This window comes from Triplophysa rosa, unplaced genomic scaffold, assembly GCF_024868665.1.
Source record: "Triplophysa rosa unplaced genomic scaffold, Trosa_1v2 scaffold139_ERROPOS793776, whole genome shotgun sequence".
NCBI classification, from domain to species: domain Eukaryota; kingdom Metazoa; phylum Chordata; class Actinopteri; order Cypriniformes; family Nemacheilidae; genus Triplophysa; species Triplophysa rosa.
This window is the reverse complement of record NW_026634143.1, coordinates 457,309-529,397: the sequence shown is the minus strand read 5'-3', so window position 1 is coordinate 529,397 and position 72,089 is coordinate 457,309. Positions and strand designations below refer to the sequence as shown.

Sequence of the window (72,089 nt, the reverse complement as noted above, 5' to 3'; positions counted from 1 at the left end):
AAACTTCTGATCAAAGAAAGGAGAGCAACTAGATTTCAGATGATGTTCCATCACAGGGTCGAAAGAGTGGCTAGAATACTATAATATAAGAACAAAGAGGACAATACATTAGCTACATCACAAAACAGTCAGAGACAGACAGAGGGACGACAAATAGAATACGACACAGAGGAGAATAAAAAGGATGTAATAACATGAATGTGGGGTGGTTCCCTTTTTGTCGGTCTCTCGACGTTGTGTCGAACCGACAGATGGGGTTCGCTCTTGAGAACCTATCGCTTCCGACTATTTTAGAAAAGGCCAATGAAATTGGCGAATGAAATTTGCATGCCGGACTCCGCCCCCGGATATCCGGGTATAAAAGGGAGACGGCGTGCTGCATTCATTCACCTTTTGTTCTTCGCGCCGTGTTTACCGGAAGTGCATGAGGAACTTAGTAAGGCCTGGAACGCCCCCTTTTCGGTGCATCCACGTCCAACAAGTTCTGTCGCCCTCTCTTCCCTCGAGGGTGAGGCAGCTAGAGGATACGTCGATCTCCCCCAGGTGGAGTGTGCCGTCGCGGTGCACTTGTGCCCGCAGACGGCGGCCACCTGGGGGGGCTCGGCCTAGACTCCCGTCCAGGGCATGTGGGGTCTCGGCATCTCTGGTGTCGAGAGCTTACATTGCTGTGGGCCAAGCTGCCTCCTCTCTCCACGCTATGGCCATCCTGAGGCCAGGGCGTTGAGAGAGCTCCACGAGGGTAAGACTGAACCAGTGCTTATGCAGGAACTCCGCATGGCCACCGACCTCGCTCTACGGGCGACCAAGGTAACCGCGCGGGCCCTGGGTTGGGCGATGTCCACACTTGTGGTCCATGAGAGACACATCTGGCCGAACCTTGCACAGGTGAGTGACGCTGAGAAGGTCCGCTTTCTCGATGCACCCATCTCGCAAGGGGGGGGGCTGTTCGGTGATACTGTCGAGCAGCAGTTCTCGACAGTAAAGAAGCAGACAGAGGCATATCCTCCCCCGCCGCGACTCGGCCGCCCTCGGCCATCGAGTCCCATGCACCGTCTGCTTCCCAGCAGCCCTGGTCCTCTTCGACGCCCTCCGGCTCTGGCGTCCCCTCAGGCGGCCCCCTGGAAGAAGACGTCAAGGAGGAGACCACCACCCCGTCAGCAGCCGCGGCGAAAGCAGAAGCGGCCCTCATGGGAAGACCCCAGGGAGATCGAGAATACCATCGGGCCCGACCCCAGCCAGCCCATCGCTGGGTGGTCGATCCGGGACGGTTCCTGCCCCGTCCCAACAGCCCACTTCTCAAAGGGAGTTTCCTCTCTCTCTGGGTGTTTATCACAGCCGCTCTCACCCTCTACACGACGGTGGTCGGCAACTCGACGTTGCGTCACGGCGAGACCCAATGTCGAGGATAATCAGCAGCCCTCAGCACTCTCAGTTGATGGTGCGTTGTGCTACATTATCGCCAGGCAGGTAAGTCAGCAGAGCCGATCTCCTCCCCGGGGGCTTCCCCACGGCGAGGGATCCACAGTGTCAGCCATCGAACCACCCCCTGGGAGGTCGATGAAGCAGATCGTACCCCTAGCCCCGGTCTCGGTCCCTGGGAGCCTGACTAGAGCCCCCAAACCGTCACGGTGGCTACGGGATATGATCCGTCTCAGCTACGCGATCCAACTCACCAGACGCCCACTCAAGTTTTGGGGCATCCTCTCAACCTCAGTCAGAGGCTAGGATGCTCCTGTGCTTCGGGCCAGGGTTGCCACCCCTCTGGCAAGCGATCGTGCTCGTCCCTCTAGCCGAGATGTTCAGCAGGTTTTACAGCCCGTACTTCATCGTCCCCCAAAAAGGCGGGGGTTGCTAGATCTGCGTACCCTGAACAGGCACTGACTCAAGCTGCCGTTCAGGATGCTCACGCAGAAGCGCATCCTGGCGTCTACCAGCTGTCAAGATTGGTTCATGGCAATCGACCTGAAGGACGCTTACTTTCATGTCTCGCTTTCGAGGGCGGGCATATCAGTACAGAGTCCTCCCTTTCGGGTCCCTGTCCCCACGAGTCTTCACGAAGATCCTGGAAGCCGCCCTCACTCCCCTCGGGGAGAGAGGTGTGTGGGTACTAAACTATCTCGACGACTGGCTCATCTTGGCACACTCGCGAGATCTATTGTGTACAAACAGGCACACCTAGTGCTCTGGCACCTAGATCGATTGGGACCACAGGTCAACCGAGAAAAGAGCAAGCTCTCCCCTGTGCAGAGCATCCTCTTTCTCGGTATGGAACTCAACTCTGTCTCCATGACAGCGCAACTGACTACAGAACGCGCTCAGTCAGTGTTGAACTGCCTGAACAGCGGTCCCCTGAAACAATTTCAGAGGCTCCTGGGCACATGGCATCCTCGGTGGGGGTGGTCCCCCTCGGGTTGATGCACATGCGACCGCTCCAACACTGGCTACAGAGTCGGGTTCCCTGGAGAGCGTGGCACACCAGCTGCAGGCATATGGTCATCACGCCTCTCTGCCGACGCACCCTAACCCCCTGGTCTTCAATTACCTTTTTGGCGGACAGGGGTCCCCCTAGAGACGACGGATGCCTCCCTGTAGGGTTGGGGCGCCGTGTGCAACGGGCACGCAGTGTCGGGGCGGTGGACGGGCCCCCGCCTGCATTGGCATATCAACTGCCTAGAGTTGTTGGCTGTGCTACTTGCACTGAAGAGGCTGCAGCCTCTCGTGCAGGGCAAGCACATGCTGGTCTGGTCGGACAGCACAACTGCCGTGGCGTATATCAATCGACAGGGTGGCATTCGCTCACGGTAGTTAACACGACTCGCCCGACGCCTCCTCCTGTGGAGTCAGCAGGTAATCAGCTCCCTGCGATCCACACATATCCCAGGCAACCTGAACCAGACAGCCGACATGCTCTCTCGTCAGTCGACGCCTCGCGGAGAGTGGCGACTCCATCCCTGCACAGTCCGGCTCATATGGGAGGGGTTCGGCCAGGCGCAGGTGGACCTGTTTGCCTCCCCGGACTCCTCCCATTGCCCACTTTGGTACTCCCTGACCGAGGGACCCCTCGGCACAGATGCCCTAGCGCACAGCTGGCCACGGAGCAAGCGGAAGTATGCCTTACCCCCAGTGAGCCTCATTGCACAGGTCTTGTGCAAGGTCAGGGAAGAGGAGCATCAAGTGGTACTAGTTGCGCCCTACTGGCCCAACTGGACTTGGTTCTCGGAGCTAATGCTCTTGACGACAACTCCCCCCTGGCCGATTCCCCTGACGAAAGACCTTCTTTCGCAGGGAAAGGGCACGTTACGGCCTCCCAGGCCAGACCTCTGGAACCTCCATGTCTGAACCCCTGGACGGGACGAGGAGATCCTGAGTGGCCTACCCCCGGCAGTGGTGGAGACCGTCACCCAGGCTAGGGCCCCTGCCACTAGGCGGTTGTACGCCTTTAAATGGCGCCTCTTCTCATCCTGGTGTTCTTCTCCAGGAGAAGACCCACAGAGATGCTCGATCGGGTACGTGCTGTCCTTCCTACAAGAGAGACTTGAGAGAAACCTCTCCCCTTCCACACTGAAAGTGTATGTAGCCGCCCTCGCCGCACATCACGAACTAGTTGCTGGCAAGTCTCTAGGACAGCACGACCTGGTCATTAGGTTCGCGAGAAGGCTGAATCCGCCCCATGAGCCTCCTCAGTGCCAAAAGGACAGTCAGTAACTCTAGGCAGTTGATGTGTCATCACAGCCGGGGACCCGTCCACTGCCCCCCGATACTTCATGCCCGTTGCACACGGCACCCCACCCCTCTTTTCTCGGTTGACCCATAGGCCCAGACGGTCTAGGTGCCGGAGCACGAGGTCCCTGTGCGTACACAACACATCTCGTGAGTGTGCCAAGATAAGCCAGTCGTCGAGATAGTTGAGTATCCGCACGCCTTGCTCCCTGAGGGGCGCTAAGGTGGCCTCTATGAGTTTGGTAAAAACCTGAGGAGACAGGGCCAGACCGAAGGGCAGGACCTTGTACTGATACGCTCTTCCCTCAAACGCGAACCGCAGGAACGGTCGGTGTCGAGGTAGGATGGACACATGAAAGTACGCGTCCTTCAGGTCGATTGCCACTAACCAATCTTGGTGACGAACTGAGCTCAAGATGCGGATCTGCGTCAGCATCCTGAACGGCAGCTTTAGCCTGAAAGACCTGAAGGATTGCCATAGCATGGAGGGTGGAAGCGGCCTGTCCAGCAGCATTTTAAGCCGGTCAACCCCTCCAGGTGGCAGCTGTCTGCGGGCACAGGTGCACCGTGACTGCACGCTCCAACTGGGGGATGTCGACGTAGCCTTTGGTTGCCCCGCCATCCAGGGAAATAACAGCCACCGAGCCCACTAGCCTGGAACGCGCTGAGAACGGTGCATTCCAGGACTTAGTGAGCTCCTCATGCAGCTCCTGGAAGAATGGCACCGGGGCGGTGCGTGTCTTTTGACCACACTCTGACCCCAGAAACCACAAATCCAGCCGCGAGCGCTTCAGGGAGGGCAGTGTAACGCACTGCTTGGGCAAGCATGGCTGCCGTCTCAGCATCGGCCTCATCTTGAGCTCGACCGCCCGGGGGCGGGAGCTCAGAGAGGTCTTCCGCATGTGATGCCAGGAGGTAGCTGTCCGATGCAATGACAGAGAGTTCGTCCTCATCTCTCTGTGGAGTCTGCCCGCTATGGGATGGTCTACCGCCGCCCATCGGGGACGAGCCAGGTGAGCGTGCTGGGGTATGGGTGGTCTGCGAAGCCGAAGCTGACGGAGCAACATCCATAGGAACCCCCAAATCATCCCCGCTGCTCGCCGAAGCGGCAGTCGAACTCGCTTGGGAAGCAGACGGGGTGACGGCAGCGCTCACAAAGAACGTAGCCAGCCATGACCGCAACACCTTAATCGCCATGTTCTGGCAGGCAGAACATGCCAGATCAAAAAACCCTGCCTCAGCATGCTTGACCCCCAAGCATGTGATGCAAGTGTCATTGCCGTCTGACCCAGGGATGAGTCTTTTACATCCAAGGACACAGCTGCGAGACATGCTCGCAACTGTGAGAAATTTGCTCTTTTAGGTCTGTATATCGCTGCCGAGACGCCCAGGGGAAGTCCGCTCTCAGGAGGGAGAAGTTTGTTGCTCTGCATCGTAAATCCAGCAGTACGTGAAGAGTCTCGAAGAGATAATGCTTGACAGTCATATGCCACGCAGGTTCCGAAGAACAAAGGATGAATGAATGACTGCCGCCATCTTCCTTTTATACCCGTATGCACGGGGCGGGGACTGGCATGCGTGTGCCATTCGCCAAGCCCATTGGCATTTTAAAATTCCTCTCGGAGATGATAGGTTCTCAAGATCAAACCCCAGTCTGTCTCTCAACACAACGTCGAGAGACCGACTGAAGGGGAACTCGCTTTGTCACAACAATTGACTCGAAAGAAGCCCTACTGGCCGCCGTCTCGCTGCCTAAGTTTAAACTGCGCTGGGTAAAAGAGGAAACCAGAAGAGATCACATCAAGTACCTCCTCACCACTGAGTGCCGCTCCCTAACAGTACAAGAACCTGCAACCCCAATGATTGATGCTTCTCAACCTGCTGCAGTCACCTCCCGTGAGGATGACTTCTTTTCATTTGATGAACAGCCCAATGCCATGGCTGATGCACCAATGTCAGTGGAAACAGAGGTAACATCTTATTTCAATTCTGATCCAGTAATGGAAAGCCTGCATCAGTTTCCAAGAATTAAAAAAATTGCACTACGCTATAATGCACCAACACCATCCAGTGCACCGGTCGAAAGACTTTTCAACAGATATTTCAGTCAAGGGGGTATAATGGAATAAGCTAGCCCCCACCATAGCCGTAAGCACAGCCTCGATTTCCCTCGGTTTTATATTTGGCAAGAAACAGAACTTTTTAAATCCAATTTTCCTGTAGGCTATTTAGACTATTTTATTTTAATTTTTTTGTTTGATTATTGAACCATATTTGCTGTCAGGCCTTGTAGGCCCAAGCACTTTAATTTCATTTTTGTATTCTTGAAAAGTGTGTCTAGTGATAGCTGCCCACTGCTCCAGGTGTACGTGTGTTCACCACTTCCTGTGCGTGTGTTCACTACTCTCTGGATGGGTTAAATGCAGAGGTCACATTTCGGGTATGGGTCACCATACTTGACAAATACTTGAATTAAATTAAATTAAAATATAGGTCTCTATTTGATCTGTTTTCTTTTTAAGCAGTTAGGCTATGTTTAGCCTATATGTTCATTTCTATGGACTAAAATGACTGAGGCTGAGGGGTTGGTCCTCTAATTGCACTTTATACTGAGAAAGCATAAGCTATGTTCATCATGACAGTTTTGTGTTGTGAACCACTTGAATTCAAAGTGAATAAAATAATGGCAACAATAAGAAAAGAAAAAATCCGCATCTTGTCATGGCATTAGAGTTTAAATAAAGTCCTGTTGTGTCTAATATGAATATACCCAAGCTATTCACAGATATTGCCAGATAATCACCTTACCTCTACCATACCTTTAACAGACTTAGATCATTTGTGATTCTGGCTGTCATACTTTCTTGCATTGTCTTGAGCCTTCACTTTGCCAATTATAAACTATATTGTTAGTAGCCTGGATAGGCCACAGTCATTATGCTACATCATATCGCCTTCTACTGGATGTAAAATTCTCTGCAGTACATTTAGTCATTTTAGAATGTTAAGTTCTACTTCTGTAGTTATTTTGGTGAAAGTACCTCAAAAGTAATACAGGAGTCATGTAACGTATTACAATTCTGAGACAGTAATATTGCAAGGTAAGGGATTACTTTTAAATAACAGTAACAAGTAATCTGTAATGTATTACAGTTTGGAAGTAACTTGAACAACACTGTCTATATATATATATACAGTATATATATATATATATATATATACACACACAGTATATGTATAATGAAACATTTCAAGTGTCATGTTATAAAGATGACATATTGTTTCCAAATCTAAATAATTGGCTACACTTTGAGTAATGTTGGAATTACAAACCTGAAGAGAAGTGTTTATAAATCAGGTCACATATTGGTCTGATAGGCAGCACATCTTTTCTTCAGATAGGAGAATTAAATATTTTACAGGATGGGTGGCAACCCACGCACGGCCCTGCATGAGAAAATGGGTGTGTGGCGTGAGAGTCTCACACTGAACACGTGAGAGTTAGCAGTCAAGAGAAAAGGACAGGGACAGACAACTGAAAATAAGAACTGTCCCCAGACGACAGGAACAACTGCGCACCCTTTTCTAGGCAAAGGCAGGGCTCGATTTGTGGGGGGGATGGCATCCCCCTTGTTGAAGAAAATGACAAAAAGCATCCCCTCTGTAAAACCACCATTTACCATCCCATTTATAATTATTATAACAAACATTTTATAATGCAAATTGTCTGTAAATAATCAAACATTTGGCTTTTTTTTACAATTCGACCACTGGGTAAAGGAGTCAGTACCATCTAAAAACAAACATGATGTCATTTCATCTTGTGGTCTGACAGGTGCCGATGGTTCCTCATCAAAACTTTCATCAAGTCTTTCTGAATTTCCCTTTTTATGCTTTCTCATGTTTGCCTCCCACACATATTTATAGTTTGCAGTTACAGACCGGTTGACACTATTTGTGTAAAAGTAAATGCTGAGAATCTTTGTGTTTTAATGTTAACTACAAAGTATTGGTAACACTTTACAGTGAGGTTTGAAAATGCATGAATAAATGTTGAAATCAACATGTACAAACATTCATAAAAATGACAGACGTATTGCTCGTTGTTAGCAAATGTAAATATAAACAAATGTACATTTATTGTATACACCTTGCTATAAAAATAAAGAAATGAAGTGTACCCCTATGACAATAAATGATCCAGTTGGTATCTAACCATCCTTTCATGTGGATAAAGTTATTTAACAAGATTACATACTGAACAGTTACATATGTTCAGAAACAAGTAATCACTAGCAGAGGTTATTCATGCATGAGTTTTGTTGTGTATACTTGTCAAATATAACAGTCGGATATCGTAGACTTTCAGCTGATTCCTTACTTTTTGGCAGATCACTGATGCACAGATTTTCTGCTTTTCTGACCAACACTTCAAACAGCTGAAACAACCATCTCGTTGGATTGCGAACAATTAAAACTTGATTAAAATCTAAATCCAAGACAGAAGACAGAAAGTTATTTTTAGGCTTTCAGAGGAAGCTCTCTGTGACGTTCTTGTTGTATTCGCTCATGTTGTCAGAGAGAAGAGCGGCACTTAAATTGTTCCAGAAGAGAGGCTGTGCTCGTGGGTTCCTGGGCCAGGACAGAACGGACTTTCTGCAGAGCCGTTTTCTCATTTGAAGGTATTTGAATTTAGGAAAGAGAAGGTCCAGCAGAACCAGAACGGCAACATCCAACTTCTCATCTAGAAGCCTCTGCTGAACCAGGAGGAAGGCTTGTTTCACCACTCCACTCGCTTCAGAATAGCCGCCCGGGCTGGTCAGCACAAACACCGTCTTCCGGCTGTTGTAAACTGCCTTGTGGAGATTCTCTATGCACGAGACTCCGGGCAGCCAGTCGCGTTCCTCCAGGCAAAGTCGGAAGTTCCATCTCCCCCTGTTCTCCAGTCTCTCGATCATCTCCTTGTAGATCCATTCTCTGACTGCCTTGTTACTTGTATCAAAAACCACAAACGCATCATAGTGGCTGTCTGACGTGTGACCATTAGCTGGTGTGTGTCCCTTGTGTCCGGTCCACAAAATCTGGACGCAGTACCACAGGTCCCAACCATAGAGATGCTTCAGGAGGGGAATGATGGTCGCCGCCAACGTCAACAGCGAAGTGCACAGGAAAGCGACGCTCCCAAATATATCTTGGCATGAGCGTAGATCTATGGAGAGGACATTCACGCCAGCCAGCGACTGCGGATAAGCACAGTGAATGTGCGTGGTGAGCTGTGGGACGTTCAGTACGGTTTCTCTCAGGAATTTGGCAAACTCAGAGGTAACGCAGCTGCAAGCGAAAGGATTGGCATGCAGCACAAGTTTGCAGGATGCGTTTTGGTGCTGCCCAGAAGCACAGATGGTGCTACCTTTGCGGAATGACCAGGGAAGGGCGTGCACGTCAAGGAATTTCAGCTGGTTGTGGTTGAGCATTAGGTTCTTGAGGTTTTTGGCATGACTGAAAAATGTCTTGGGTATCACTGTTAGTCGATTGTGACTTAGGTCCAGGCTTATGAGTTTGAGCTCGAGATGGTTATTGGGTAAGAAAGAAAGCATGTTTCCACTCAGATTCAGGTAGCAGAGGTCTTTGAGAACCGAAATGTTTCCCCAGGGGAAGTAACTCAGCATGTTGGAATCCACCCGCAGCACCCGCAGCGTCGGAGGCAAATTAACAAAAGCCTTCGGAGAAAATGATTTGAGGTGGTTTTCAGAGATGTCCAAGTGCGTGAGCTTGGTAAGACCCTGGAAGAAACGCATATACTCGTCACGTCTAGAGTCCCACATTATGTCCAAACGATTTCCAGAGAAAACAAGATACTTTAGGGAAGCGCTAGTAAGAGTGGTAGAGATTCTGAGACCAATGTGATTGTTTGCTAGGCTCAGCATTTGAAGAGAAGACAAGTGAGATATAAACGTGAAGCGATGTCCCATTCCCTTCATTACAAAATGGAATTCGTTATTGCTGAGGTCAAGAACTTGAAGGGTGTCACTTATCTCCTGGAAGGCTTTGTCTGAGTACAGGTCAATGCGGTTGTGTGCCATATTAAGGTACGCCAATTTGCTTAGCCGTGAGAACTGCTGACCATTTAAAGTTTGACTGATGTAGTTGTAGGACAGATCTATGCATACAGCCTTTTCCATGCCTGTAAAAATACTCTCATTCAGCCACGGGATGCTGTTTTGAGACAGATCAAACATCAGGTTTTTCCAGCAAATCTGCTTTTTAAAAAGCCACAGAGAATAATATAAAGGACAGTCATCCCTTTTGGACTCCTGCACAGAGTTCAACCAGACTTCTGCGTTTGGTACGCCGAGGCCTTCAATGTGCCGGTGTCCTCTGTGGGATAGGTATTTTGGTATAGCTTTGGAGGTGCAAAACGAAATGCAGGGATTGAATGCAAGCATGTTTTGGGAAAGTCCCACCCATCTCAATGATCTCAGCTGACTTAATGCACTCATGTTAACAGAGCAGATGAAGTTCATGCGTAACTCCAGGGACTCGAGTCTCGGCAGTTTTGACAGAGGTGCTAGACTGTGGTTCGACAGCACTTTGAAGAAGAACCCGCTCAGAAACAACTCTCTTAGAGCTGTCATCTTCTCGATGGATGGTGAGAGGATCAATTCAGAGAAGGTGTTCAGGGGCTCATAGTTGTAAAGAAGATTGAGGGACGCCACACTCTGGAGCTCCTCGTAAAAGGTGCCATTCTGTATGGTGTAGGCTAACAAATTGTCAGATAGATCCAGCTCCTGGAGCTTGTGCAGCCGGGCGAAGAGGTACAGAGGAAGAGTCCGAATTGAGTTGCCTCTCAGACTTAGACTAATCAAAGAGTCTCTCTGATCCGAAAATGCCCCCTGATGCAGATCCAGGGATTGGTTGTTCGGACATGGGAAACAGGGCTCAGAAGCGTGATCGCACCTTTGGCAGTTCCACCCCAGGTTAAGGTGACGCAAACGTGTGAGATTTACAAAGGACTCTTTACTAATTGTGGTGATCTTGTTCTCTCCCAAGTCTAGGCTTTCCAGTGAACGAGGAAGGTGTGGGGGAACAAGTGTCACGTTGTTGTAACTAAGGGTAAGATTCAAAAGCTCAGGAAGATCTTGAAACACCCGTGGGTGGATGAAGTAAGATCGGTAACATGGGTTGGCGTAGAAACAGTTCTTGTTTAGCAGCATTTCTTTTAGGTGTGGTGTACCGAGAGGTTGGTCGATATGGAAAATATTGTTAAACTCAAGTCCCAAAACTGCAAGCTGTTTTGGAAGAGGAGGAATAGTCTTCAGACTGTTTCCTGCTAAATGGAGGGAGCTTAATTTCTCAAGTCCCACAAACGCATCAGGGTCAATCTTCAGGTAGCACGAAGGCCGAATCTTCTCTTTAGAAACATCAGGCACACAGTTCCACATCAAAGTGAGATGCTTCAGATTGGGTATGCCGGAAAATGCATCACTTTTAACTTGGTGTATGTGGTTTCCGTTCATATTGAGGGAAATAACCAAGAGAGATTTGAACTGAGGAATTTTAGCGAGATGTCTGTGCTGGCAGTTGACATTTATGAGTCCATTGTTAGTAATGTGATTTTCACATGGATAGAATTCCAGATGCAAAGATGTGAAAATGTGGAACTGATTCAGAATGAGGATCAGGTACATCTTGTGTTCAAACATGGCCTAGACACATAAGAACAAGAGCATTAGAAAACACTGTCAGGCAGGTTAATGGTGCACACTGCACAGACTAAAACCATCTGTTTACATTATTATTAGATGATAATACAGTTAAAATACTTTACAGGGGAATTAATCTTTCAGTATAATCCACAACAGCAAATATAATGTTAGCTGGGAAATATTACTGAAAGAACACGTTTTGAAAATACTCCTTTACTTAAAAAGTGAATTAAACATTACAGACTCCGTCGTGCTCCGTCGTGCTGATTTCCTAACACATTTTAAACACAGAAAATCACTTACCTCAATGTCTACAATCCAAATCATACAACACTTGATATCTTTTAAACTCACAAGAAGGAATCATAGAACGGCAGTCACACACATACACAGAGAATAATGGTAGCAGGTGTTCAGAAGAGTCTCCACACACATCCTCTTTACACAGTCATCTCGTTACGTTTCATTGCACATTTAGTATTTCATACACAGACAACAGAGCGGTGCCATATAGTAATGTACAGTCACATTTAGAGATCTGTTGGTTAATCTGCCAACATGTGATCTGTGTCAACATATATAGGGGCAGTTTCCCAGACAGGGATTAGTTTAAACCAGGACTAGGCTTTCACGATTTAAATTGTTTTAAAAAACATACCTTACAAAAAACATTACTGGTGTGCATCTCCAGACAAAACAATCTATATATTTTAAGATATGTCAGTGCAAGTTGTTTTCGACCAAGACACCTCTAACATTTAAATTAGTCTGGGACTAGTCTTAAACCCTGTCTGGGAAACCGCACCATAATCTTTTTTGTGCTTTTAAGAAGTTCTCTCTTAGGGTTAAGCTTTCTTTAGTTCTTTCTAAATGTTTATTTTATGTTAGTTCAGTTTTATTTTTCAGACCTGTTAAATGTGTATGCATTTACATACGGTTCAATTACACTTTGAGGGGAGGTATCCCAGACAGGGTTTAAACCTAGTCCCAGACTAATTTAAATGTTAGAGGTGTCTTAATTGAAAACAACTTTCACTGACGTATCTTAAAATATATCAGTGTGATTGTTTTGTCTCAAGATGCACACCAGTAATGTTTTTTTTGTAAAGTATGTTTTTAAAAATGACTTAAATATCCTAATTTAACCGAGGCCTAGTCCTGTCTTCAACTAATCCCTGTCCGGGAAACCGCCCCTGAATGTTGTTCATTTTATAACTACAAAAATGTTATCGAAAATTGTTAAAGTTTTGGAAATAAATCTGTTCTTTAAGTTTCAGTTTAACTTTCAGTATTGTGTATTGATATACACCTAGTGATATATGTTTGGGACAAAGACATGTTTCCTCATTTTACTCCACAGTTTGTAATAAAACTTGCTTAGCTGAATTTTATTGCTTTGTTAAATCATTTAGGGCCAGATCATGTTGCCTGATCCTTTAAATACTCTCCTCCCATTACATTAGCGTCTGGAGAGGTAACTCCTACAAATGCATGTGCAAGAAGGTCAGTCGCAAAAACAGCCATTTTTTGTGTCCCTGTGGGTCGATTACATTTGAAAGGGTTAAAATGTCAGAATAAATTTCCTGATTACTTGCATACATTCTCTTTTCTGAGGACCAAGACTGAAATTCTGGTTTTAATTCATTTTGGGAGAATATTCGGGGAATGATTGCAGAATTATGAAAATGGAACTCCATTGTTCTGAATATTATAATTCATTTGGGAATCATGTGAGTCGTGTCAAAATCATGAAATGTCAAGGTCGTGTAACCAACATTCAAGGAGCAATTTTGTTAATATTCTGAAAGACATGTGACAGGAACCGTGGTGACACTAACTGCTGCATGCAAAGGTTAGTAACTCTCTTTAAATTGTGAGCTAATTTGACATTTTTAGGGTGTCGTCACGTATTCTTAGGTAAACATGTCAAATGGTTTGAGCTCAGGAATACATTGACAATTCATCATTATTATAAAAATGAGTATTAACTAAGCATTTCATTTGAAATATTCCCATCAAGTCCATATGTGTTTATTTGTGGTGTAACGGTTCTCAGTAAAAAAATGAACAGCACGGTTCTCCACCAACGGTTCGGCACGCGCTTAGACCGCGCGCGGCTCATCTTAAATCTGACAACGCATTTATAATGTGGTTCGTTAAAAATTATAATGCGTAAAACAGACTGACAAAGTTCAGCTAATGTATGTTTGTCGATGGATAAACATTTAATACCAACAACAAATCAAATAACGTTGACAAATTTCAATACGTATGGTGTAATATGAGCAGTCATTTCTGCTTTCATCACCCGGGTGTTGTGAGACCTGAACAGCACATGTTGCTGTTTAAACAACACTCATTCAGGCCTTGCCAATTTAAACATTGCAGTGCAAGATGATGCAGAAGAAAACTCGCTTGCGCGCTGTGAGAAGATCCGAAGCGCGCATAAGGAAAGTCTCAGACATGGCGCAAATATTGAGTTGTCTTTGAAGCGCTTAAACGGACAGATTCACACACGAAGTAGGTCAACATGCCCCTCTTGTCGAGTATCTTAACAAACATAGTAGGTTATGTCTTAAGTGAACGGACGAAAAACAACGCATGTGTACAGTATCAGTGTACTGGATCGGTTTCATTCCTCTTAAAGCGACAGCAGCATATTCCTGCTGTCTGATCAAAGTCAAGGAATTCACTCACTGCTTGTGACTCAATAGCTTCTATAACTTCAATTATGATTCATCTTTATTTCATTTCTACATATGCAATGTTATGTTTTATTTGATTACTTTAATCCATTTCTACCTTAAAAGGTATATATACAGTATCTTATCTTATTTTCTGCTTTGCTCTGTTGTTTTATTGGTGCGGTTACTTGTAGCTTGATTATTTGTTCTTATTTTTATTCGTCAGTAGTCCCTTTTCCCTGAACATAGCACAAACCGAACCGAAACTGTGACCCTAAAACCGTGACACAAACCGAACCGTGAGTAATTTGAACCGTTACACCCCTAGTGTTCACATAGGTGTCCATTCATGACTGTCAAATTTGATTTTAAATTGAAACGACAAATAGTCTAACCAGTCACACCATTGGACTTCTATCACAAACCTTTCTGTTACGTGCCCATTTAGTCACAAATCACTAGTTTATGATGCTAATTAAAAATGAAATATAAACCAAACGACTACTTGAAATTTGAAACTATTCTTTTAATTACTTATAAAGCCTTAAACGGTTTAGCCCCTACCTACATAACAGAGCTTCTACCACACTACAACCCATCACGCTCTCTAAGATCTCAAAACTCCAGACTTTTGATAACACCTAGAATAACTAAATCCACCAAAGGGGGTAGAGCTTTCTCATACGTAGCACCTAAACTCTGGAATAGCCTCCCCGATACTATTCGAGGGTCAGACACACTCTCCCAATTTAAATCTAGATTAAAGACACATCTTTTCAGCCAAGCATTCACTAATACATAGCTAATGAACAGCAGCTACGCTAATTATTCTCTTTCTGTTTCTGCCCTCGCCTGAGATTCCGCCAGGCCCAGATGAACGTCATATGCCCATCCACAACTAGAGATTACGCCAGCTACATCTGAAAATCCCGTACCATCCTCCTGCGAGAGCCTGCGGACTGACTGACCATCCCAGCTCCATCCAAGGCAATTCCATCACCACCCAAGAAAAAGGCGACCATCTGGCCGGCCCAGCTCAGACAATTCCATCCCCAACCGAGAGCAAAGACGGACTACCTGTCACATAAATGCTAAATTTACAATACTTGGTATTTAATGCTAAACTTACATCACATGACAGCAGTTTGAAGTTATGGCTGCACTCAGTGACTTTGATTGGAGGTAGCTGGGTGGGTGTTGTGGGGAGTGGGGGGGCTTGTTGGTTGTGGTTCGGGGCGTTTCATTTGTTGGGACTGTGTGGGTCTGGTCTGGTTGGTCTTGTTTTGTGGTCGATGTCGGACAACAGAGGAATAAAGTTAATTATGCCATTACTACTTTTCCCTGGTTGTTCCTCTGTTGTCTGTCGTTGATCGCGGAATGGGACCGGGTTGGACCTGCACGGTTTCGGCGGGTGGGGCTTCCTGGGTCGCGGCTCGTGGGCTCTTCCTGTTCTTCGTGGACGTTGCTTGGTTGCTTTTGTCGGGGTCACTGAGTGCAGCTATGACACGTCAGAGGAGATCTGGCCCTCCCGGCTGAGCCTGGTTTCTCCCGAGGTTTTTTTTTCTCCATTATTCAGCATTGGAGTTTGTGTTCCTCGCCACAGCAGAGCAGTGCAGTGTTGGCTTGCTCACCGGGAGACTGCATTTATTTATTTATTTATTCATTTATTTATTAGATATTATTTATTATAATGATCTTGCTTGGTCTATAAACACCATGCACTGTGCTGTGTTTTACCTTTCTGTGTTTTTCTTATTTGCTCCTGTAAAGCTGCTTTGGAACAATGCACATTGTGAAAAGCGCTATATAAATAAAATGGAATTGAATTGAAAAGTGTTCAATGTTATATTTTTTGAGAAAGTTAAGATAAAGACAAGATAAATAATGATAAATAAGCTAATTATGTTGCTCAACATAAGTTTTAATATTTAGCTTTAAAACATATTCCTATTCCATTTATTTAAAATGTTAAGCAATATCATATCATATATATGTATGTAATATACATACATGATTTAATAGCAGAATGAAGAGGGTGTCTACATTTAAACATAAATTCAGTAATAAAAGAAAGGTTAGCCAAAAATAACTTTTAACATCTGTATAATACATTTAATTACATTTCTGATATTTTATGATTAATACGATATAAGACCCCGCGCCAGCATGCGCCGGGTGCTCTCATGGACGGGCGTTGGAGACTGCCGCAGAAGTCAGGAAATTGTTGAATAAGTTGTTGTTTTTGTTTTATTGCACACAAAAAATATTCTTCTCGCTTCATAAGCTGAAGGTTGAACTACTGTAGTCACATGAACCATTTTAATGATGTCTTTATACAGTACTTCACTTTCTGCACTTTGAGTGTATGTTGCATTGCTATCTATGTGAGGAATCAGAAAGCTCGCTGAAGATAAACAAAGGTCTTACGGTTGTGAAACGAGTACTTCATGAGAGAATTTTCATTCTAAGCCTGAACTAACCCTTTAACTGTAATTACACTACGAGACATGATGATTTCTTGTTATCAGAAGGTTTTTAGCATTGAAAAAATAAAACCACTTTAGCTGAACTTGTTGACAATGGCCTTTGGCTGTAAAAGCAACATGGTCAAGTCGTGTAACTGGTTTGTGTCAATTGATATAACCAGTATTTTTCATAAAACTATAATTATATACAGAAAAATTAATCTAGTTTAGTGTATTAATATTGTTTTTAACCATTTGTACAAAATTTGTCAAAGATTAATTAGACAACAAATGTGTTTTCAGCATATGTCCCAATAAACATTGCAAAAAGCATTACATTTTCATTTAGAGACAACAAATAAAATCTATTTTGTGTGATATTTTAAAAGAAATTATTTAGTGTGCTTACATTCCATCTAGGTGGATCAAATATTGAATATTTATCATTCCTTGCCAGTTAGACATTTGACATTTTCAAATGACAACTTTCATAAAAAATGGTGCAAATGTTATTACAAATATCTGATGCATGCTTTTAAAAGATGTTTACATTTCTTATCTCGCCAAACCTTTTTTTGTCACTGACCCACCAACAGTAGTTTTTACGCCAAGAGAGGCGTTTGTGCTGCTTCAAGCGTCTTGTTTCTAGAGGTATGTCATTGATCTCAGATATGTTAACAGGTCATCCTTAAAAATGTCCGGTTTAAGCATTGTGTGATCTGTGTTAAATCCTCGATAGTAAAAATGATCGACTTTTGGCTGTTGTACAAGTGTGAAGTCATTTAAAAACATTTTATTGAAAAGATTGCAAGTCATTTAGTACGTCTAAAGAGCAAAGAGCAGAGTTCAACAGAAAAACAAAGAGTGAACCGCTGAATATCATGACACAAACATGAATACAGTCATGTCAGCAATGTAACAAATAACTGCCAAAAGAACTCCTGAATGAACCTGACTCAATTTCCGTTTCTTCACAAAACAACAGGCTTTAGTGCTTTGGTGTCTGTATAACAAAGCAGATAATTATGTTTAGTTTGATTTCAAGTGAAAAGTTGTGTTCATACAGTATGTGTAGCTGTGACTCACAGATCTGAGTGGAGTCTGTATGAAGAGGAAGTGACATCACAGAGAGAGATGCTGGAGGATCCAGAGAGCAGCGTTCATAAATCCGTCTGATTCAGCGTCCACTTTGGATAAAGAGTGATTATTGCCCGGGTACCACAACAATCTGTGGACACAGGATCCTTATTTTATATTTCACATGGGGAAACGTAGCTTTAAAGTGTCATGCAGTCGATGTGTTTACCTCACTGGTACTTGTAAAGCCTTCAGGCGCTTGTAGTATTCAATGCCCTGTTTATTGGGCACACGCCGGTCATCCTCACCCAACATCAGAAGCACTGGCGTCTTTACCTGACCAATGAAATATAGATTACACGCGCTGACATTCAGGTGCAAACGGTCATGATGACAGTTCTTAGTGCAAAAAAACCTTTACGGCCATTAAATAGAATGGTAAATGATGACATCATGTAGGCAGCATGTGCTCACCTTGATGACATGTTTGATCGGTGACTTGTTTAGCATCTGCTCCAGAACAGCAGGATTAAGTTGAACGTCAGTATTATAGTCAAACCCCGCCTCCACCATACACCTGAACACAAACCACAACCCGTCACATCAGATTTAGCTTAAACCAAAACATTTCATCATTTACTATAAAATGAAACATGTTGTGATGGGACGTCACGTTACCAGTCGGGAATGTCTGTGCTGCCGATCATGGAGGCCAGATTTGTCACCGGGTTTCTCACCACACACGCCTTGTAGAAGTCGGGATACTGTCCAATCAGGTGGCACGCTAGAAAACCACCATGAGATCCTCCAATCACAGCGACCTTCTGCTCGTCGAAATCACCTTGCTTCAGAACACTCTCGACTGCCAACTAAAGTCAGAATTATAAACACTTCAAACATACGACAGCAATCCCTGACTCTGTACGACACTGCTGTGACACACAATGTCACAAATTTTCTCCTAGAAAATCAAATGACAAAAACAGGTTGTTCAACACTTCGACTAAACATTTCTGGTTGTAGAGATATCAGTTTAATGTCAACACATCTTTTAAATGTTCCGTTTTATAAATCATCTTCCTTTAAAGCAACACTTTGTAGTTTTTCGACCTTAAACTAATGTCTCTAAAATGATTTCAGCGGTAGAACAACTCTTAACCGGATGAATTCTACTCCCGCTGCTACCTGAGCAGCGGCTACAAGCACACTCGGTAAGGCCGGGCTAATCAATTGGTGGCCCTCGATGTAATTTGTTCCGGCCCTTCAAGTAGCACAGTGTGAAAAAGAATCTCTAAATTTAGTTCAGTCGGGATGGACTGATGCACGTCTGTTCCATTGAGCACGAGCTGCAGCAGCACAGAGCAGAAGTCACGTGACGTTAGGCGAGACTCACAAGCAGCCTCTCCTGTGAGACGCGGTAAACAGGACGATGACACACTAACTTTTATTAGTTTCATTTCTGACATTTTGCTAGCACGAATAGGACCACCATTTCAAAAGTACAGAGGTAAGGGCGGAGAATAGCGTCTCTGTAGGTTAATATTGTTTCACTGAATTTCTCTTTTTTTGTTATGCAGTTTTAAAATACAACACATGAACATGTTCGAATGTAGAAAAGCCTGCTTGGGCATCTTACAATGCACCGATGTTTTTGTTGTGCAGTTTAAAATACAACATCAGCACGTTTAAATGTAGAAAAAAACTTTGGGTGTCTTATGGGGCAAAAATACAACATACGGGCTCCCATAGTTAACTTTGGACCTATGATTGAATCGTGGAATCCAGGCATATGTTGCTGTATAACGCGGAATGGCACAGAATATGGCAAATGTATTATTTCAAAAAGTAGCACCGAACAGCTAACACAATTCAAATTGTGCATGAGTAACTTTAGAAATATTCAGATGGTGTGTAAATATGTAATCTGCAATTGGTTTTGCGCGTGCTCGTGGAGCTTTAAGAACGCATGCACATGACCTGTTTCACTGTTTCATGTGAGAAAAGAAACTGTCAAACCAATAGGGGTGGGCGGATCGATCCTGAAGTATCGATACTTCCGATACTGAGGTTGCATCGAAAAGGATCGATCCGAACATAAAAATATCGATACTAATGTGTTTTTAGTTTTTACTACTGATTTTATTTATTTACTAATGTAGCTAATAATTGTATAATGAAGAAAAACTATTTCCCATACACCTAGTTTTGCACACGTTGCTCCTCCCTGCCCTGCTGTGTTTTGTAGTCCACTATCACGTGACTCAGCAGCGCCAAGCGCAAGCGCGCAGACGCTGCTGCAGCCGGCGAAAAGAAGAGGAGCATCGTGTGGAGTTTTTTCACCTCGGTGAATAAAAACACTGCGAACTGTGATGTATGGCAGTGGGCCTTTGCAGCTAAAAAGCCAAAGATTGAAAGTACTTTATTATTTAAGCACTTTATTTACTTTATTTCTCAAACAATTGTGTGCACTTTGTTTATAAATTCACTTAAAAAGTGTAATGAAAGGGAAACATGTTAATTTGTTCTATTATTGTGTCTAAACATAACACTGAACAACAACGGAAAAGCAGTTTTAAAATCTTTGTTCTTGAGTAATAATTTTGTGCACTTGGTTTTTTTAAAACCTATAGAAGTAGTACTGGGATAACGAGAAATTGTTTTGTTAAATATCGTTTTTCTGTTCTGTTAATCTTTTATTTTTACTATTTTCCAGTAATAATTTGGTGCAAAGTTCATGTTTGCAAATTCTATTACAGTAATAAATAAATAAATAGATTTAATTGGTTTAAATGATGTCCCGTGTTTTAACATGCACATGATTAATTAGCCTACAGGCACATTAAGAGCACAAATCACAAAATATTTTAGTGGTCATGAAAATGTATTCAGATTTAGCATATTAATGATGCGTTCATCTGATAAATCATGACATTTCATCTACAGGAATTAAATGTAAATTCAAGTGAATGCTTCTAAAAGTAAAAAGTATTGGTATCGGTATCGGCAATACTGGCCCTGCATTTACTTGGTATCGGATCGATTCCAAATTTTACAGTATCACCCACCATTACAAGCCAAACACCCTTTGTGGCGACCCGTCAAAATAAAAGTCCGGTTAACTTGAACAAGTTATAACACACCCACATTTTACCACACCATCCCTCTTGATTTTTTTATAGTTCAACCACTGAGTATATTATTTACTTTAGTAAACTAAAGCCCTAGTAAACTAAAGTAAATGTGCTAGTAAAATTATACAAAATTAGAACTTATTATAAAAAAGTACTTACATTTAAGTAGACTAAAAAACAAAAACAATTTTATTTCTATTTTTATTTTTCCCTGTATGGTTCACGCATCTACTACAGGTTCTTTAATATAGTTTATAAGTGAATACTGTAGTATACTGAAGTATTTTTTCATGTGGGCAAATATATTGTATAGTAAAGCACGGAAAACACAGAATCTAGAAATTTTTTTACAGAAAAACGGAATTTGGGAAAAAATAAAACGGATTTCTTATTGTTGTTGTTGAGTCATCCCTCGTATTGCAAGCCATATCTCTCCGGCCCCTCATTTGGGATGCTTTTCATGAACTGGCCCTCATGACAAACTAATTAAATAGGCCCGCTGTAAGGGGTCGGTACACACAGCCCGCCCGTCCCCTGCCTGCGGAAGACTGCGATATGGTTTCCAAACGACGCTTCTGCATTCACCGGTTCCATCAGCTTAGCTTCACAAATTCACGTGTATTGTGCTGCCCACGGAGAAACTTATACAGCGACATTATATACAGCACTGCTAACAGACAATTGCACTTATCAACCACATGGGGAAGCCCGTGAGCAAAAGTTCTATAGTGCTGCTTTAACCAATCGATCCCGTAATGGCAAAGAGGGTAAAAATCTCACACACACAAAAGACTGAACGCATTTACCCCACCCTAAATGAATTGCAGTGTTTTTACCTGCACATCTTTCACGTCCTGTGTGCCGATGTTTCCAGGTAAAGAGTCAATATTATCCTGACCAAAGCCAAGTGATCCTCTGTAATTCACTGCAACACAAACACCGAAAAATCTTTTTCCTGTTTTTACATCATTTCTCTACTTCTACTGTATATTATTTTCCAGTTTTAGTTTTTTTCCTGTCTGTACTGTTTTGTGTTTTCTGTCATGCTCTTCAATGCTCTGCAAACAATAAAAACTTGTAAAAGCACTATATATATAAAAATCAAACTGAATTAAAGTCTATGGCACTGAAAATATGTGCGGCTTGTTTGAAATGAACAAATGTTGTCTGTGTTTTTGTGAGATTAATGTTATCATTTTTAGGATTTCTTAACATTAGCCCTTTGGGACAAGAGCCAGCAGCCCTTCCTCAAAAATGTTAGAATGAAGAATTGGGCATGCTTCTTAGAACTTATTTCAGCTCGACTAAAGGTCTTTGCACACTCGGTCCAAAATGTGTATATGCGTGTTGGAGGGATGTCTCCTAGTGTGTCATCCTGGAATGGCCTGTTTTGCAACTGGTGTAACATTTTCGTCCCATCGGTTTGAAAAATGATCAAATCTTTTGTTGGGTTGATTTCATTAAGTTTATTCATAAGGTCCCACTGTGTTTGCCATTTGTTATTAATTTAGGAATGTATGAATGATTTTATGTCCATAGGAGGAACTCTGCACTTTTTGAGGTCTGCTGATAAAGCCTCTTTTGCGGCACAGTCTGCTTCCTCATTTCCTATAATTCCACAGTGTCCTGGTACCCAACAAAACCAGATATTAAAATGATGTTCCTCTAATTCCAGCAGTTTGTAGGGCTCTGTGATTTCCACTATGCGGAAAACGCGGACGGAATCGCAGAATCCAGGCATAAAAATGGAATGTGCTGTATAACACGGAATCTGGCGAATGTATTACTTCTTAAACAGATCGTAGCGCTGAACAGCTAACAAAATGCAAATTGTGCTATGACTAACATTAGAATTATTCAGATGCGGTTTAACGCGTAATGCTCTTGTGGCGCTTTCAACTGCATTGAAGCTACTGACAAACAACCTTTGTGGCAACCTGTCAAAATAAAAGTCCGGTTACCTTGACTAAGTTATAACACCCACATTTTAACACAACATCCCCTTTAGATTTGTTTGTTTATAATTGATGTTGTTGATAATTATAGATTGATGTTGTTTATAATTCGACCACTTAGTATATTATTTACTTTAGTAAATGGGAGTTCATGTGTTAGTAAAATTATAAAAATAGTACTTCTTTTAAAGTCATATAGTAGTATAGTAATTTATATAGTTTTAGTTTTTTAATATAGTGATTTAAGTGGACCTGAAAACAAAAGAAAAAAGTAATTGTACTGGTTTATTAATATGTATTATACCCTATTTTTACAGATTTTTTCCCTTGTATGGTTCAAAGTGTCCACTGTAGGTTTTTAATATAGTTTATAAGTGAATACTATAGTTTATTGAAGTATTTTTTCATGTGGGCAAATATAAAACGGAAAGCATGGAATCCAGAAAAATAAAAATGGAATTTGGAAAAAAATAAACCAATTACTAGTGCTGGGTGATCACTTTTAAGGAATGACATCGCTTGGAGGCAGGACTTTGAATCTGTAATTAAGAGAACATTTCTATGTTCCATAGTCTTTATGTGGTCCAGAGCCAGGATGAGAGCATTTGCTTCTTCACACCCATCTTCTGCCATCCTCCCGTTTTGTTATTTCTCCCGTAAAACTCCCGGAATGCAATCGTGAAAGGACAGACGGAGACCGGACGAAGTGGATTTGGCGTTCGCTTCTACGGTGGCTCTACATTGTCAAAACAATTGCTGCGGATGCGAAAAACGCAGAAAATCGAACGCCGGTCTGAAGTTTTTTATGACGAATGAAAATGTCAGAGACAGCGATGTGAATGACACATCGTGAGGTGGTATTTATTTTTAAGCTGCGAAAATTTCGGACTCGGTGTGCAAAGATCTTAAATCCAATCCGTGATGCGCTGTAAAAACTGTCACTCAGCGCAGCAGCCTAAGGTTTCTTCACACACACACAAACAAGGTTGATATGAACATGATGAAGATGTTGGACTGATCCTCACCGAGCAGAACGCCGAAGCCCATCTTACACAGAACTGCTGTGGACAAAAGCCACTCTGACACCAGCACCGAATGAGGACCACCTGAACACACAACAACGCTCAACACACTGCTGATATAACCGCTATACACCACAGACACGGTAAAACGTACCGTGTGGCATAACCACGAGTGCTAGTTTCTTCCCTGATGTCACTTCTGCTGGTGTCAAGAGCAAAGCGTCAAAGTCCAAAGCAGCTGATACACAACCGAGACACAAACACAAAGAGTCACATTTCACACTCCTGCAAATGTAAACAAACTGATGTTTCAGGTCTTACGGTATTGGCTGTTGTCGTCTCCTGGCGGCGGGCTGAAGTTTAAGGTCTGCCAGCTGACATCTGTCTGAGGTTGAGATTCCTCCAGCGTGACCCATGACGTGTTGCTCTCTGAGCCCTTGGCCGGCAGGAATCCCACTCGCTGCAGAAGGCACACAGAGATCACAGATGTCAAGGCACTGCATCAGAACAGGTCGATGACGGGACTCGTGTTCAAGAACGTGAGAACGCTGTACCAGGTCTGGAGGACGGTTTGGTGAAGAGCAGCTGACCACCATCAGATCCTTGCGAACGCTCAGCAAACTCCAGCTTCCTTCCTGTGCACCTGCGTCACACACATCCACATGAGACACACGCCTCACATCATTCTGTCTGTTAGCTCGAGTAAATGACAGAGTTGAGGGAACGTTACACACTGGACGTGACGCATGAGACTTCTCCACTGGAGGTATCAACAACCAACAGATCCTATCAAAGAAACACACACACACACACACACACACACACAAAGTGTGAAAAAACACAGACATCAATCAAGGATTACAGAAATGATGAATTCAATGGAACGACTTATGTGTGTGTATGAATGACTCATGACAACTCTGATCATCTGGCATGTTTAAGACGTTATATACCAAATCAGCTGCTATTTAATACATATACGTTAAGTCCCAGTGAAATAAAAAATGACAGTGCCTATTTTTTCATGAGATATTGCTGCGTTTATTGTAAATAGTTTATTATTGTGGGCCATTTCTTTTTGAAATTCGTGTGCCCTCACAATCTTCAGTTCAAATCTGAAAATGCACTTCGGTGCTGTAGTGACTAGTGTTGGGCAAGTTACTCTGAAAAAGTAATTAATTACTAGTTACTAATTACATACTCAACAGTGTAATTAGACTACTGTACAAATGACTCTCTCCAGAAAGAATTTCATTACTTATTACTAATTACTTTCTATGTCCTATAGCAACCTTGATTAGTTAAGTGATTAGTATAAGATAGATGTGAAACGGCTTATTGAGTTCATTCAAAAAATTCATATAAAACTACTTATTACACAGCTTATTTGAATGCTTGATTCTGATTGGCCAGTCACGACATTCCAAGGTTTGTTATTTTCAAATAACAACCGCTCAAAATTAATAACACCCTGTAACCCGGATGCTGCAAATCATTTTGAGAGGGGCAGTTTAATATTACACAAAAATGAATTATAAATATGTCTTTTAATAACATATATGACATTATATTTATGAAATGATTAAACCAAATTGCCTGTTCGTGACGTTTGAACGTCGTCTCTTACTTTAAAACCGAAACTAAACGGCTTTTCCTCGCGGAAGGTCTGCATTCAGTAAAAATGAGCTAATAAAACATTTCAGATTCACATTTCATGTCCAGTTTTTTGTACAGGCACCCGGCTGTTATCGCAAAATAAGCCTTATTTCTGCAATAACAACCGGCTGCCTGTACATTATCCCTTACATAAAGTAGTTTTATTAACTGATCAAAGTTAATAAACTTTGAATTTTTATGTCAATACACATATATTACACACAGTATACTATTTAGTTTAATTACATCAGAAGTAACTGTAATTAAATTACAGAAAAAATAAGAGTAATCTCTTACTTTACTTTTTCAAGGGAAAAGTAATTAAATTACAGTAACTAATGACTTAGTAACTAGTTACACCCAACATTGGTAGTGACTATTTATCTTAAATGACGTATGTTAGACGGCTTAGACGGGGCATCTGTTAACTCCTCCCCTTCAACTGTCAGTCTGCTGCCAGTTTCATTTCAAAATGCAACGGCTGTTTTTATACATCCAATCAAATCGCAGAGAAAGACGAAAGCCACACCCACTGTTTTTTCTCATTCCAAATTCCATTTCACTCGGAAATGCATCAAAATACGGAAGTAAAAACGATCGCAACTTCCAGTTCACGGGGACTTTACGAGGTTTTATTTTCAAAATAAACTTAAAATGCAGATACAGTTCACTGTTGATAGTAACGTGTATAAAACAACACCAATAAAGATACCCTCATTAAGACTTCACGCTGTGTAATGTGTGTGTGTGTGTATGTCATGGGCTTGTGAATCCTACAGTACATGTGTGCAATGCGTGTGCAAGCGTGCTGGATGACCTTGTGACTCCTCTGAGCGCAGGAGATGATCACACGCTGACTGTCAGATGACCAGCAGCAGGGAGACAGCATTGAGCTGTAGATGCCCGTGAAGCCATCTGACACACACATACACAACATAAACGCATTTTATGCCAGCACACAAGTGATGTCAGCACAGCCGGGGCTTCTAAACAGAGAGAAATGTGCGCTGCGTGCAATCATACGTGAAGAGAAAAGAATGAAAAAAGAATGAACGTACCCTCTCTGGCTCGCCGCACAACATCGACAACAACACTCGTCTGCTTCTTGTACCAGTCATACTGCCAACAAAACACAACACAACGCTGTTACACACACCTCAAACGTCACGTAGACACCAAAGCCAGCTCACACACACCATACACAGACGACTGCACTGCTGGTGCGGGCCGTAGACGTCACACTCCAGATAGACAATGCGGCAGAGGTCAGGACTGAGTCGAGGAGAGGACACGGCTCTGGAGTCACACGATAACTGCTCTGAGAGAACACACGTCACGTGAAACGCTCATCATGAACGTCTGCTGTACACACGGATACATGACAAAACACAACTTACCACATTTACCACTCGCCAAATCCACATAAAACAGAGACGACCTGCAGAAAGCACACGGCTGTCAAACACTATCAAAGGGATCTGTCGTCATGATGTAGCTGCTCTCACGAAGAGATTACTTCCAAAATGTTTCAGAAAATCATGTTTCTATTGTGTTAGTTCGCTGTATTCTTTTGTTATTATGACTTAAATCAATACAAACCACCTGCAGTTTGATTGATATTAATTGAAATGCACAATAAAAAACATCTCATTTTGGAACAAAACTCTTCATATGTATACATGTCCACAAGCAAAAACACCATCAAGCCTTTCCAGTACAAATATGTTCATCACTCACTTCCTGTTGGGACAGTACTTCAGGCCCAGTCTGAAGGGCTCCTGCCACCAGCCCACAAACACCAGTCCAGTGTCATCCGGTGCCCAGAACGCCTGCGGACAAACCATTGAACAGTTCACCCAAAAATGAAACTCCTGTCATCGTTTACTCACTCTCAGGTTGTTGTGTACATTTCTTTGTTCTGCTACACACAGAGGAAGAAATTTGTAACAATGTCAGTAACCAAACAGATCTCATCCCCCATTTACTGCCATAGTAAGGAAAATAAATACTATGGGACTCAATGGGGGATGAGATCTGACATTCTTCCAAATATCTTCCTCTGTGTTTAGCAGAACAAAGAAATGTACACAACAATCTGAGGATGAGTAAATGATGCCAGAAGTTTCATTTTGGGGTGAACAGCCCCTTTAACACCTGTGACACGCACACACATGAACACACACCTGTCCGGGTGAGATGTAGTTGGGCATTCCTTCAATCACAGTGATGTTGCTGCTCTCAATGTCCAGCACACACAGCACCGGACTGCTCTTATTGACCAGCGCTTCACCCCAGTCCTCATAAAACTCAAACTGTTGCCCCTGCCAAACACACACACACTCGTCATCCTCCTGATGACTGCAGTGAACACAGGTGACATCATATGAACGTGTACCTTGAGTGTCTCGTCCTTCTTAACTGTTGTCATGCTCTCCTCTTCATCAGTCTCAGGTCGCTGCTGTTGAAGCACAGATGTGTTGAATAAATGAGCAGTGTGCGTGTGTGTGTCTTCATGTTTGTATATCCCGGTGGGGACCTAAACCTGAATGCACACCAACACATGGGGACTCGTGTCACTGTGGGGACCAACATTGAGGTCCTCATGGGCACAAAAGCTTATAAATTGTACAGAACAATATTTTTTTAATCTAAAAATGCAAAAAGTTTTCTATGATCTTTAGGTTTAGGGATAGGGGATAGAATATACAGTTTGTACAGTATACAACTCATTACGCCTATGGACTGTCCCCACAGAGATAATAAAACGCGTGTGTGTGTGCGCGCGCGTGCGTGTGTGTCTGTGACCTGGAAGTAAGACTCAGTCTTGGCTCGTTTCTTCTCAGCGACGTACAGCAGATGAGTCTCAGAATGAGACCAGACCAGACAGCCGAACTGATCTGAAAACACACATGTGAGATTAAATTAAAGTTCAAAGCCACTGATTCTAAGCTTTTGGGTAGTCTATACGCCTTACATTTTACAAAACATATACCATTAATTACATAGCCCAAAAATACAGCAGTACATTAAACAATGATAAGGATTCAAACAGGTTTATGCTAAAGACAATCGAACAATAATATTGGAAAACAAAGGAAAGTTGTTGCACCGTGTCTTGTGTGTTGCTCGTATAGTGTCAGATCAGGAGTAGGGCTGTGTATCGCCAACAACTTCACGATACGATACGCATCCCGATACAAGGCCATGATGCGATACGTATCCCCATAAGGGTCCATATTTTATTACATTTCTCATGACAGATTTAGAGCAAAATTGACTTGTAGAAAATTGCCATTCATAACTACTAATCAGTTAATCTGACCAATCAGTGCATAATGTCGTTTTGAGAATGAGTATAAAGTTGCAGAAGATCAAGTCCAGAGACCTTTGTTTCTAGAACAGGGTTTCTAAGCTACATCATATGTATGCAGTTTATGTATAACGAATAAATATGAATATATGCCTATACGTGTCGTGCAGTCAAATTAAACAGATTTCATTCAAAAAGAAATTGGAATAGATGAGGTATTTCTAGATACTGTATATTATAAATGTGTCAGGTGCTGTTAGATTTAAGCAGGTCTTTGCTCTTCACTTTCTATTACACGCACATTTACTGTGGCTCTTCCATGTCTTTTGGAACACGGCGCTGTATTATTATGAGCGAGCGGCGCGTCACTATATCCCTCCAGCGGCGGGAGTTTCATTGATTTGAAATGAAACACATCTCTTCCGTCAACACCTGACCGATTAGTACAGACTTCTGTTTCTTTTCTACTCTTTCTATCCTTAGCGCTGTATACTGTGGTGGGCTATATGAGACCAGCTTTACTGCATTTATGCTGTTTGATGTCCTAATGTTGTTCCAATTGCTTCTATTGTCTACCTCATTTGTTTGTGGATAGTTTGGAAAAAAGCGCCTGCTAAATGACTGAATGTAAAAGTGATTGTAATTGCGTGCAGTAGTTTTATAGTGGATAAGGCAGAAGCAGAGCTGCGTCGTGTGTGTTGGGTAAGTTACTCGGAAAAAGTTATTAATTACATATTCAATAGTGTAATTAAATTACTGTACAAATTACTCTCTCCAAAAAGTATTGAATTACTTTCTATATCCTATATCAACCTTGATAAGTCAAGTGATTCAAGGATAGACATGAAACGGCTCTTTTAATTCATTCAAATAAATAATATAAAACTACATAAAGTATTATTACTAACTGACCAAAGTATTACAAATGTGAGAATTATACATTACAATAAAGCACAGATTTTAAAGTTAAACTTTGAATTTTGATGTCAATTCCACTATTGCACACACATACATACAGTATATTACACAAAGTATTTAGTTTAATTACATCAGAAGTAACTGTAATTAAATTACAGAAAAATGAAGAGTAATCCATTACTTTACTTTTTCCAAGGGAAAAGTAATAAATTACAGTAACTAATTACTTAGTAACTAGTTACACCCAACACTGGTCATGTGTGTGTTGAATTAGCGCCTACACACTCACACTCACTTTGCACTTTGCCTTAAACACAACCGTGTAAATGAATGATACGAGAATACGAATCAAACATCAAACCGTGTGTCATATGAAGAGAAAAATAGACACCTGTATCAGCGTAAATGTTTTCTTACCATCTTCATACACTTTGCCATGTTTGCCAAGAGCCATCAGATTTATACACTTCAGTTTACTGTTCTTGTGCCAGATCTGATCGAGAGAGAGAGAGAGGGTTAGCAAAACATTCTGTCTTTTCAGGGATGCATTTGTTTGTTAGATAAATCCAGTACCGCAAAAATGATGCACACTGTAAACAAAAGCCATTAAATGTCATTGTGTAGTTTCATCTCGCAACAGATTTGTGCCAGTTTACAACACTTTCTTTCAGTTCAAACAACAGAAACATCATTTCGTATCTTAAACATAATATGAAATGAAAACGTTTGATTTAAGGCTGGAATACACTACACGATTTTTAAAATCTGAACAGATTAAAAAAAAACTAGACATCACACACTTGCAGACTTTTTGAAAGTTTGCATAGAAAAACAGGGCATCACACACTACGCCATAAAATCTGCAGACTAGCGCTGACTTTTGCAATAAGTCCGGACTGAAAATCTGAGCAAAAGTCTTGTAGTGTATTCCAGCATTTACATTGTATTTTACAACTGTTGGAAATCTGTATGAAAAAACGCCAGTAGGATTTTTCTTCTAGGATCTCTAGCTGTATATTAAATATGCGCGCTGAATTTTACGTGTGCGTCGCTAACTGTATTAATAACAGGCCGTCATATAGTACACATGTACAGTATGGAAATAAACAGTCTGACCTCCAGGAACTGTTTGTCTTCTCCATTGACGGTGCTCTCTCTCAACACGGCCTTCATCTCACCGGATGGCGAATCCATACTGAGTAACCTGAACACACGCAATGAGATCACGGCGATAACGTTGAACGATTATTCAAACGATTCAACACACCGGGGCCAATGACGGCCACCTGACCGATCAAATAAACCTGCTCAAATGACTCAATCAACTCGGCTCGCATGAGAACACTGAAAATCAAGGCATCGTAATACAATGATAAATATTCAGCTCAACATGAGCCAAGCAATCTGAGGAAAACGTATGATGTTTGTATAACCAAGAGGACGTTTAACATGACGTCTGTTAAGATGCTTTGAACTCCACCCTAATAAATAACAAAAGGATTTTTAAGCAAAACTTGTGTGTGTTTGGAAGACCAACTACTGAATACAAAAGATGTCTTCACACTGACTCTTATGAGAACACTGTGAAATGTGTGAAAGCAGGTATTGTGTTTGTCAGTGCTCCACCTGAAGCAATAACACAATGACTGTAAAGAGCCAAAAAACAAAACGGGGATGAAAATGTCTTCTCAGAACGTACTCGCCCTTGATTTCCGAACAGTTTCCAGAAGCACCAGAGTAAACAACCGACCGCTCATCGTGAAACACAATGTACTGCCGACAAAACTTCACGCTCTCATTCCTCTCCAAATCCCGCTGAGTCCACTCTGAAATACAGAATCATGTCAGAGATCATCCACAATGTCAGCTAGCAAAAACAAGCTAAAGATTTGTGCCGGGTATAAATCCATATTGTAAGCGTGAAATGTTACAAAATGTTAGACAAAAAAAAGACTGCTAAATGAATAAATGTAAACGTAAAAAGTCATTTTAACGCGGACAGAGCCTCAGAATTAAGCATATACAAAAAACATTTTCAAACACTGTTCTGTCCTGTCCTAATAATTTGTCTTATGCGAAAATGGGCGAGAGAAGGATATTCTCCATCTTTTAATTGTAAATTACCCTATACTGATGAATAAACAATTCTGTACAGAGAGGTCACGCATCTTCTATTGATCTCAATCACTCACGTGACGCGAGGTCAGAGTTCACTAAACTTGAACTTTGCTACGCTGCGAAACGCGTGTCGACCGATAAGCGCCGATGCCAAATATCTTGGTTCGGGCTCGTGTTTCCAGGCTGCCGCATTCGCAGGCGTATGAATGGAAGTCAATGGAGCAAAAAGGCAAGCGTGACCGGGGCGTTACTCATTCCCAGACAACGCACTTTAGTTAAACCCCAAAATAAACATCTGGAACGGAGTCGTACATCCAATTTTATTTAATTTGTTTGGACTTATATTCGACGATTGATACACATTCTTATTTGATGATACAATACAATTTTGGTCAGTTTTGTAGAAAAAAAACTTTAAGGTGTGATTCTTCTTTTATTAAAATTACCGTTCTTATTCAACTGAAGGAAATCATTTAACATTAATCCTGTTTACCAGTATAACCATTTTCATGAGACAGACGTGGTGTAACACCATCAACCGTGCACTGTGTAGTTTGCACCTGTGTATATGTTGCAGTATTGTCCGCCGTATCGTGACGTGATCACCGGACCGACGTCAGCGCGACACACAGACGGGAAGTGACACTGATCCCGGTACAGCTGAGCGATCTCTCCAGGCTCCCGGAGCACCTTCAAAACGACATACACATACAGCAACCATAAGAGAAATACACGTCTGACACACACACACAGTCACGGCAACACGCGTCTGATACACATGATCCACGACTGACATCCATCGCCACATCTGCACGTGATCGTCTGTTTTCGGCATGTGACCCGGAAGTTGTGAGAATAACGCTAAACTTGCAACTTGCTCTTGAGAATGATCTTTGCGTTGTTTATTGTCTGCTGTACAGTAGTGAAATGTGTAAAGACGTTGTTTTGAAGAATGTGTGAGTGTTTAAATGTACCTTTGAGCCCATGACAGCGGAGCGTGACATGAATCTTTGGAGAGAAATCCTGACAGCGAACATAAACCTTGAGGAGGCGGAGCTTAAAGAAAGATTATAGTTATAAACAGACGCTGCAGTTCTTTACTTTAAATGTGGAGAATGTGCAACGCTCAGTACGGAACTCCTGTGAGAGAAACGAGCCAATCATCAATCGTTGAAGACTGACGATCCTCTGGGGGCGGGGCTCCAAACGAAGTGTCATGACTCATGCGCATGCGCAGTGGCTGGAGAATCATGTAAAGAGTGTTTTTCATTTGAGCTTAGAAAACCGTATGCTAGCGTGGATGTCATGTTTATTTTTTGGCGTGATAATTGTTGTTATACTGTGATTTTAACGAACAATTTTAAAGATATCGGTTTTCCCCCATTCAAGTAGGTAAGACTTGGTCTTGTATGACTAAAAAGCTGCAGCCCAGAGGCGTCGCAAATATGACCGTCGAGTGGCATGACTAAAAGAAAAAAGAGGGCAGATGGAGGCGGATTGGTACATGGCTTTGTGTGACACCCCTTAAGACATGCAGATAAAAAGTACATTTGACAATTGACATGAAAAACATAACATTATTAGCCAGAGGGTGAAAGTTGAAATAAATAACACAAATATAAAAAAGAAAGAAAGAAATAAAAAACAAAGATGAAATAAATAGACATGAGTAATATTAAGAAAATATATAAACAAATGAGAAAAGAAAAAACTAATCAATTACGATCTGCTAGTGGGGGTTTGGAAATAACCACAGCATGACAGTTTTCATTGCTTTAACATTTTTAACTCTGAGTGTTTCTATATAATGCTTAAATTCAATTGAGAAACACCTTAAAGTTTACTTTAAGGTTTACAACTGTAACTTTTGCATCTGTGTACATGAAGCTTGGCCAAGGTTATTAAAAGGCATATCATAAAACATATCTGTATAAATCTGTATTTTTTCGTGTTTGTGTTAACAAAGCCAAATAACACATCTTTCCAAAATAAATAATCGAGAACACACATTGTACAATGTACAGTTGTCGTTGTTACAACCCTGGTTGTTTGTATGTTTGTGTTGAGTTTGTGTTGCAGGAATGGAGGCCATTCATTGGCTAATGGATAGCTGCTTCTGATTGGTGTGGCTGTTTTGGGGAGGGAATTAAAAGCTTGTCCTCTCCATTCATTGTTAGCTTGCTAGCCTGCCAGCAGCTTGCTCATTTATTGTCTTGGGCCTGTTTTTTGTTATGTTTTGTTGATTATAAGTTAGACACCCTGTGATTGTGATTTTTCTTTCTTTGGGATAGTAGGACTCCGAAGCCATTTTTCTTTTATTGTTCCCTTCTTATAACTTGTTTATGTGGGTAGGGAGAAAGGGAAGTGTTTGTGTAGAAAATCATAATAATTTTCTTTATTATTGTTTTATAGGTTATGTAGAGGGAGTGGGGTTTAAGTTGTGGGGTTTTGTTTGTTGTTTTGGCGTTTTCGAAGTCTGAAAGTTGATCCCATATTATTTGTTTTCAATAAATATTCTGTTATGACGAATTTTGGGTCTGAGACATCTTTCTGTTGTGGCCTGGCCTTAGACGGGCCATAACAGTCGTATTGACATTATGTCCATTATTATGAAAAGTATGGGATTATTTTTGTGCCAAAGTGAAAGTGATCTATTTGTCAGGTATGGTGACCCATACCGGAAATGTGACCTCTGCATTTAACTCATCCAGTGACTAGTGAACACACGCACAGCAAATGATGAACACACGTACATCCGGAGCAGTGGGCAGCTATCACTGCAGCGCCCGGGGAGCAAGTAGGGGTAACGTGCCTTGCTCAAGTCGGCACCTCAGTCGTTACCCGCATGCCCTGAAAATCGAACCGGCAACCTTCTGGTCATGAGTCCGACTTTCTAACCATTAGGCCGCGACTGCCCCTTAAACTGAACTTTAAAAAAACAAACAAAAATATACAATGAGAAAAACAAAAAACACTTGTATAATGATAATCGCTTTTGCAAATAATTATGAATTCGCTGCTAGATGTTTCATTTGAGCTTTCAGAGTTTTCGTTCACGCTTCTCAAGTTTATGTTCGCCTTTCTGGCACAATTCTCACGTGTGGACGGGACTTATGGCCACTTTACTCTCATTGGCTAGTGAGTTTTCGATTGACAGCTCCCTGACAAGGTAGTCCATACTGAAGACAGTGCAACGGGTTTTAAAGAGAGATCCGCATGCTGTTATCTTTATTGTTTTGTTTTGTATTGTTTTTAGTGTTTGTACTTAACATTACTTTCTTATTTAGTTAATGTATTCGTTAGTAATTGGTATTTGAAGTTGGTTAGGCATGTGCGGTGTGGATCTGAGCATCTTCCTCATCATCATCATCCTCCTCACCCTCCGGTAAATGAATGTAATTCAGATAATAAAGAAAATCGCTAAAAGACAGTAGCAATTCTGTCTTTACTTAGTTCGTTCATTTTGTGTTTTTATGCTTTTGTATATAAATATAAGGTATTATTTTGTATGGACTTGTAAGGGCAAAATATATCACATTAAATTCAGGTAGATTGTTTATTGTCATAGGTCAATGTCACGTGCGTGTTTTTATAGTTTAATATGTCTATCATATGCATTTGTCTACTCTTAATACAAACAGCTGTTTCTAATATTTATAATAATATATAGCAAATGTATGATTATTATAGTTTTTTATAGCTTAATGTGCGTTTCATATGAATTTCAGCCTTGACACTGGCATACTGCATATTTCTACAGGTTCCTTGCAGCAGGGGACTCATGCCACACTATTGCCTTCAGTAACCGGGTTGGGCACAGCACTCTAGCTGGTATTGTGGCAGAAGTGGCAAAGGCCATTTGAGACTCCCTGGTGGAGGACTACATGCCTGTTCCCACCACAGACGATTGGCAGGACATTGCAGCAGAGTTCCATCATCTCTAAAATTTCCAATCTGTGCAGCATCTGTTGATGGGAAGCATGTGATCCATGCTCCCAACAAGTCTGGATCACTGTTCTACAACTATAAAGGGACATTTTCTATTGTTCTACACAGATATGCCATGCAAACACATCTTCCTTTAAAGCAACACTTTGTAGTTTTTCAACCTTAGAATAATGTCTCTAAAAGTATTTCAGTGGTAGAACAACTCTTAACCAGACAAATTTTACGCCTGCTGCTACCTGAGCAGCAGCTACAAGCACACTTTGTAATTCTGTGCTGGGGTCGGTACACACAGCCCCGCCCATCCCCTGCCTGCTAAAGCGTGCGATATGGTTTCCAAACGATGCTTCTGCATTCACCGGTCCATCAGCTTAGTAAACAAATTCACGTGTAAATCATAGGCGTAAATTTCATTTAACAGTTGGGGGGACAATGAACATAACATTTCTCAAGATAATTTTTTGAAGGGGACACAAATAACAGTCAAAATTGTACTTATAAAGATATCTGAACACAGAGGAAAGCCTTGCTACTATCATTATTGTATCATGGAGACTACGTCATTATGGTTATTTTCAAAGTTTCTCTCTGGTTCAATGAAAAAGCTGATTTTCCTTCAAAACTATTTAATTCAATATTTTGGCTGGAATACATTACAAGACTTTTAAAATCTGAACAGAACTTTTTGAAAGTTTCAGATAGAAACACACAAACTGATCAAATCTGCAACAAGTCCAGACTGAAAATCTGGGCAAATCTGAGCAAAAGTCTCGTAGTATATTTTAGCCTTAAATTGTTTACAATCAAGCCATCAATGTTCATGTACCCAAACAGTCAGTAACAGTGACAGATGCTTAAATTCTGTGTTGTACTCGTTGATACAGTAAGTCAACTGAATGTTTAGCTTATCCGCCGCACACACACTGCACAAAATAGATGCTGAGAAAACAAGCTTTTCCAACTGAATGAAAGCTGTGCACCTTATTTAGGACAAAAGGGGTCTGAAATTCGCAAAATATAGTGCCAAAGTCACTAAATTGTCACCGGTATGTGCGTGACTGTGTGTGACACGGGACCTGAATGGCAAGGATCGGTGGATAATTGTGGCCATTAATGTTAACATTATGCCAGGTCGCCACAAATAAAACAATGCATAGGAAACGGCTTTGGCGTGTTAGTTGCAGTGTGTTATGCACTACGCAACCAGCTATTATAAACAAGCTAACGTTAACTAGCCAGGGCTCAAGGCAAAAGATTTTTTCTACTGGCCCGGTCGGGCAAGTGATTCCAATTTTTACTGGCACTGCCAAAATTTTCACTGGCCCCACCACAAAAAAAGTATTAAATAATATCTAGTTCCCTTTCTGTTGGTCTCTCGACGTTGTGTCGAACCGACAGATTGGGGTTCGTCTTAAGAACCTATCATCTTCTGAGTATTTTGAAAAGGCCAATGAAAATTGGCGAATGAAATTTGCATGCCGGACTCCTCCCCGGATGTCCGGGTATAAGAGGGAAGCCGGCGTGCTCATTCATTCACCGTTTGTTCTTCAGAGCCTGTGCATCTGATGAGCGACACAGCGATCTTCAGTGATCAATATTCTGCTGGAATCTACGACGTGGTGCAGCGGACGGTCCCTTCCTGAAGTGACTCTCCCCTGGGCGTCTCGGCAGTTCCGGAGGTGTTCGAGCAAATTTCCTTTTCTAAAAGAGCAAATTTCTCCAGCGTGGCTTGTCCCGCTGTTCTCATGGGTGCAACACACTCATCGAGGAGGGGGACGGACACAATGCCTGCTTCCAGTACGCTGGGGCAGACGTTGTGGATACATCCTGCCCACACTGCGGGCAGTGAAGATTCAGAAGTTGCGTCACGGGTGGCTGTGTTCCCACGGGACTCAGCCACCACCTAGTTTGCTCCCCGTTCCGTGGAGGCAGGACTACGGCCCTGCCGTCCGCTACGACTAGCAGCGAGGGTGATATGAGGATTACTGTGAGCGATAATCCACCAGCCGCTGGCTCACGGACCGTTCGCACCTAGTCTCGCTCGTCTGATCGTCCCCCAGGAGACGGTCCCACCGTCTTACTCCTCAATCACGTATTCGGACACGATGCCTGAAGATGAGGTCTTGCAGCATCGGGGGGTGACGTACTGCCATCCGACTCCGACGATTCCTTGGGCTCCCTCCCTCGGGGGGTCGAGCCCAGGAAGAAGCGGGCGTCGAAATGTCAGCCATGCTTTCCCGGGCCGCCGTGAGTGTTGGTTTGCTGTGCATGCACTGCCTCTCCCAGTGCTCGCGGCTGGCTACATGGCGCCTCGGGTTGCCGTGTTTACCGGAAGTGCATGAGGAACTTAGTAAGACCTGGAAACGCCCCCTTTCCGGCACGTTTCATGTCAAACAAAGTTCTGTCACCCTCTCTTCCCTTGAGGTTGAGAGAGCTAGAGGATACATCGATGTCCCCCAGGTGGAGTGTGCATGTGCAGTCTCGACATCTCTGGTGTCGAGAGCTTACATTGCGGTGGACCAAGCTGTCTCCTCTCTCCACGCTATGGCTCCTGCCAGGTCAGGGCGTTGAGAGAGCTCCACGGGGGTAAGACCGACCCAGCGCTTATGCAGGAACTCCGTGCCGCCACCGACCTCGCTCAACGGGCGACCAAGGTGACCACGCGGGCCCTGGGCCGTCTCGGCTACGCGATCCAGTTCGCCAGATGGCCGCCCAAGTTTCGGGGCATCCTCTCTACCTCAGCAGAGGCAAGGATGCGCCCGTTCAACGGGTTCGACAGCCCGTACTTCATTGTCCCAAAGAAAGGCGGGGGGCTGCGTGTCTTCACGAAGATCGTGGAAGCTGCCCTCCTTCCCCTCAGGGAAAGAGGTGTGCGGGTACTGAACTATCTCGACGACTGGCTCATCTTGGCACACTCCCAAGATCTGTTGAGTACACACATGGATATGGTGCTCCGGCACCTAGATCAGTTGGGGCTACAGGTCAACTGGGAAAAGAGCAAGCTCTCCCCTGTGAAGAGCATCCTCTTTTTCGGTGTGGAACTCGACTCTGTCTCCATGACAGCACGACTGACTACAGAGCGCGCCCAGTCAGTGTTGAACTGCCTGAAGCTTTTCAGGCAGTCAGCGGTCCCCCTGAAACAATTTCAGAGGCTCCTGGGATACATGGCATCCTCGGCGGGGGTGGTCCCCCTCGGGTCAATGCACATGCGACCACTCCAACAATGGCAACAGAGTCGGGTTCCTTGGAGAGCGTGGCACACCGGCAGCAGGCATATGGTCATCACGCCTTTCTGCCGACGCACCCTAACCCCCTGGTCTCCCATGACCTTCTTGCGGACAGGGGTGCCCCTAGGGCAGGGGTCAAGGCACGTCGTGGTGACGACGGATGCCTCCCTGCAGGGTTGGGGTGCCGTGTGCAACGGGCACGCAGTGTCGGGGCGGTGGACGGGTGCCCGCCTGCATTGGCATATCAACTGCCTAGAGTTGTTGGCTGTGCTACTTGCACTGAGGAGGCTACAACTTCTCATGCAGGACAATTACGTGCTGGTCCGGTCGGACAGCACAGCTGCCGTGGCGTATATAAATCGTCAGGGTGGCATTCGCTCAAGGCAGCTAACACGACTTGCCCGGCGCCTCCTCCTCTGGAGTCAGCAGGTGATCAGCTCCCTGCAAGCCACACACATCCCAGGCATTCCAGGCAGACCCCTGGAACTTCCATGTCTGGACGGGACGAGGAGATCCTGAGTGGTGGTTGGGACATCACTCAGGCTAGGGCGGCCACTAGGTGGCTATACGCCCATAAGTGGTGCCTCTTCTCGTCCTGGTGATCTTCTCGAAGAGAAGACCCGCGGAGTTGCTCGATCGGGAACGTGCTGTCCCTTCCTCAAGAGAGACTGGAGAGTAAACTCTCCCCCCCTCTCCCCACACTGGGAGTGTATGTAGCCGCTACGGCCGCTCATCACGACCCAGTTGCTGGGAAGCCTCTGGAACAGCACGACCTGGTCATTAGGTTCCTAAGGGGCGCGAGAAGGCTACCGCCTCACCTAGGTACCGCGAGAGGCCCCCCCCTTCGAGCCCCTCGGAGCTGCCGCTCTTTCTCACCTCACAATAAAGACGGCTCTCCTGATGGCGCTCACCTCCAAGAGGGTAGGGGACCTACAAGCACCCTCCGTGTCCACAGATTGCCTAGAACTCAGGCCCGGTGATTCTCACGCTATCCTGAGACCCCGGCCCGGCTACGTGCCCAAAGTTCCCACCACTCCCGCTAGAGACCAGGTGGTGAACCTGCAGGCGCTCCCCCACCGGGGAGGAAGACCCAACCCCATCCGTGTTGTGTCCAGTACGCGCACTGCGCCTCTACTTGGACCGCACGCAGAGCTTCAGAAGCTCTGAGCAGCTCTTTGTCTGTTTTGGAGGTCAGCAGAAGGGAGGGCTGTCTCCAAACAGAGGCTGGCGCACTGGATCATGGATGCCGTCGCTACGGCATACCGATCTCAAGATCGCCCCTGCCCATTAGGAGTGAGGCACACTCCTCATGGGCACTGGCTCAGGGCGCCTCTCTGGCAGACATCTGCAGAGCTGCGGGTTGGGCTACGCCCATCACCTTCGCGAGGTTCTACAACCTACGCGTGGAACCAGTGTCAGCCCGTGTCCTGCAGGGCAACATGTAGGACCGGCAGCCGGTAGGGCGTACGCCTGCGAAAGCCCTTCCCCCTTCCTCTAGGGGGATCAGCGGCTATTTGCGCCTCCCTTCTTTCCCCACTGGGTAAAGAACAGGCATTCCGTCCATCACTAAGCACCTCCTGGGGGCAGGCTGGGCAGAGCAGCCCTGCCCCCTTAGGCCGGGTAACAGCTGAGTTATCTACCACATAGCTCTAACCGGACCTAGTGCTCCAGATGTGGTAACCCCCCCCCGTGGGCGGTTCCGTCTGATGTATCCTCATGAATGGTTCCCACCTCGGCAACCCATGACCTCCCTAGGTGGACCTCCACCTTGCGGTTAACTGCTTCAATCCGCACATTTTCCCATGAGTTCTCCCCTGATGGTGAGACCATGTGGTGTCTCCACTAATTCCTCCCTATGGTAGGTAGTGGTCTCTGTAGCGTTTTCCCCCCAGGGGGGAATAATGCTTACCCAGTGGCCCTTATGGTGTCGGGCGGCTTCTCGCTGTTAGAGAATCAAGGCCTCCGCCCGTGACGGCCGGTGGCAGGGCCTTCCCACCTTTTCTTCAAAAGCTCTGGGACCCCCTACCTCTCTTACAATTTCGCGCTAGCGCTCACGTCTGACTCGCGCAGGCCAGTCAGCGTCGCTCCGCTAGAGATTGTGACGCGGCACAGCGCTGTGGCGTTTTCCATAGGAACCCCATCTGTCGGCTCGACACAACATAGAGAGACCGACAGAAAGGGAACGTCTTGGTTACGGATGTAATCTCAGTTCCCTGATGGAGGGAACGAGACGTTGGGTCCTTTTTGCCACAATGCTGGCCGCCTGCCTCAGCGGTCGATGGATGCTCAGGCTCCTCAGACCAAGAAGGTGAATGAATGCAGCACGCCATCTCCCTTTTATACCCGGATATCCGGAGGCGGGTCTGGCATGCAAATTTCATTCGCCAATTTCATTGGCCTTTTCTAAACTAGTCAGAAGTTGATAGGTTCTCAAGAGCGAACCCCATCTGTCGGCTCGACACAACGTCTCGTTCCCTCCATCAGGGAACTGAGGTTACATCCGTAACCAAGACGTTTTCTGCGGAGAACTGCGGGCGCTTATTCCACGCTGCGCAGCGCATTCCGCGTCCTAAGCCGCATTACCCCTGGTTAACCCCTGATTTACACCGCACGCATCTGTGGCACGTTACGGCTCCGACGCGGCTACCGGAACTGATGAGAAGCACCTGGCTGTGGCCCAATTCGAGGGCTGCGTGCTTTGAAGGCTGCATTTTAAGACCGATTGCGTCACAGCAGCGCGACTGAAGGCTGGTAAGGCTGTCCCGATTCAAAGGTTGATTCAAATGCATCCCCAAAATGCCACCTTATTTCCACGGGTTTTTAAGGATAGAATGAATGTATCCTTCACAGCCTTGGGTATCCCGAGATTCATTGCGCGCCTGTAACGGCTGGAAAATTTTAAATAATCTTTCAAAACATTAGTTAAAAAAAAGTATGTAATTCACAAAAACGGTCCATTTCAGTGTTTTAATATTATATATGATGTTGTTTATTAACATTATTGGTGCACTATTGTGTTTTAAATGTCTAAGGTTGGTTAATTTAATATACTGTTGGGCTGTTTTAATCTACATAAACGTGTCATATTCTCTAAAATAAAATAAAAATTTTCTGGCTCCGTATTTGTTTAAAAAAGTCAGAAACGTCACTACTGTGTCCTCCTGCTGTCGCCACGCAACATGAGCAGCAGGTGACGCAATTAGGAAATCCTCCGCGAGGCTAGACCGTCTCATTTCAGTTCGGTTCTTGGACTTTTCGGGCTGCGTGCTTTGAAAAACAAGTCCTTGTTTTTAAGTCCGCGACCTCAGAAGGTTGTAGCCCCCGAATTGGGACACAGCTCCTGTATGCAGACCGCAGATCGAGGCGTGGCTTTCCCTAGGGATGGGCTACCTGGGTTACTCCGCCCACAGGCCATTTCATTGGTTAGTTGCAAAGTAACCACGTTGACGTTGTGATCCACACAGTAGGTGGCGGTAATGCACCATAAAGTTAGATGCCATCCGCTATAGAAGAAGAAGAAGAAGAACGATGTGACTTTAATTTCCGCTATTTTGAGAGGAGTCTAGCAACGAACAATTTCAGAAAACGGTTAAAGATATTATAAAGGAATCTTATTGTAAAGCAGCTGCCATCAAAATGTATGGACAACATTGGGAATTTATGAAATATGAAATAAGTAAATTTGCTGTCAGTTTTGGAAAATAATTAGCTAAGGTTAGAATGGCAAAAGAATAATCCATAAATAGAAATATTGTTCTTACAATCAGAATTACAATCAGAATTGGATCAGATATTTGAGAATAAAGCCAAAGGAGCATTTGTCAGATCAAGACGTAAATGGCTTGAAGAAGGAGAGAGAAACTCTTTAATCTGGAAAAAAGAAATACAGAACTATCCTCTTTAAAAAAAACTAAGGATTAATGATAAAGTGTCAACAGATTTAAAGGAAATCTCTGACGCTGTAACATATTTTTATAAACAGTTATATTAAAAAAAACTGTAACATACTCGTTGACATGGTGATTTATCGTTTATAATTTCCAAAAAATGTGACGATTTAAAAACGGTAAGTGAATTCTTATTCCATGTGAATGAAACGTTTTCCAAACACAATTATCAAATTCAAATAGTTTGATGCTGTTACCAGGTACTAGTAATTAATGGATTCACTGTTGTGTATAATATATGGATATGTTACAAAAAAGGACACGGTTTTAGGGAGACGACTTACTTTCTTGGATTTCTGTGTATTAAAACGCACAAACCAGAAGCAATAATACCTAACAAATAGAGAATTCAATTCAATTCAATTTTATTGATATAGCGCTTTTCACAATGTGCATTGTTCCAAAGCAGCTTTACAGGAGCAAATAAGAAAAACACAGAAAGGTAAAACACAGCACAGTGCATGGTGTTTATAGACCAAGCAAGATCATTATAATAAATAAATGAATAAATAAATAAATGCAGTCTCCCGGTGAGCAAGCCAACACTGCACTGCTCTGCTGTGGCGAGGAACCCAAACTCCAATGATGAATAATGGAGGAAAAAAAACCTCGGGAGAAACCAGGCTCAGCCGGGAGGGCCAGATCTCCTCTGACGTGTCATAGCTGCACTCAGTGACCCCGACCAAAGCCACCGAGCAACGTCCACGAAGAACAGGGAGAGCCCACGAGCCGCGACCCAGGAAGCCCCACCCGCCGAAACCGTGCAGGTCCAACCCGGTCCCATTCCGTGTCAACAACAGACAACAGAGGGACAACCAGGGAAAAGTAGTAATGGCATAATTAACTTTATTCCTCTGTTGTCCGACATCGACCACAAAACAAGACCAACCAGACCAGACCCACACAGTCCCAACAAATGAAACGCCCCGAACCACAACCAACAAGCCCCCCCACTCCCTACAACACCCACCCAGCTACCTCCAATCAAAGTCACTGAGTGCAGCCATAACTTCAAACTGCTGTCGTGTGATGTAAGTTTAGCATTAAATACCAAGTATTGTAAATTTAGCATTTATGTGACAGGTAGTCCGTCTTTGCTCTCGGTTGGGGATGGAATTGTCTGAGCTGGGCCGGCCAGATGGTCGCCTTTTTCTTGGGTGGTGATGGAATTGCCTTGGATGGAGCTGGATGGTCAGTCAGTCCGCAGGCTCTCGCAGGAGGATGGCACGGGATTTTCGATGTAGCTGGCGTAATCTCTAGTTGTGGATGGGCATATGACGTTCATCTGGNTATGAGCGCTGACCACTGAGCCACAGCCACAATGAAAATGTATTTAATTGGCATTTATTTTCAGAAAATTGAAACGGGACAAAACACTCAAAATTACATTTTTGATATTTTCAGATATAGAATACATAGAAAGCTTTCACGCATCTTAGCATGCTTACCAAGTCTTTCACTTGGTGTCATTCCTAAGATTTGTTTCTGTTGGAATTGAATGGACATAATACATGTATAGAAACACAGATTTAAAATAAAGCTGAAGTGCTCTCTTAATTTTTCTGCTTCTGTAATTGCTTCATACATACAAACACACCACCATACACTTCTGTACAAACACATCTAATGACTGAACTTGTGACTTACCGAGCAGATTTTGATGCGTCAACCACAGGCCGCAGCTTCAGAAGAACTTCATCTGGTGTCATGTCGTCTTTTTTTCTCAATGGGCTTATGTATTTATTCAACTCAAACACATCTAACTGCTCTGAGGTCAGTAAAACAAACACCACTGCTGACCACTGAGACGAGGAGAATCTGCTGCTTGATAGATTTCCAGATTTGACAAACTCCTGCACTTCATTCACAAGAGACTGATCACCCAGTTCATTTAAACAGTGAAACAGATTGATGGATTTCTCTGGTAATGGATTCATTCTTATTCAGATTTTAATGTACTCAACCGTTTTCTCATTGCTCCAGGAGTCGTTCACTGTGAGTGTCAGAAGATCCTGCAGAAGTTTCTGGTTGGACTCCAGTGAGAGACCCAGAAGAAATCTGAGGAAAAGATCCAGATGACCATTCTTACTCTGTAGAGCTTTATCCACAGCTCTCTGATGCACATCTGATATAGTGTCACAGCTGAACTCATCTGAATGTTTAGAAGGTAAACTTTGAATAAGCACATCCTCATTATAAAGCAGGAATGAGAAGAGCACATGTAGAGCTGCTAGATGCTCCTGAACGGTGAGATGAAGAAAGCAGTAAACTTTCCCCTGATACAAGCCAAACTCCTCTCTGAAGATCTGAGTGCACAATCCTGAGTACACGGATGCTTCTGCTACATCAATGCCACACTCTCTCAGGTCTTCATCATAGAAGATTAGATTGCCTTTCACAAGCTGCTCGAAAGCCAGTTTGCCCAGTTTCAACATCAAGTCTTCATCATTCTTCTCATAGTCCTTCTGATGTTTGATGTTTGTCTGAATGATCAGGAAGTGCGTGTACATTTCAGTGAGAGTCTTGGGGATCTCTCCTTCACTCTTGGCTTTTCTTTTTGTCTTGCTCAACATTCTCTCTAGAACAGTGGCAGAAATCCAGCAGAACACTGGGATGTGACACATGTTGTAGAGGCTCCTGGATGACTTCAGGTGTGAGATGATTCTGTTGTTCAGACTCTCATCACTGATTCTCTTTCTGAAGTATTTCTCCTTCTGTTTGTCAGTGAAGCCTCGTACCTCAGTGACTCGATCGACACACTCAGACGGGATGAGATCGGCTGCTGCTGGTCTGGAGGTGATCCAGATGAGAGCGGAGGGAAGCAGATGCCCCGCCATGAGGTTTGTCAGCATCACGTCCACTGACACCGATTCACTGACATCACACAACCTCACACGGCTGCGAAAATCCAGAGACACGCGACACTCATCCAAACCATCAAAGATGAACAACACTTTATAATCACCGCTGGAGATTTCCATTTCTTTTGTCTCTGGGAAGAAAAAAAGAAGAAGCTCCAGAAGACTCAGTTTTTGGTCTTTCATGAGATTCAGCTCTCTGAAAGGAAGTGGAAATATGAGGTGGACGTCCTGATTCTCTTTCCCTTCAGCCCAGTCCAGAATGAACTTCTGCACAGAAACTGTTTTTCCAATGCCAGCGACTCCCTTTGTCAGCACACGTCTGATGGGTTTGTCTTGTGCAGGTAAAGGTTTAAAGATGTCTTTGCATTTGATCGGTGTGTCCTCTGTTTCTGTTCTTCTGGATTGGGTCTCAATCTGTCTCATCTCATGTTCATTACTGATCTCTCCACTTTCTCTCTCTGTGATGTAGAGCTCTGTGTAGATCTTATTCAGCAGTGTTGGGTTTCCCTGCTTTGATATTCCCTCACACAAACACTCAAACTTCCTCTGTAGATTTGATCTGAATGTGTTGAGGACTTCAGGAGACTGAGAGTCACAGCTGTAACATTAAAATAACACTTCAATATATAAACAGTTTTGTTGTTTTTGATTAATATAATGCACAGAAGACAAACAAAAAGGTCTTGAGATCAGTTGAGATTATGAAATATGCTTCAGACCTGTGACAGTCAGGTTCTGCTGGTTTTAATCTGCTCTGCTGGTCTGGTCTAAAACAGAAAATGAAGAGAAACATTTACACACTGAATTGACAGTTGACAACCTACATCACAGTTTATTGTCATATTTTGTACATGAACCACAGACATAACACCTGATATAATCAGAAATATATGGTACATACAGTATATTTATTATATGACTATGTAAGTAAAAACATGTAAATCTTCCTTAAAAAAACTAAAATATTAATCTCATCAACATTTATTCATTTGTGTGCAAATTAGGTCAGTACAGCATCAAGTTTATACATGTGCTTTTATTTTGAAAGTAGTTTCTTGTTGTCTGTGACTTTTTCTAAGCATCTATTTTTGTCAGCAAAGATCAATTTTTAGGATGTATATTATGTCATGAGTTAAAAAACAGACATTTATAATGAATGTATTAACTTAAATTCTTAAATTTAACAAATTTGTATCAGATTTGTGATATATTCTAAACAGGCTTCCACGATAAAAATGTTTTATATTTTTTTATTTTTTGGCCTATAAATCATAAATATTTAAGGAGACTCATTACCTTAAAACTGGCAAATTGTTGTTTCCAGCGAAGTTAGATGGAGGATCCAAAGACTGATGACTCTTCATAGACACAGCGCTGGGTTCTGGTGGATCTGATCTGTGCATTAGAATTAAACACAACATCAAGTCGCTGTATTTGGGAGTAGAAATTTATCTTACACCTGATAAAATAATTCCTTTAGCTATAAGCAGAATATACTCATGCTGAAATAAAGACATAAAGACAAGAATCATTTAGTAATTTAGCAGACACTTTTCAAGAGAAACTATTTGTTATAGTTTCTATTTTCAATATCGTTCAGTACATCATTTACCTAAACCCAAGATCAGTTTGTTTATTGAAGTTAGATGGAGGATCCAAAGACTGATGACTCTTCATAGACACACCGCTGGGTTCTGGTGGATCGGATCTGTGCATAAGAATTAAACACAACACAGTCACTATATGTGGGAATAGGAAATGTGGTTGATGAACTTCCTTATTATTTTCATGCTGATACAGCCTTTATACAGAATCAAAGAGAAACTATTTGTCATTTGTTTCAACAGGGATTATGTAATAAAATGAACATATGTTTACTACAGCATTTACCTAAATCCATGATCAGTTTGCTTCTTAAAGTTAGATGGAGGATCCAAAGACTGATGACTCTTCATAGACACACAGCTGGGTTCTGGTCTGTGCATTAGAATTAAACACAATATTAAGTGAGAGTGGATTCAGAAATGTAAATGAATGACTTTTGTAATGTACTGACTGATTACTATATGGATTTGGATTATTTTAATAAATTGTTGAAGACATTACAGCAAGCAGAAACTGTTGATAAAGATAGTTCAAGTTACCTAAACCCAAGATCAGAGTGTTTTCTGAAGTTAGATGGTGGATCTAGAGACTGATGACTCTTCATAGACACACAGCTGGGTTCTGGTGGGTCTGATCTGTCCATCTGGATTAAACTGATCAAACGTTTGTTAATTTATGTCATCTGTTGAATTCCACCAATACGAAATAATGAAATGACGACATTCAGACTTGAAAATATTTTATGTTCTTGTGTGTCAATTGTTTTATTAAAAGATATTTTATATAGAATTGACGTTTCTCTGATATGATACATTGTGGATCGAAGTTTATTAAATATTTTCCCCCCAAAAGTAAATTTTCAGGACAACAGTGAATGACATGGAGCATAGCAGCAGAGACATTTATATTAAACGTTACTAAACACAACCTACAGTAAAAATCGCTGGGGGTTTAAGTTAAGTCTATTTCATTTGGCAAATGTTTCTTAAAGGGGTCATATGGTGGAAGTACGTGTTTTTCTGTGGTTTTGGTGTGTTATGAGTTGCCCATGTATGTATTAGACACGTAAAATTGCACAAATGAAAGTATGGGAACAAAAGATGCGTTCTATCTAAAAGCGAATGCACAACCGGACTTGCCTGAAACGACTCGTGTAACCACACCCCGGCGAATCTACGTAACTTCGTAACATGATTTGACTAGTTAGGTGGGCGTAATTGTAAATCTCATTGTATCGCCTGTCAGTACAATTGCTTTGGAACCTGATGTTCCGAATATGGTAAGAGGCGTTACATTTCCGTGAAATGCTTGCAGTATTTGACCAATCACTACGCACTGGTGAACTGACCAATCCAATCATAGCACACCTCGCTTTTCAGAGCGATGAGCTTTGTCAAAAATCAGCACGTTTCAGAGAGGCGGGGCAAAGAGGAGATACAAACATGCACAGTATGTGGAAAATACAGCGTTTTGTAAACTTTAAATGGTGTATACACATTGCGTTACATCTAAAACAAACAATAATATTCCTTTTAGCCGTGCAATATGACTCCTTTAACTATCAAATATCATCATAGTACACCATCATTACTCTTGAAACAATTCTAAAGCCACACTTGGAATAAGTAATAACAGAGCTAATAGAAAAGTTGTATATATCTTTATACCCAAAGCAAGATGACTCGTGTTCATCATTAAGGTTGTGATGATGATCCACAGTATCAGACATCGCGGCATTCTGTTGACAGACAGGTGTCTGGATTTACCTGTAACATCAGACACAACCTGTTGTTTCTACGCGTATATGATAATGATTGACAAATCTACGTCCAAGCACCCATTTAATTCTCATGAAGTTTCGACGGTTTCGAAACAGATTCGTGGTCCCAAATTATTGAATTAAAAGGTTCAAGTAGGCCACATTTGTGCTTGTTCACATTAATAGTAAAGCTCCATTCAAACAACACAGAGCACAACTGTGTGCAGCTTCAAACACGTCAAAACGGCGAAATAAAAATATTTGTATAAATGAAACACGTGACACTTACCTGTGGCGAATTAACGCTAGATATGGGCCATCAATACATTCACAGTTCAAGCAAAAATCAAGATCTGACCCATGCAAAATTGTATTATAAACAGGAAGGCCTATTCCGATGTTTACTTTCACTATAGGCTTGTTTGAGATGCGCCGCGCCGCGCCCCGCCCCGCCCCGCCCGAAAAGAAGACGAGTAGGCGGCTGCAGTAAGGGGAGGAGTGAAGTGCACACTAAAGCCTGGCTCAGAGCATCCGTCTTAATGGGTTTACTATTTTTAGATGTTGACATCACATCTATATACATTTAAATCTCTTTTTCAAGCACTACAAAAATAGGTTTGCCCTTTGTAAACTTGCATTTATGAATGTGAAATTTCCAGATAAGAAAACGTTGGGGGGTAAAGTTGTGTTTATAAATAAGACTAAAGGTAGCAAGTACAAAAATAAAAATGTAGAAAGTTTGATTGGAAGTTTTTTATTTCATAACTGCACATTAAAAGACATTATAAGACACCCAAACTACAGGATAATATTAAGATTATCATACCAGAGGACGTCATCTCACCGGGACATGTTGAGTAGGGTGTACTGTAATGTTTTTGACAGGGCTGAAGTTATGACTGTGCCATGCGCGAGCCGCTTAAGTTTAATGTTAATAAATAACGGAAGAAAAAAATTGTCGCTGCCGAGATAAAGATGAATGCCAATGTGATTATAAGATACAGCATAAAAACAAACACATAAACGCATGTTACATATGTATGCCTATAGCCAAATAACAATCTGTTGAACGAAACTACAAGCTGCAGCTTAACCACCCAAACATCAACCTATAATAAACCATGGGAAAACCAAATTTAGTTTTGCGCTATTTGGACAAACGCACACACATCACACCACACACACGCACACGCACACACACACACACACACGCACGCACGCACGCACGCACACACACACACACACACACACACACACACACACACACACNACGATAAACAACTTGCATTACATTTACTTGTGTGTAATGATGTGTCTACACATACAATTACTGGCAAGTAAAACAGCTGTCTGGCATTGTCAAACAAGCATTTTATCCATTAATAACATATATTTCCGACAGGGCAGAATGTGGTATTTAGCAGTTTTTGAAGCAAACTGCTATGTATAAAAAACGTTCACTCAACATCACAAGTTAATGATGTGGCATTTAGAGGGTTTTGCATCTGAACTATTCAATTGTTTATCAATGACAATCAAGTTCATTAAACGTGGGGATTAAACCTTATGAAAAAAACTGCCCAAATACAGACCGTGTGTACTCACACTCACCGTGATGCTAGAAATAACGGAAGTGACACATACTGAGGAATCGACGTCATTACTTGTGTTTAACCAATAAGGCGAGGTTAGGGCGAGACGACACATAGACCCGCCCTTAATATTACCCAACCACTAACCAATGAGACGCGTAGGGAGCGGAGCTCCACCCATATGTAGCACCGCCCCGTACTGCATCCTGCAGCCAGGACCTCCTCGCTCCAACCCTTCTTCAGCACACCTGTCTGTAATTATCAAGCAAACCTGAACACCTTGATTAGATAGTTCAGGTGTGTTTGATTGGAGCTGAAATCTTCAGGACGGTCGATCTCCAGGAGCAGGGTTGGTGACCACTGCTTTAAAATCTCGAGGAGAGCCCTTACATGGGTATTTGAACCACCAAATGTTAATGTATGTGCTGTTAGTATAATTAAACCCTTTGGTGGTAACTTTATTGGTAAGACATTCACGGAATTGCCCATTTCCTGTTTACCTTGGCATCGACGTCATTGCGTTGTCACTAACCAATGAAAAGGCATGTGGGCGGAGCAACCCAGTTACCCCCTCCCTAGGGGTAGTCCCGCCTCTATCTGCAGTCTGCAGACAGGTGTACTTGGAACTGATCGCGGTCATTCTAGTCAATGCTTGTGTTTACACTAGACGCGCGTTTCAAAAGCATCCCAGAAGAGGCTCTCTGCGTTCGCTAAAGATAGGCGCCTAGCAGGGACTTGCACAGACATTTTGAGGGGCATGGGCTCAAGTGGAAAAAAGGGCACTTCTCATATTTGTTTTAAATTTTTCCCAAACAAAATGTTAAATATATTAAAATAACGATTTATATAAATCCCTCACACTCACCCAATTGTTTCATGTTCCAACAATGGTCTTCTGTAGAATTAACAAATTTGATCACAAGAACAGGCAACAACAAAGGAAATTAAGCCACAATGTATATGTTTTCTATGCTAAAGTTTCAAGTATATATTTTGGATAAATGACTGCACAAAGGAAAATGACATATTTTCACTAATAATTTATATATATAATATAATTTATTTTGCACAAGCCAATAAACTGTTTTAATTATTTTGGTGTTATTGGGACACCAACAATGAACTTCACACTAAACTGAAAAAGGCAGTAGGTGCTAATTTGTTATTTTACAGGACAAAAACCTGCAAAAATAATTCAAACACACTGCAAAAAATGATTGACAAAATACAAAAATACAGCAGCTTAACTAACTATTATTATTATTAATACTATTATTGTTGCTATAATTACACTTACTGTAGGCTACCACACACACACACACACACACACACTAAAGTGCTCAGCATAGTCTAGGCAAATTGCGCTTTCGTTCTGCGTTTGGGGGTAAAACGAAGCTCGAAAACGTTGAGAGACGGTATAGTGTTTTCGAACAATCCAACACCCCTTTGTTTCTGGAGGCGGGGTTTACATGACGTATCCAAATAGCCTCTGCGCATGTGGCCACACAAACTATGGTAGGCCAGAAAGGCCAAAACGTGTGAGACTAACGTGTTAACACGCAATTACGCGTTAACACGTAATTTTAAACTACGTGCGTGTTAACACGTCGTTTTGTGCATGCACATTGGACCACGGAACTTTACCGCCACCTGCTGGTGTGGCGGTATTACTCAAACAAGCAGACCCAGCAGACTGGTTTTTGACTATGTATTTTGAGAGCATAAGTAGTCTACAACTGTATAGAGTGATTACAGAATAACTAAAAATCAAGTGTTGTTTAAATGCCTAATATTGTTTAGATGGACCCATTCAACTATTAAACGCTGAAAGGCATATACATTTTCAGAATCACTATATACAATACACATTTTTTAAGTTTAAATGCATCTTTCGCCAAACAATATTTTCATATACACAAGCATATTTCTATAGCCAAGTTTGTTTAGAGCCATGTAAAAGAGAAATGAACATCAATATTTATACAGTCAATCCCTATGCATCAATATTTGTTAGTGAGCCCCTTTCATAACACTTATAAAGCAAGTAGTCCATTCCTCTGGCTTCTAATCAGCCTAATGTGCTGCTTCCAACCGATGATGACACATGCTGGCCTATTGCACATATCAGTCTTTGAACTGTTTTGTAATTGTTTTTAACAAAAATGTATTGTAGTGAAATATGTAACAATGACATGGAAAACATAATTCACAGTTAGACAGGTACCCTGTTAGAGTATGACATATGATGTGTAATATAGACAGACCCTCCTGAAGGTGTTTCTATTTGTAACTGTTTAAAGTTGTGCCTCTGTAAACAAAACTGTTGTTTAATGTTTGATTATTAATGAAACCAAAATGTATTGTAATACGTTGAAAACAGACATTAACAGATAAAATATGAATAAATGGGCCACATCTAAAAGAAAGTGATAGGACCATCATAAAGACAGCTTTCCTACTAGAAATTATTATTATAAGCTTGTAACCTTACATGTGTGACTTATCTGTTTTGTTAGATTACATGACCCTGGTTTGGTAGCTCAAACTAAGTTATTGCATTAGAAGAAATAAGCTTCTGGAATGTATTTCTTTGAGTATGAAAAGTACAGAACATACACATTCAAGTCAGCTCAGTTTTATTGTCATTCTGTTATATGTGGGGACATACAAAGAAATGATATGTCTCACAGGACCACGGTGTTACACATTTAACACATAACTTAAACCAGGGCTCTCCAACCCTGCTCCTGGAGAGCTACCGTCCTGAAGATATCAGTTCCAACCCCAATCAAACACACCTGTTCCATCCTATCAAAGTGTTCAGGGTTGCTGGATAAATACAGACAGATGTACTGAAGAGGGGTTGGAGCTGAAGTCTGCAGGATGGTAGCTCTTCAGGAGCAGCGTTGGAGATTACAAATAACATTACACATAACTATACATATATTATATAAACACATTTAAACTGACTAACTGAGTCTAACCAATGAGCTAAGAATTAAGATAACGATTCCTACCTGCAAAATATTCAATTTTCAATTGTATTTATATAGCGCTTTTCACAATTATCATTGTTGCAAAGCAGCTGTACATACATCATAATTTAAAAAAGTATATGATATTAAGACACATGGTATTATTTCTCAATGCAATGTACACTGATGAAACTGAAATAAATGTTATCTTGGATTGTCAGAAACGGTCAATTATTTAATTGAAGTATATTTAATCTAGGTATATTATTATTTTAAATATTGTTAAATTACAATATACCAGAACAGTTTGCAATAATACCAAAATGTTTGAAAAGAATATATTTGTTAAAGTTAAAGTATGGTAATTGTTAGTTGTCATCAGGTGGATTGCCCATCATCACAATCATCTGGCTGAACTGGGAAGAGCATCAGTCCACAACCCGGAGCTTGGACTGGCGACCTCTGGTGTCTTCGGGAACTCCAGGACGGGGCATGGAAAACAAAACAAACTGATATTAGTGTAGAGGCCGCTCATAGAAAGTGTAAGAAAGTTACACATTATGATAAAAGAGAAACATACAAAGAAACTGTATAGATAAAATAGGTTTGTATAGCAGACAAGGATGTTACAGCAACTAATGAAGCATAATTGAAACCAGTGACCCTGAGCTACACATGCTTACATATAAGGCCTTAAATGCTTTTAAGGTTTTTCTGTAATAAACACAGACACAACAACTTGAAGTGTGTAAACTAATATTGCTTACAACAATATAAGGCTGAATAATCACGTGTGCACAGGAAAATAATTTTAAATAAGCATTCATATATCCACCTGTGCAGTACATGGCTTGGTGCGCTTCAAGGCAGGTTGGTCCAAGTATATTTTGCAAAAAAAAACTCCTTTGTTAATGTATGCAGTCCCGCAACAAGCAGATTCAGCTTCTGGTTTATTTATTATTATGTTGTCATCCAAATCAGCATCTGTCAAGCTTGTGAATCAACACAGGCACATAATCTGTTACGGCCAAACATCCAAAGAAGAAAATCTTCAACAAAAGTGGCTTGTATTAGTAATATCTGAAATAAGACAATTATTTTCCCTTAAAATGAATTTTGTATCAATGGCTATTCCAATGAAAAATCCTAGAATGAGCGTCAGATCAGCAAGATTTGAGAATATTATTTAATATGTTAACTTGGAAGCATTGCGAACCCCTTTACATCTTGCAAATACAGCGTATTCCTGTTAACATAACTCACCTCGCTGGCCACTCTGTCTGTGCACGTGTAACCGGTTCCACTCGCAATGCGATGCGCGGGCCTCGAACCGGCGACGGTCCGGATGGGAGACGAGCGCTCTAACTTGGAGGCTAAAGACCGCAGTCCCCTGCGTCTGTCGCTAGAGCGTCTCTGTTGGTCGGGGAGTGAGGTTTACACACTGCACAGCTCTTCACTAGCTGGCCTCCGTCACACAAGCCTGACTGACTGTCTGTTGCCCTAAGCCATTTTCCCAACGAAACTATTTCTCATTCTCTTCTTCTGCGGTTTCTCTTCTTGTATTTCTCGGTGGCAGGTTTTGCTTCTTCCTTGTGCGTTTACCTTGCGTCAATGTCCGTGGCTTATGAGGTAAATTCACTGTAAGCTTAACGTAGTGTTTGGGTCACAACATCATGAATAATTCAAATAAAACGAAGGTGTGTTGTCATGTTGACACTGGCTGTCGTAACAGCTTGTAATCCTTCTTATGACTATTAATGCAGTGATGCGTGCCTTCGTTTTATTGTGAATATTCATTAATGTGTAGACGTGCACTGACCTAGCGGTTACGACAGCCCAGCTCACCAACGTCGCAACTTCCTTTAGAGGAGGAGCTCTTAACAACGGTGACGAAGAAGAACGTCAATCTTTATACGCTTGTGCCATCTAGTGGTTATTTGTGGTAACGATTAGACATGTTACACAGGAAACATAAATAGTGTGAATGAACATTTTATTGTCAAGTATGCTTACACGCACGCACGCACGCACACACACACACACACAGGGAATTTTGATGACAGCTTCCAGAGTACAGATTCATTAAAACACATACAACGAATGAAAACAAACTCACAATACTAAAGAGAAGTGAATGATAATGATGTCTTAACGGGATTATCGTTTAGCGGAACTAATTAAGACGGAACTGTTTTCATTCACTTTTCCCTGGTTGTCCCTCTGTTGTCTGTTGTTGATCGCAGAATGGGACCGGGTTGGACCTGCACGGTTTCGGCGGGTGGGGCTTCCTGGGTCACGGCTCGTGGGCTCTCCCTGTTCTTCGTGGACGTTGCTCGGTGGCTTTGGTCAGGGTCACTGAGTGCAGCTATGACACGTCAGAGGAGATCTGGCCCTCCCGGCTGAGCCTGGTTTCTCCCGAGTTTTTTTTTTCTCCATTATTCAGCATTGGAGTTTGGGTTCCTCGCCACAGCAGTGCAGTGTTGGCTTGCTCACCGGGAGACTGCATTTATTTATTAGATATTATTTATTATAATGATCTTGCTTGGTCTATAAACACCATGCACTGTGCTGTGTTTTACCTTTCTGTGTTTTTCNTTTATTTATTAGATATTATTTATTATAATGATCTTGCTTGGTCTATAAACACCATGCACTGTGCTGTGTTTTACCTTTCTGTGTTTTTCTTATTTGCTCCTGTAAAGCTGCTTTGGAACAATGCACATTGTGAAAAGCGCTATATCAATAAAATTGAATTGAATTGAATCCGGAGATATAAATATACGCACAGCTGAACACTAATGTACTAATGCGCTTGCACTCTTTTTTTTGTGTGTTAAAATCAGACAGGTAAAGTTAACGAAGTGTGGAATAAGTGGAGTAGTTTTCTTTGTTGTCTTGCACCTTTCTGTAGGTGGTTACTGTTTACGTTTATTGCTTTAGCGTGTATAGTATGGTGTGTTTGTTTACTTGTGATACTGAATTGTATACCGCATGTTTATGCTTTATTTTTTTGTGTTAGTTTGATTGATATATACTTGTCAGTTAACCGTTATATTCTTTTTTTTGGTGTTTGTTGGGATGTTATTATAACAGTTTGTTGATTGAGTCGTATAGAAGACAAAGATGCAATTATTTGTCAATATTTTCAGTTCTTATGTCTGATGTTTATTATCGTTGTCGTCATGTTTGTCATTTATGACTTCTGAATAAACCTTTAGTGAGTGAAAAGAGCTTGTACGTGTGTTACTGGAGCAAGCCACGTAAAAACACATTAAAAATGCACCATATACAATTACAATAGTATGATGCACATAGAATATGTACATGCGTATTTAGGCATGTGTATGTAAACTATGTTCTGTTGATCTCTTTCAGGCGAATTCACCACTTTGTCCAAAGACACTAGTAGTTTAAAACAGGATAAAGAGAAAAACAGTCTTTGTATGACAGGGACCTGTGAATAGTATTACAACCTGAAAAAACATTACAATGTGATGGTAAAAATAGTCATTCATGTGTGCTATTGTTTGTCTACCCAAAAGCATTGATTTGTACAAAAAAAGAGCAATACTATGAAGCTTAAAAGAAAACCGAGTGTGTGTCCTGTCATTCTCTGGAGACACAACTTATTACCTCCAGTTTAGGGCATTGGAATTTAGAATAGGGATAAAGCCTTTCAGAGATGTGATACTCCATGCATTAATTTTATTGTACAAACATGGAAATGTGCATAATTGTGTGATAATGAATTGGTGATGAGTCTTTTATAAAGACTGGAAATCCTTAAAGGTTGTTCCATTACTTATAACCAGTAAACAAAAATACATAAAAGTTGTGATGTTTGTTACCAAGGACGGTGTTGGCTATGTGGAATTTATAAAAAAGTTTATGTGAATATTCTATTCCAAAAATGTAATTAATTTAGATTTATTACTAATGCACTTTTATAATTTAGCATTGTTGCAAAGCAGCTTTACAGTGAACGCATATTAGTACAGACAGTAAAGGCAAAATAAAAGGTATAAAAATATAGGAAAAACATGACCATTACCTATTATTATGTATAATAATACATAATATTATTATGTCTAGCTGTAGCCTATTTACTGTATCTTAATTAATTTTGAACGTGTATGGCTGAAATCATTAATTTTCTAGTACATAATAGGCACACACCCCAGCACCTGAAAACAGTTTGTAATAATACACTGTTATTTATTGTGATTCAATTTGAAAAAAGGTGTTATGTGTCTTGAGTGCACAATGAAAAAAATGTGTTAATGGATTCACTGAACCTTGAAAAATATTACAGAACAATGCACAAAGATATCTCAGTATACCAGCTTCCAATACCAATAACGGGAGATCTTCTGTACACTGACCCTGGTTCGAGCCCCTTCTGGGATGGAAAGCCTTTCTGTGTGGAGTTTGCATGTTCTCCCAGTGTCGGTGTGGATTCTGTACACCTAGCAAATCATCCATACAAAACTGTTGCTTTCTTTTTTGTTTTGTTTTAACGAGCAAACAAGTCATAAGTTAGTTTGGCTGTATGGTCATCAAAAAGTTGACCATCCTGTTGCTCACCCCTCCATACCTAAACAACTAACACACTGGAAATAAAGAAGACAGAGGTGAATGCCAATATGTGATAACAAATAACCAATAAAAACATTGACTTCATTCCACTACATATAGTTTGCCTTTATAAGTCTTAAGGATGTTATGAAAGTAGCTCACTAACAAAAAATGAATGCATTGGGGTTGACATATGAATATTGATATTAATTTACTTTTTAACATGTAAGTAAAAAAAACTTGTCTATAGAAATGTGCTACAGTATAAGTGTTTGTGAAAATGTTATTTGGAGAGAATATGCAATTAAACTTACACAATTTATATTTTGATGCTGAAAATGGCCATGACATTCAGCGTTTAAAAAGTCAATTTAAACAATAGTTAATTTTTTAATTAGTATGTAATCATTCTATATAGTTGTAGACTACTTATGCCCACAAAATACATTGTTCAGAATATATTTTAGATAAAATCTTGCAATTTAGAAGCCTAGTCTGTTGGTTCTGTTTGTTTGAGCAATACCACCACGCCAGTAGGTGGTGGTAAAGCTCCGTGGTCCAATGTGCATGCACAAAACGACGTGTTAACACGTAATTACGTGTTAACATGTCGTTTTAAACTACGTGTTAACACGCAATTACGCGTTAACACGTAATTACGTGTTAACACGTCGTTTTAAACTACGTGTTAACACGCAATTACGCGTTAACACGTAATTACGTGTTAACACCTACTACGCGTTAACGCGTAAATTGTGCGTTAACGCGTAGAACGTGTTAACGCGTTAGTTTCACACGTTTTGGCCTTTCTGGCCTTCCATAGAACTGAAGAGTTTCTGGCTGCGCGTGTTAACAGCGTCTGTGTGTGTGACGCCACAACGGCTTATTAATGATGCAATTTCATCATGAAAATAGTGTTGAATGGGGCGTGTGTGTTTTACAAATTTATATTAAAATAAAGATGTGTCACATTCAAATAAAGTGTGTGTGTGTGTGCGTGCGTGTGTGCGTGCGTGCGTGTCAAAACTACCTGTTTTTGCAAGAAAACTTTTTTTAACTTAATATTCATCAAAGAATGCTGAACAACTGTTTCCAACATTGATAATAAATCAGCCTATTAGAATGATTTCTGAAGGATCATGTGACACTGAAGACTGCAGTAATGATGCTGAAAATTCAGCTTTACATTAATAAATTACACTTAAAAAACACATCCAAAAATAGAACACCATTGTTTTAAATTGTAATAACATTTCACAGTGTTGTTGTTTTTGGTCAAATAAATGGAGGCTGGATGAGCATAATAGACTTCTTTCATAATGCTGCATAATTATCAAAAAATGGGGAAAAAATAAAGTCCTTTCACACTTCACATAAGAGGCCTGTAGGTGGCACTTGGGCTTCATTAACAGTGATAGTTTCATCAAATAGAATACGGTGAATTGAACACTACTCACCATTAATGCGACCTCAGTTAACATCCATTTGATCAGCGAGGCAATTTGTTTTATACTGATAGATCTAATAGATTATACTAACTTGTTATTGATCCAAAATGATACCTTTGTGTTATTCCATATTGTTCATACGCCTAAACTGATCGATCTAACTATCCTGCAGACTTGAGTCTGCTATCAGAGATGAAGAGTTTGACGTTAGTTTGTTAAAAGTCTTCATGCGTTTTTTCAAGACAATGTTTCATAAGTTCATATAACGTTTATAAACATTTAACTTTTAATAAAGGATTTACAACAACATCACCATGTTCAGTTCCATGTAAATAGACTATAGGTGAAAGTGATATGATATATAATGTCCCTCTATAAGTTGGAGGGCGGTGGGGCCCAGAATTCTCCAGCTACAGCCCTGTGTGGGTGATCTTTAACTGATATCAAATGTTATGTCATAGTGAGTGTGAGTGAATATAGCGCAGTGACCAGGATCATGTTTACAATGTGTTTAAAGTCAGGGCACTTCGTGGGATGATGAAGCAGATTTTCAGCTCACATTGTTAGCACTTTATTGCTATACGTTAGGATTAATGGCTTCATTGTTCACCTATTTAGCACAAGTAAAAATATAATACACTTGTTGTGTGGCATTCTTTTACGAACCTGTTGCATTCTTTTGCAGCTTGAGAAGATGCGTTTACAATCCACTCCACTTTTAAAATCTCACTTTTGCTTATGAAGAAAAGATAAAAGGTTATTATGATGTTTAATTACGTAATGCTTATACATTTTTGAGTGTCAGTCTTACAACAATTCTGTTTTCTGATGTTCTGAACTGTCTGAACTTTTAACAAGAACTGGACCATATTTCAAAGCAAACACATAGAAAATCAAGACATATACAGTACTATGGGTTCAATTCGTATAAAAGAAGATCCAAGTGCCCAAGCAAATTAAAACGCTCATCGCACATGATCATTTTGGTGTCATTGCGATTTGCAACTTGCAAAGGGAAATTAAATTCTGTTGAGCCCTACATCATATTGCTCAATAGAAAGGTTCTTGTGCAAATGAATTTATCCTAAGCAGGGTTTTCCTAGAAACCTAGCGAATGCATTTATACATTTACATTCAAAAAGTTAGTAAGGAGATTTGTTATAGACAAACAAGGTGCATGAAGCAAGCAGTTATTTACATGCTCAAAGGTCATTGATGGTTGTGTGTCAAAGAGAAACACGGGGGAAAAAACTGTGCAAACTAAGATTCACAAACATTCCATGCGAACGACCGGGTATGACAGATCATATGGCGATATGTCCATAATGGCTTGGCTTGATGACAGTACATTTAAGTTTGTAAAACAATTGTCAAATGTTCTGTGATCTTCACGGGCCTGAACAATCACTTGTATCCTAGTTCATAATGAAACTGTATATTACAGTTGCAGTGAATATAATTTTGATGCCACTAGCAGTTGGAAACTTTCATTTCAATCTGTTCTTTGTTGTCTAGTTTAGAGGTGGAGTTAACGCTGAGCTTTGCTTCTGTAAATTCTAAAGAGCCATCAGTTTGAATGGAAGCCAAAGTTGGACGTTTTATTCCCAGAAACAAGAGCCGATAAGATCAAATAGCTATCATGCATCTGTTTAATGTAGTGTTTTACCTCACAGTCTGTCACGAGTGTGGGTGGTGGGTGAGACAACAGACAAGGATACACAGACAGAGGACCCAGATGCAGACAGCGGGTAAGGGGTTAACATGGACGTTTAATAAAATAAAACACAAAATACAAAACAAAGACCCACGTGGGGGTAAACAGAGAGAACAAGAACAAGACTAACTAAACTGACAAGACTAGACTAATAACATATCACATAACTACAAAATAAACCAGACTAACTAAAAGACAGGAACTCACCCACACGACAAACGCAACACAGTGTAATGACCCGACACAAGACAGAGAACACAGGGGCATTAAATAAAGGGACAAATCAAAGGGGAACAGGTGTGGGACATGAACTAATAAACAACCAATAACGAGAGATACAAAAGGGCGGGAACAGAGACGCCACACCGGAGAGAGGGAGTATATGCAGAGGTGGGTAGTAACGTGCTACATTTACTTCGTTACATTTACTTGAGTAACATTTTGGAAAATATGTACTTTTAAAGTAAAATTAAAAGTGTGTACATTTACTCTTACTTGAGTAAATTTCTAATAGAAAATCTGTACTTTTACTTCGTTACATAACTACATTGCGTGACGTTCCTTCGTTCCTTCATTTTAAAATATGCTTTTTAAAACACTTTGTTTATTTCAAGGTTGTCGTCTCTTTTTACGGGAATTCCCGAGTGATCGTTCTTTTGAGTCGATTCCTTTGAAAGCATTAATTGAACAATGGGCAAAACCACTTGAATAGGCTAATGAATCAGTTCAAATGATTTGTTCAGTTCGCAGCACGATCTGAATCATCTGAAGCAGGATTACTCACTCCTCGTAGCGCGAAACTTAAGAACACGCAGAACACAAAGAGCGTTGGATGAAGTGGATATTAATCTATATCTATACAATCAAAACTGCAAATGTGTCATATTGTTTGCCAGCAATGATAAATGCCCGCCATATGCGCGCACCCGCGCGACCTGTTCGTCAGACACAGCAACATGCGCGTTACCNCTTAGTTTGCATTAAATTTAATTAACCATGAGACAGTATTGGATACTTTTTTCTCATACTTGAGGTTTTGGTTTGTTTAAGGGGAAGTCCATGATAAGTGATTCCCCATGTTGACGCACATACAGCTCCCCACTCATTGTCTCAAACACCACAACAGGGTTGACATTGTCTGTGATTATATTGTGGTTTTATGATAGATTCGTTCAATTACATATTGTAATTCAGATGAACAAGAGAGAGTAAACAATGTGTTTCTTACTTTTAATGTGAAATAGCACTGCTGCTGAGGCTAATGTTGCATGTCCACAGAGTGGAACCTCGGTTTGGGGGGAAAACCAGCGTAATCCAAACCTTGCACCTTTCAAAGTATACAAAGGACAGATTTATGCGTGTAACGTTTACAGTCGTTTGACTTTCCACCAAGTGGCACTGTTGTAGACACCAACAACAATAACACAAACAGGCTAGACATGTTAATCTGGGTTGTTTATGTCTGCAGATTACACAACATAACACAATACCTGAGGAAAAATCCATAGAATTCCGTCTTGTGATAAAAGCAGTCTCTGATAAATTCATTTCAGCAGCAATGCTCTGATAAAGTTCATCTTGAAGTTCCTAAATTTATTGCAAAGACACGTTTCATAATATTCAGAAGTTTAGACTTTATTATAAAAATCATCAATGAATAACTGATGTCTGCCCTATAAAGATGAACATACATGACTGTGTCTTGTGTAATACTTACATTCTCTATGAGACATACTGCGGCAGGGTTACCTTTGAAAGGTACACTGGTAAAAGCATCCACAGTAAATATTGGAATCTCCATAAATTAAAACGTGAGGTTTAGCAATTTAGCAGTAAGGTTTTGTCTCTCTTATGTGTTTATAGAGCAGTAATTAAAAGCATTTGACTTTGACCCCCAATGTGTACTACGTCATCTTAAAGGTACAGACACTGAGACGTCATGCCCATTCAAACAGAGGGGGCACGTGCCGCCTCAGATTTTTGAACAGTCAGTTTTGCATGCAACATCCAAATGACGAGTTAGGCATCTATTAATCAGTTGCGCGATTCTATTGAAAGAAACTGTATCAGTTATGTGCTGCACCCACATCATCTTTTGGACATTTTCGCCGTTTTGATCACGTACAGGAGCTTAACATTTATCAATCCGACTACAGAAGCAACAGCGCTGGCTAATGATGCTAATCAGCGTCTGCGCTCGATCAGGAGCTCGGCTCACGGAAACACCCGCATTCCCGAAACCATAATAAGATTTTCAGACTCGTTCTACGCTAGTATGCGCCGTCGTTTAGGCAAAGCATTTGTCACCCACTTTCATTTAGACCCCGCGACCAAACGCTGGTGCAAGATCTGGACCCATGAAATGGGGTTTTGACTTAAAGCGGCGCTGCCCAAACCGATCCGTGTATGTCAGAAACTACTGTGTGAGAACATGCTGCCTCGTATGCTTTTAAATGGCTCGTTGGTTTAGTCTGCACAGTCAAACCTCTTGGCAGTTGGCATGCAGGTAGCATCGTTTAAAGTGAATAACGTTTATGTTACAGTATCAACACTTCAATTTCATGGTGCAAAGACTGACAATACTCTTAAAGAAAATGTATTTTCTTCTAAATTAACTATCAATAATTTATAAAATCAATACATAGAGTGGTATATTAGTTAAAATAATATATTAATAATACATATAGAGTTGACACTTTTCATTATGTAATATATTGCATTATATATTTTTGTTTCATAATAGAAGGAATTTTATAACAGACAATAGATTTGTATTAAAGGCAGTTTAACAAAGGGTAACTAATTGCTTCATTTTTTTTTTGCTTTTACTTTTGTGCTCCATGTTCATTTGTATGCAAACAATAACTCTTTTACTACTAGCACAAAATTGCATACAAGATATTTGTTCTCAAAATACACCAGACTTTACCTTAAAATGTACATAATTTTTTTACAATCAGATGGTTTGTGCGATGTTTTGAATACGCTTAAGAGATGTTCTCAATAACATTGCTTTAAATGTATGTATTTGTACGTACAGGACGTTTCTGTGTGTTGTACACACTGTGCCCCCTTAAAAAAATAGATGCATGACGCCCCTGACTGAGACCCTTTAGTGCCGTAGTTTCAGTAACACTTTACTGTTTTATTTGTTAACAATTATTTATGGCATTAGCTAACAATGAACATTACTTCTAAAGCATTTATTCATCTTAGTTCATTTCTTTACTAATACATTTTTTAAATCAAATGTTGTAATGAAAAAACATAACATCAGTTAATGCACCATGAACTAATATGAATAATTGTATTTCCATTAACTAACATTAACAGGGATTAATATGCTGAAAAACTATATTTCTTTTCAGTGAGACAAACAGACATATTATTTTCATTAAATCTATTCTAATATTTATTGAGTTAATTGTGGAAGTTTGTTTAGATTTTAAGAGTTCCTTGAAGAATAATCTGTGCCCGACCACTAATGTCCAGTCGACCATCATCTCTTATTTCCAACTCCAGCTCCCCCCCACGACTGGAACACTGGTAAGCTGCTCCAGGACAACAAACACAGAAGAGAATTGTTTTAAACTGATTAATGTGTATGGACATATTCATTTCTGGTGGACAGTATTATATTTTGTATATGCGCTGTGTATAATCGCACAGTAAAAGAAAAGGGTGTCCTACCCAACATTTTCTTTTTCCCGAGTTTCTCAGACCAGTAACCAGCAAGCACTGTATGAGCAGACCCTTTTAAAAGTAAGATATAGACTTTAAAAAATGTTACAGTGACTACATTGATTTCTGTTACTTTTTGTCTTTTCATGGTTTGTAACAGCATTGCTTTTACATTCTGAAAATGTAAAACATCCAAATGTACTTTTTCTCTCACTGATTTTCAGCTGTGTTACCATTGAGTCTTACCAGTGACTGGATCTTCAGGAATACCAAACCAAGGGGCAAAGTAACGAGAGTAGAAGTCATATCCAGGATGTGCGGTTGGTGCTCCTTTAATTGTAACAATGACACCTTTAATCTTACCAGTGGACTCATTCCTCAACAGGGCATCTGGTTCTGGCTTCAAAGACGTAAGTTTGGACCTGCCAACAACTAATAGTCAACAAAATGGCAAAGTGTTCTTGGTAAAGAATTGTTTTCTGAACACAATCAACAACATATTCTCAGTTCTCTCACACACAAGTTATAGTTGGCTAAAACAATAGCTTCTGATTAGAATGACACTTTTTGTTTCAGTGAGGGTTTCCTCTGTTCAACTACTACTTATTGCCCTCAATGCCGTAATCCATGTCTTTTTAGAATTGCTTCTGAATGTCCTGCAGTACCTGTCACATGTGTCAGCTAGACGGACCATTAGTTTCTTTGTGGTTTCTGAATAGCAGACATCCTGAATAGTTAGGTCTCCTACAACAGCCTGCAAAAAAAAAAAAGATTTACACAGCTAATAGACCGCTGTTATATTAGAAAGCCCAAATTATGATACAAATTTATGATACAAAAAATGGATGACTTGCTTTCAAAAGTTCTTTGACTTCATGTTGGTCCTGCAAATCAGAAAAAAAACAATTGTCAACTAAGATCAAAACCACTATTTGATTAACTGTGACACTGTGCTGTATCCTGTGCACTCTTAAAAATAAAGGTGCTTTAAGATGCCATACAAGTACATTTTTGTCTAAATGGTTCCAAAAGTTTCTTTGTGGTGAAAACAGGTCCTTCAGATTATAAAAAGGTGAGAGAGATCTCTGTGGAACCAGAAATGGTTCTTATATGGCATTACTGTGAAGAACCTTTTAAGCACCTTTAGGTAGGTTAGTTTTCTTTTCTCATACCTGAGGTTTTGGTTTGTTTAAGGGGAAGTCCATAATTAGTGATTCTCCATGTTGATGCACATTCAGCTCCCCACTCAGAGTCTCAAACACCACAACAGGGTTGACATTGTCTGTGTGATAACAACATTGCATAAATGAAGAGGTTTTATAAAAGTATTACATTTATTCTTGACAAATCAAATCATATAATGAGGGGTGTTTCTTACTTTTAATGTAAAACAACACTGCTGCTGAGGCTAGTGTTGCATGTCCACAGAGTGGAACCTCACTTTTGGGAGTAAACCAGCGCAGTCCAAACCTTGCACCTTTTTCGAAACACATCAAACACTGCTTTTATTGCAAACACGTCACACTCAGGCTATCCACACTAATGTGTTTTTCTCTTTCGTCCACACTTAAGGGCTCGGCATAGTCCAGGCGAATTGCGCTTTCGTTCTGCGTTTGGGGGTAAAACGAAGCTCGAAAACGTTGAGAGACGGTATAGTGTTTTCGAACAATCCAACACCCCTTTGTTTCTGGAGGCGGGGTTTACATGACGTATCCAAATAGCCTCTGCGCATGTGGCCACACAAACTATGGTAGGCCAGAAAGGCCAAAACGTGTGAGACTAACGTGTTAACACGCAATTACGCGTTAACACGTAATTTTAAACTACGTGCGTGTTAACACGTCGTTTTGTGCATGCACATTGGACCACGGAACTTTACCGCCACCTGCTGGTGTGGCGGTATTACTCAAACAAGCAGACCCAGCAGACTGGTTTTTGACTATGTATTTTGAGAGCATAAGTAGTCTACAACTGTATAGAGTGATTACAGAATAACTAAAAATCAAGTGTTGTTTAAATGCCTAATATTGTTTAGAAGGACCCATTCAACTATTAAACGCTGAAAGGCATATACATTTTCAGAATCACAATATACAATACACATTTATTAAGTTTAAATGCATCTTTCGCCAAACAATATTTTCATATACACAAGCATATTTCTATAGCCAAGTTTGTTTAGAGCCATGTAAAAGAGAAATGAACATCAATATTTATACAGTCAATCCCTATGCATCAATATTTGTTAGTGAGCCCCTTTCATAACACTTATAAAGCAAGTAGTCCATTCCTCTGGCATCTAATCAGCCTAATGTGCTGCTTCCAACCGATGATGACACATGCTGGCCTATTGCACATACCAGTCTTTGAACTGTTTTGTAATTGTTTTTAACAAAAATGTATTGTACCCTGTTAGAGTAAGACATATGATGTGTAATATAGACAGATCCTCCTGAAGGTTTGTAACTATTTGTAACTGTTTAAAGTTGTGCCTCTGTAAACAAAACTGTTGTTTAATGTTTGATTATTAATGAAACCAAAATGTATTGTAATACGTTGAAAACAGACATTAACAGATAAAATATGAATAAATGGGCCACATCTAAAAGAAAGTGATAGGACCATCATAAAGACAGCTTTCCTACTAGAAATTATTATTATAAGCTTGTAACCTTACATGTGTGACTTATCTGTTTTGTTAGATTACATGACCCTGGTTTGGTAGCTCAAACTAAGTTATTGCATTAGAAGAAATAAGCTTCTGGAATGTATTTCTTTGAGTATGAAAAGTACAGAACATACACATTCAAGTCAGCTCAGTTTTATTGTCATTCTGTTATATGTGGGGACATACAAAGAAATGATATGTCTCACAGGACCACGGTGTTACACATTTAACACATAACTTAAACCAGGGCTCTCCAACCCTGCTCCTGGAGAGCTACCGTCCTGAAGATATCAGTTCCAACCCCAATCAAACACACCTGTTCCATCCTATCAAAGTGTTCAGGGTTGCTGGATAAATACAGACAGATGTACTGAAGAGGGGTTGGAGCTGAAGTCTGCAGGATGGTAGCTCTTCAGGAGCAGCGTTGGAGATTACAAATAACATTACACATAACTATACATATATTATATAAACACATTTAAACTGACTAAGTCTAACCAATGAGCTAAGAATTAAGATAACGATTCCTACCTGCAAAATATTCAATTTTCAATTGTATTTATATAGCGCTTTTCACAATTATCATTGTTGCAAAGCAGCTGTACATACATCATAATTTAAAAAAGTATATGATATTAAGACACATGGTATTATTTCTCAATGCAATGTACACTGATGAAACTGAAATAAATGTTATCTTGGATTGTCAGAAACGGTCAATTATTTAATTGAAGTATATTTAATCTAGGTATATTATTATTTTAAATATTGTTAAATTACAATATACCAGAACAGTTTGCAATAATACCAAAAAGTATGAAAAGAATATATTTGTTAAAGTTAAAGTATGGTAATTGTTAGTTGTCATCAGGTGGATTGCCCATCATCACAAGCATCTGGCTGAACTGGGAAGAGCATCAGACCACAACCCGGAGCTTGGACTGGCGACCTCTGGTGTCTTCGGGAACTCCAGGACGGGGCATGGAAAACAAAACAAACTGATATTAGTGTAGAGGCCGCTCATAGAAAGTGTAAGAAAGTTACACATTATGATAAAAGAGAAACATACAAAGAAACTGTATAGATAAAATAGGTTTGTATAGCAGACAAGGATGTTACAGCAACAAATGAAGCATAATTGAAACCAGTGACCCTGAGCTACACATGCTTACATATAAGGCCTTAAATGCTTTTAAGGTTTTTCTGTAATAAACACAGACACAACAACTTGAAGTGTGTAAACTAATATTGCTTACAACAATATAAGGCTGAATAATCACGTGTGCACAGGAAAATAATTTTAAATAAGCATTCATATATCCACCTGTGCAGTACATGGCTTGGTGCGCTTCAAGGCAGGTTGGTCCAAGTATATTTTGCCAAACAACTCCTTTGTTAATGTATGCAGTCCCGCAACAAGCAGATTCAGCTTCTGGTTTATTAATTATTATGTTGTCATCCAAATCAGCATCTGTCAAGCTTGTGAATCAACACAGGCACATAATCTGTTACGGCCAAACATCCAAAGAAGAAAATCTTCAACAAAAGTGGCTTGTATTAGTAATATCTGAAATAAGACAATTATTTTCCCTTAAAATGAATTTTGTATCAATGGCTATTCCAATGAAAAATCCTAGAATGAGCGTCAGATCAAAAAGATTTGAGAATATTATTTAATATGTTAACTTGGAAGCATTGCGAACCCCTTTACATCTTGCAAATACAGCGTATTCCTGTTAACATAACTCACCTCGCTGGCCACTCTGTCTGTGCACGTGTAACCGGTTCCACTCGCAATGCGATGCGCGGGCCTCGAACCGGCGACGGTCCGGATGGGAGACGAGCGCTCTAACTTGGAGGCTAAAGACCGCAGTCCCCTGCGTCTGTCGCTAGAGCGTCTCTGTTGGTCGGGGAGTGAGGTTTACACACTGCACAGCTCTTCACTAGCTGGCCTCCGTCACACAAGCCTGACTGACTGTCTGTTGCCCTAAGCCATTTTCCCAACGAAACTATTTCTCATTCTCTTCTTCTGCGGTTTCTCTTCTTGTATTTCTCGGTGGCAGGTTTTGCTTCTTCCATGTGCGTTTACCTTGCGTCAATGTCCGTGGCTTATGAGGTAAACTCACTGTAAGCTTAACGTAGTGTTTGGGTCACAACATCATGAATAATTCAAATAAAACGAAGGTGTGTTGTCATGTTGACACTGGCTGTCGTAACAGCTTGTAATCCTTCTTATGACTATTAATGCAGTGATGCGTGCCTTCGTTTTATTGTGAATATTCATTCATGTGTGGACGTGCACTGACCTAGCGGTTACGACAGCCCAGCTCACCAACGTCGCAACTTCCTTTAGAGGAGGAGCTCTTAACAACGGTGACGAAGAAGAACGTCAATCTTTATACGCTTGTGCCATCTAGTGGTTATTTGTGGTAACGATTAGACATGTTACACAGGAAACATAAATAGTGTGAATGAACATTTTATTGTCAAGTATGCTTACACGCACGCACGCACGCACACACACACACACACAGGGAATTTTGATGACAGCTTCCAGAGTACAGATTCATTAAAACACATACAACGAATGAAAACAAACTCACAATACTAAAGAGAAGTGAATGATAATGATGTCTTAACGGGATTATCGTTTAGCGGAACTAATTAAGACGGAACTGTTTTCATTCACTTTTCCCTGGTTGTCCCTCTGTTGTCTGTTGTTGATCGCAGAATGGGACCGGGTTGGACCTGCACGGTTTCGGCGGGTGGGGCTTCCTGGGTCACGGCTCGTGGGCTCTCCCTGTTCTTCGTGGACGTTGCTCGGTGGCTTTGGTCAGGGTCACTGAGTGCAGCTATGACACGTCAGAGGAGATCTGGCCCTCCCGGCTGAGCCTGGTTTCTCCCGAGTTTTTTTTTTCTCCATTATTCAGCATTGGAGTTTGGGTTCCTCGCCACAGCAGTGCAGTGTTGGCTTGCTCACCGGGAGACTGCATTTATTTATTAGATATTATTTATTATAATGATCTTGCTTGGTCTATAAACACCATGCACTGTGCTGTGTTTTACCTTTCTGTGTTTTTCTTATTTGCTCCTGTAAAGCTGCTTTGGAACAATGCACATTGTGAAAAGCGCTATATCAATAAAATTGAATTGAATTGAATCCGGAGATATAAATATACGCACAGCTGAACACTAATGTACTAATGCGCTTGCACTCTTTTTTTTGTGTGTTAAAATCAGACAGGTAAAGTTAACGAAGTGTGGAATAAGTGGAGTAGTTTTCTTTGTTGTCTTGCACCTTTCTGTAGGTGGTTACTGTTTACGTTTATTGCTTTAGCGTGTATAGTATGGTGTGTTTGTTTACTTGTGATACTGAATTGTATACCGCATGTTTATGCTTTATTTTTTTGTGTTAGTTTGATTGATATATACTTGTCAGTTAACCGTTATATTCTTTTTTTTGGTGTTTGTTGGGATGTTATTATAACAGTTTGTTGATTGAGTCGTATAGAAGACAAAGATGCAATTATTTGTCAATATTTTCAGTTCTTATGTCTGATGTTTATTATCGTTGTCGTCATGTTTGTCATTTATGACTTCTGAATAAACCTTTAGTGAGTGAAAAGAGCTTGTACGTGTGTTACTGGAGCAAGCCACGTAAAAACACATTAAAAATGCACCATATACAATTACAATAGTATGATGCACATAGAATATGTACATGCGTATTTAGGCATGTGTATGTAAACTATGTTCTGTTGATCTCTTTCAGGCGAATTCACCACTTTGTCCAAAGACACTAGTAGTTTAAAACAGGATAAAGAGAAAAACAGTCTTTGTATGACAGGGACCTGTGAATAGTATTACAACCTGAAAAAACATTACAATGTGATGGTAAAAATAGTCATTCATGTGTGCTATTGTTTGTCTACCCAAAAGCATTGATTTGTACAAAAAAAGAGCAATACTATGAAGCTTAAAAGAAAACCGAGTGTGTGTCCTGTCATTCTCTGGAGACACAACTTATTACCTCCAGTTTAGGGCATTGGAATTTAGAATAGGGATAAAGCCTTTCAGAGATGTGATACTCCATGCATTAATTTTATTGTACAAACATGGAAATGTGCATAATTGTGTGATAATGAATTGGTGATGAGTCTTTTATAAAGACTGGAAATCCTTAAAGGTTGTTCCATTACTTATAACCAGTAAACAAAAATACATAAAAGTTGTGATGTTTGTTACCAAGGACGGTGTTGGCTATGTGGAATTTATAAAAAAGTTTATGTGAATATTCTATTCCAAAAATGTAATTAATTTAGATTTATTA

The 72,089-nt window shown here is 41.2% G+C and overlaps 4 protein-coding genes and 2 long non-coding RNA genes across 8 annotated transcripts; all 6 read right to left on the bottom strand.

Moving 5' to 3' along the window:
- Positions 1-7,457: 7,457 nt before the first annotated feature.
- tlr9 (toll-like receptor 9) lies at positions 7,458-12,138 on the bottom strand. Its single transcript, XM_057326851.1, has one exon. It carries the CDS (start codon positions 11,421-11,423, stop codon positions 8,250-8,252), a length of 3,174 nt encoding a protein of 1,057 aa, XP_057182834.1. The 5' UTR covers positions 11,424-12,138; the 3' UTR covers positions 7,458-8,249.
- Positions 12,139-17,352: 5,214 nt separating this feature from the next.
- apeh (acylaminoacyl-peptide hydrolase) lies at positions 17,353-33,674 on the bottom strand. Of its 2 annotated transcripts, none has more exons than XM_057326853.1 (24): positions 32,737-33,674; positions 32,323-32,452; positions 31,344-31,470; positions 30,761-30,848; positions 30,062-30,137; positions 28,222-28,313; positions 27,812-27,874; positions 27,600-27,737; positions 27,154-27,245; positions 26,814-26,854; positions 26,613-26,734; positions 26,475-26,535; positions 26,234-26,331; positions 24,495-24,546; positions 24,315-24,403; positions 24,082-24,220; positions 23,915-23,998; positions 23,764-23,844; positions 21,620-21,708; positions 18,331-18,521; positions 18,127-18,229; positions 17,882-17,988; positions 17,662-17,803; positions 17,353-17,578 (listed from the first exon to the last, which is right to left on the bottom strand). In XM_057326853.1, the coding sequence occupies exons 1-23, from the start codon at positions 32,797-32,799 to the stop codon at positions 17,698-17,700; spliced, it is 2,232 nt and encodes a 743-aa protein (XP_057182836.1). In that variant the 5' UTR covers positions 32,800-33,674; the 3' UTR covers positions 17,353-17,578; positions 17,662-17,697. The 2 variants fall into 2 exon arrangements, with proteins under 2 accessions (XP_057182836.1, XP_057182837.1); XM_057326854.1 differs by having other exon boundaries at positions 27,812-27,871.
- Positions 33,675-44,524: 10,850 nt separating this feature from the next.
- Positions 44,525-49,535, bottom strand: LOC130549601 (protein NLRC3-like). The gene is given in 8 exon segments (XM_057326864.1): positions 44,525-46,340; positions 46,462-46,509; positions 47,039-47,137; positions 47,355-47,450; positions 47,633-47,719; positions 47,887-48,000; positions 49,015-49,113; positions 49,396-49,535. Coding segments are annotated over 7 exon segments (2,322 nt in total). The 5' UTR covers positions 49,077-49,113; positions 49,396-49,535.
- A 3,778-nt stretch (positions 49,536-53,313) lies between these two features.
- LOC130549599 (uncharacterized) lies at positions 53,314-57,751 on the bottom strand. 2 transcript variants are annotated; one of them, XR_008962227.1, is made up of 3 exons: positions 56,343-57,685; positions 54,937-56,252; positions 53,314-54,691 (listed from the first exon to the last, which is right to left on the bottom strand). It is a non-coding gene; the product is annotated as an uncharacterized LOC130549599 (long non-coding RNA). The 2 variants fall into 2 exon arrangements; XR_008962226.1 differs by having other exon boundaries at positions 53,314-56,252; positions 56,343-57,751.
- Positions 57,752-62,726: 4,975 nt separating this feature from the next.
- On the bottom strand, positions 62,727-66,867 carry LOC130549613 (phenazine biosynthesis-like domain-containing protein). The gene is made up of 8 exons (XM_057326877.1): positions 66,470-66,867; positions 66,264-66,373; positions 65,946-65,975; positions 65,757-65,845; positions 65,338-65,513; positions 65,101-65,163; positions 62,901-64,961; positions 62,727-62,737 (listed from the first exon to the last, which is right to left on the bottom strand). The coding sequence occupies exons 1-7, from the start codon at positions 66,582-66,584 to the stop codon at positions 64,849-64,851; spliced, it is 696 nt and encodes a 231-aa protein (XP_057182860.1). The 5' UTR covers positions 66,585-66,867; the 3' UTR covers positions 62,727-62,737; positions 62,901-64,848.
- A 1,025-nt stretch (positions 66,868-67,892) lies between these two features.
- On the bottom strand, positions 67,893-71,254 carry LOC130549614 (uncharacterized). The gene is made up of 3 exons (XR_008962230.1): positions 69,510-71,254; positions 69,084-69,264; positions 67,893-68,962 (listed from the first exon to the last, which is right to left on the bottom strand). It is a non-coding gene; the product is annotated as an uncharacterized LOC130549614 (long non-coding RNA).
- Positions 71,255-72,089: the final 835 nt, after the last annotated feature.

Bases quoted from the DNA above. Each gene is read 5' to 3' on its own strand.
- tlr9 (XM_057326851.1), bottom strand. From the start codon at position 11,423: ATGTTTGAACACAAGATGTACCTGATCCTCATTCTGAATCAGTTCCAC.
- apeh (XM_057326853.1), bottom strand. From the start codon at position 32,799: ATGTTCGCTGTCAGGATTTCTCTCCAAAGATTCATGTCACGCTCCGCT. The intron at 26,536-26,612 runs GTGTGTGTGAGC...TTTTGTTGGCAG, and splicing joins AGTGCAGTCGTCTGTGTATG to TATGACTGGTACAAGAAGCA. The intron at 21,709-23,763 runs GTGAGGATCAGT...TTTGTGTTGCAG, and splicing joins GGGCTTCGGCGTTCTGCTCG to TGAATTACAGAGGATCACTT.
- LOC130549613 (XM_057326877.1), bottom strand. From the start codon at position 66,584: ATGTGTTTCGAAAAAGGTGCAAGGTTTGGACTGCGCTGGTTTACTCCC. The intron at 65,976-66,263 runs GTATGAGAAAAG...TCTGATTTGCAG, and splicing joins TAAACAAACCAAAACCTCAG to GACCAACATGAAGTCAAAGA. The intron at 65,514-65,756 runs GTACTGCAGGAC...AGTTGTTGGCAG, and splicing joins CTAGCTGACACATGTGACAG to GTCCAAACTTACGTCTTTGA.